The sequence below is a fragment of the Ailuropoda melanoleuca genome, chromosome 3 (assembly GCF_002007445.2).
Source record: "Ailuropoda melanoleuca isolate Jingjing chromosome 3, ASM200744v2, whole genome shotgun sequence".
NCBI lineage: Eukaryota > Metazoa > Chordata > Mammalia > Carnivora > Ursidae > Ailuropoda > Ailuropoda melanoleuca.
Window position 1 is genome coordinate 26850937 of NC_048220.1, and position 71697 is coordinate 26922633.

The 71697-nt window shown below is 41.4% G+C and overlaps 2 protein-coding genes, 1 long non-coding RNA gene and 2 other non-coding genes across 6 annotated transcripts in view; 1 reads left to right on the forward strand and 4 right to left on the reverse strand.

Moving 5' to 3' along the window:
* Positions 1 to 5907: 5907 nt before the first annotated feature.
* ETF1 (eukaryotic translation termination factor 1) lies at positions 5908 to 35480 on the reverse strand. The gene is made up of 11 exons (XM_034656082.1): positions 35335 to 35480; positions 35071 to 35174; positions 16732 to 16907; positions 15856 to 15995; positions 13356 to 13494; positions 12395 to 12585; positions 10789 to 10918; positions 10078 to 10233; positions 9644 to 9708; positions 8688 to 8835; positions 5908 to 8214 (listed from the first exon to the last, which is right to left on the reverse strand). Exons 2-11 carry the CDS (start codon positions 35154 to 35156, stop codon positions 8132 to 8134), a joined length of 1314 nt encoding a protein of 437 aa, XP_034511973.1. The 5' UTR covers positions 35157 to 35174; positions 35335 to 35480; the 3' UTR covers positions 5908 to 8131.
* Positions 35481 to 46031: 10551 nt separating this feature from the next.
* On the reverse strand, positions 46032 to 63096 carry HSPA9 (heat shock protein family A (Hsp70) member 9). Its single transcript, XM_034656083.1, has 17 exons — positions 62910 to 63096; positions 61524 to 61582; positions 61196 to 61283; positions 59803 to 59984; positions 58543 to 58667; positions 57693 to 57766; positions 57504 to 57610; positions 56868 to 57030; positions 56099 to 56191; positions 52414 to 52623; positions 50467 to 50694; positions 49451 to 49555; positions 48701 to 48818; positions 48189 to 48283; positions 47761 to 47853; positions 47101 to 47241; positions 46032 to 46765 (listed from the first exon to the last, which is right to left on the reverse strand). Exons 1-17 carry the CDS (start codon positions 62988 to 62990, stop codon positions 46688 to 46690), a joined length of 2040 nt encoding a protein of 679 aa, XP_034511974.1. The 5' UTR covers positions 62991 to 63096; the 3' UTR covers positions 46032 to 46687.
* On the reverse strand, positions 49881 to 49947 carry LOC117801670. Its single transcript, XR_004624418.1, has one exon. It is a non-coding gene; the product is annotated as a small nucleolar RNA SNORD63 (small nucleolar RNA).
* LOC117801669 lies at positions 51932 to 52006 on the reverse strand. Its single transcript, XR_004624417.1, has one exon. It is a non-coding gene; the product is annotated as a small nucleolar RNA SNORD63 (small nucleolar RNA).
* Positions 63097 to 63423: 327 nt separating the features above from the next.
* LOC117801470 overlaps positions 63424 to 71697 on the forward strand; it is a 114707-nt gene continuing 106433 nt past the window's right edge. For both annotated transcript variants that reach the window (XR_004624030.1, XR_004624031.1), the window contains exon 1: positions 63424 to 63540. This is a non-coding gene — a long non-coding RNA (uncharacterized LOC117801470). The remainder of the gene's footprint in view (positions 63541 to 71697) is intronic.

Here is a 71697-nt window from a genome sequence, read left to right on the forward strand (position 1 = left end):
ACATGAAAAGATGCTCAACATCATTAGTCATCAGGAAAATGCAAATGAAAACCAGAATGACACCAGCAGTGAACAATCCAAAGAGGACATTAAGAAAACAATTCTATTTATAGTAGCATTCAAAAGAATAAAATACCTAGGAATAAACTTAACCAAGGAAATGAAAGATTTGTACACAGTTGAAAGAAACTAAAGACCTAAATAAATGGAAAGACATACCATATTTGTGGATTGGAAGACTTAATATCTTTAATGTGGCAATATTACCCAAAACAATCTACAGATTCCATGCAATCTGTATAAAAATTCTAGTGGTCTTTTTTGCAGAAATGAAAAACCTGATCCTCAAATGTATATGGAATTACAAGGAGCCCTCCCAGTGCCTCAGTGTGTTCAACTACCTGGAAGCTCTCTGAACCCCATAATTTAGGGGTTTTAATGGAAGCACCATTATGCAGACATCATTGATTAAATCCTTGGCCATTGGTGATGGCTAGACCTTCTACCCTTCTCCACGTGGGGCTGAATGTTCTAAGGCCTGGTCTGGCTCCATCCTGAAGGTGTCTAGGGGCACCCAGCCACCAGTCATCTCATTAGCGTATGAAATGCAGTCTTATTTATCACTGTGGAGATTCCAAGGGTTTTAGGAGCTGTGTGTCAGGAGCTGGGGACAGAGACCAAATACATATTTCTTAATCTATCACACTCCTCAACAACAAAAAGGAGCAAACATGCAACAACATGGATGTATCTAAAAAGTTCATTTAAAATGAAAGGAGCTAAGTCAAATAAGTGTGACCATGTAAAAGACTACATATTGTACTAGTCTAGCAATGCAGAGTTTCGAAGAAAGGCAAACTAGGGAGACACAAAGCAGATCAGTGGTTGGCTAGGGCTGGGAGTGGGAGCAGGATTGACTGCAAAAGGGCACAAAGCATTTTGGGGTGATGGGCGCTATATTGTGTTTGCACAATTGTACAGATTTATTCCAAAGAATCACTAAACTATATTTACAGTGGGTGAACTTTATAGTTTATAAATTATACCTCAATAAAGCTGTAAATAAACAAAAGATGATAGCAGGGTGAAAAAATCAGTGTCCTGAAATCTAAGTGGCATCCAGGTCTTTGGATCAAGACAGGACCAACCCCTCTGCCTCTCCAAACTTAATTCTCATGTCTCCAGGCTGCCCCCCTCCCCACCCCGCTTACCAGGCAGGTCAGGCACTCCCAGATGAAGTGGGAGCCACCCTGCCCATCCCTGCTCCTCTAACACTCCTCATTCTGTCACTCCTTGCTAACTGCTTCTGCTCCTGAACGGCAGGGATAGTGCCTGCGTTGTTCACCACTGTATCCCAGCATCTTGCACAGGCCCAGCACACAAGAAATGTCTATAAATGCTTGAATGAAAGAATAAGACAGGGGTTAACACAAGTCTAATTTAAGGAATAGGGTGGCAGTGGACTGTGTCTATGGAAACAGAAGGCTCAGGAGACTAGTTTCTGAGGGCATTTGCTCAGCTGCCCAGGGAGGGGTGAAGCCCCTTTCTTCTGTGCTACCTATCTTCAGAATCAGAGTTTGACAGGGGTGCAAAGGAGGGCCTCTAGCCCTGAGCACAAGAATGCAACTTTATCTAAAGGAACTTCACCTCCTCTTCCCTAGATGACATCCTGCCCTGTTACCGATAGAGTCCTCTTCTGGAGGCCTTTCAGTAGGAATTGTGTCTTGAGGTGGTTGGTGCATCCCACCCCTTCCCAAGGAGTGGCTCTGGACAGCCATGTAACATGGGGCAGGTGTCTCAACATCACACCCTGATTATTCCTCCTTAAACCCAGCTCCCATCTCCCACCTACCTTCCCCCATGTAGCAGAATATCCCTGCTTCTTTGCCTTTACCTTAGAAGATCCTTGCCAGTCCTCGGAGAGCCTCTCTCTGAAGTTTCCACCCTCCTTTCCTGGTCTCCAGGCTCCCCTGGGAAATGGGCTTGTCCTCTAGGTTTCCTTTGTGTGGGAATGGAGAACTGAGCAAAAGGGGCTGAGCCCAGGGTATCTCAGTAGAGTGGAAGAGCTGGAAGTCTGACAGGGAAACCTAGATGGGGCTAATTTGGAACCCTGGGGGCTGGAGAATCAAGTTAATCTACCCACTTAAGCCAACCCTGACTCACAGAGAAGTGACTTCAAAACAGCTTTCATAACCCCACCTGGAGGTTGGCCACATTTCCCCTCCCAGCTCTCTCTTTGGCATCAAGCCACTCACTCTCTGATCTTCCCTTTTCTCACCCCTAACAAGGGGGAGAATGGAGTTTTGATGAAAAATAACAAGACCATCCATGTGTTAAGAGCAAAGAATTTGGAGCTGTAATATCAGGTGTTCATGTTGGCTTTGCTAATTTGCCGCACAAGCATGACAGGTCATTATGTTGTCTCTGGAGTTCAGCTTTCTTTTCTTTTTAATAAGGGGACTAAAGTAGCAAGGTCCCCTTAAAGTACTAAAATTTTGATTCCTTAAGAAGTGAAAGTATGGGGCAACAGAAGAGCTGTATGAATGTGTGAATGTAAGACAAAGGACTAGAGTGTCTAATGACACACTTGTCCTGAGAATGGGCTCTAGGCTCCCAGGTATGGCTCTGCCTCCTTCCCACCATCCCCAGGGTTGCTCACTAAGCTAGGGGTCTGTGAAGCCCTGTACTTTACATGGCCTCATCTCATCCATCCAGCACCAGACCAACCCCAAAGTGATATATATTTTTTAAATATTTTATTTTTTAAAGTAATCTGTAGAGATTACACCTAACGTGGTGCTTTAACTCAACCCAGAGATCAAGAGTTGTATGCTCTACTGACCCCCAACCCCACAGTGATTTTATCTCTGAGGCATGTGACAGCAGCTCCTCTCTTGGCCCTGCCTTTACTCTCTTCTTTCCAATCTGGGCCCAACTCCCAGGCATAGTCCCCCAGCCCTACTGGCTGACTGGATAAGGATTTCTCCTGAGCTATAAACCCTGTGGCAGAACTAACTTTTAAATGTTGACCTTTGAGTCAAACCCACATCCTGAGTGAAAACCAAACTTGAGTGAAGAATTAAACCAAAGTTGTGTTTTAAATTCCTTGTGAACCAGTTCGAACCTAATACTCATCACACTGTTCTATAATGGATGTTTGTGATGATTCTAAACTGTTAAAGATAGTTAAATAATGCTGTTTTACTTCTATATTTCTGAAATTTCATAATTTTCCTTAATGAATAGGTCTTATTATAAACCCTTGATACTTCAATGTATATTTCCTGAGAAAAAGGTTATTCTCTTATATAACCACAGTAGAGTTATCAAATTCAGGAGACTTAACATTAATACAGTATTTTTATCTATAGTCCACATTCCAATTCCTTTAATTGTCCTGCTGATGACGTATTAAGAGCAGAGGCAGATGCCCTAGTCTCTGAGAAATTCCACTGTGTGTGTACATCCTTCTCTGAAGATGCTGGATTATAGGGATCTTCTACAGAGTCCAAGGAGGCTCCTTTTATCCAAAACTCAACTGTGATTGTGCTGGGTTGACCAGTGAAAACTTGTATGTGTTGGGGGGAGGATGCTAGATGGGTGCCTTCCAGATGAATCTGAGCTGTTGGTTGTCCCTGAAAGCACAAAGGTTGGTGAGGTGAGTCCACCGATCTTGGCAGTACCGGCAACGGTTCAACTGTTCTCTCCCTCCTTGAGCGAGGAATGACCTGCATTTACATTGGCTTTGTAACCAAATAGACTTGTCTTTGACTTCCAGATTTTGTCACTTAGTAGTTTATGAACTTGGATGGGCAGATATAAAACAACATCCACCTCATTGTTTTTCTAAGGATTAAATGAGATGATGCTTGTGACACAGCACTTGTGTCTGCTATTCAACCAATGTTGGTGATTGTAGTTATTTTACAAATGGATAGCTCAAAGCCCAGATTGAGACTCTTGGATTCTCCTTGATGTTCAGTCATTCCTACATCCTTTAGTTTGCCCTCTCCATTTCTTGGAGCTTTAAGGGTAAGCAAGCTGTTCCAGGCACCTCTTAATGCTCGGCAGAAATCCTCCCCACCAGAAGCAACAAATTTATTCCACAGCCAGTATCCTTAACTCTAGCACCACCTCGTGGTTGCCAGCGCACACTCTATCATGGCTACTTCCAAAGGACCAAGGTTGGTAGTGCAGGACCATAAGAGCAGCTCCCGTCTGAACCCTTGCAAAGTGTCAGGCGCTGTACTAGGCATTTCACATGCTTACTGCATGAACAATCCTTATGGAGTGGGCATTATTACAGGTAGGGAAATTGCTGTTCAGAGACATTAAATTATTTGCCAGAGTGTCACTGACAGAGCCAAGATTTCTATCCCAGTCATATGTCAGATTTGCTCACCATGATGCTACCCTGACAGCATTAAAGCTGGAAAGGCTCTTTAGATTCACAGACTTCCTTACCCTGGTGGGGAAACTGAGGGATAGGGACTTAACTGAAATCACAAGGCCAACTCATGCAGAGCCAGAACCAAAGGTGTTTGTCCTAAGAGGTGACTCTTTGATCTGGGCTCTTAACTAAGTGTAGGATGAGCATGCCAAGCAATTTCAGATTATACCTGAAACAGCATTCCCATACAGGGTTTAGAGTTGATTATCAGAGAACCCTGGAGGTGAATTGTTTTCATGTGCAGCCCTAGTTCCTGTTGTTCAGCCATGTCCTCAGCACTTTTGGCATCCAGTGCTTCTATACCCCTTGGCTGGTCATTTCCTATGTCCCTGGAGGCACAGTCCCACCAGGGTGGGACTTGGCAGGTGGGAGTCCCAGCAGGCGCTCACTCAAATTGGCAACAAGGGAGAAGCTGGCATGAGGCTTAAATTCTATCTTGGCACTCAGCCCTGAATTCAATGTGCCTGTCTGGGAGCGTCATGGCATGAGAACTGGAGCCAGAGGACAAAAGATGGCAAGTGCTACAGGCCCAGACAAGCAAACAACAGCCCACATACCCAGTACTAGTGTGCTGCCTTCCAACTTTTGACTTCAAATAGCACCTAGGGATGCCATTAGGAGGAAAAACTATATACCTCTGCCATGCACAGGCAAGTCAGTCCCTTCCCAGAGGGTGACTGGGTTTCATCAAGGCTATCATCTAAATCTGGCAGCATTACTGGTCAATTCTGTGAAATATATTTCCTTAAATAGGGAGAAAGGAAATAATGCATTACACCTTTGTTTTTTAACTAGGCTCCCTAAAACACCAGATAGGAACTCTAAGCACTTCAATCTTTGGGAAAAACAAATGAAATTCTCTTCTCTTGACCCAACCTGGAAGGCTTGCTTTTGGATGAGGTTATTACATTCCTACCCAGTATACCAGGTATGGGAGAACAAGGAGGCTTAGTTTCTGCAGTTCTGTCTGGACCATCCAAAGGTAACCAGAAGTAGAAAGAGGATCAACTGTGGAACTAGACCTGGGGTAAAATCTGGCTTCATCACTTCAGGGCTGCTACTTCAGCTCTTTTGGCCTCTTTCATCACTTGTAAAATGGGCACACCATCTACCTCCATGAAACCCTGAGTTACATGGGACAACACACTTGAAACAGCGTTTTTAAGAAGGGGCAGGTTTCCTTTTTCGCGCACATGTGGAATCAGGGAACCTACAAATTAGTTTCATCCCAGCAAGGTGAACCTCCTTATCTGATATTAACTTTGGGACCATGACCTCAGGCATGTTTTGCATATACCTTTCCATAGGCAAATGTAACAAAGAACTAAAATCTAAGGCTTGAAAGGTTATTAGCTATTACTAAACTTAACACACGCCTTGGAGAGCTCACTCATACTATCTCCATGGTTCAGACCTCACCAGGGAACAATCCTAAAGAATCTCAAGCACACAAAATGTATTCTTAAATATGGTTTAATACTCTTCTCCATTTCTGTACATCACAACACCAAGATTTCGCTGCTTAGGATCTCTCTGTAGAGGCTATAGAGAATGCAAAGGCTACGGTTTTCACCCCCTCTTATTTACGAGTTTGTATGTGTAAGTGTAATACATATCAGTATATATTGATACACACATCAATATATAATGCAATATATATCACCAAAGAGAACACATTGATTAAAGAAATACAAAAATTTGGCATCATTTCCAAACTTAAATAGTAAAAATAAAAACTACAAAAGGAGCTGCATACCCTAAATGTATCATGTGAAACAACAAGCATATTCAAAATGTAAATTTACATCCAATTTCTCTGGTCTTGTCATATCACATTAGACCCATTTACAATGGCAAAACCCTAAGGTACTGCTGTGAAGAGAGCATGTTTGCTCGCTCTTGGGTGTTCTGCAAACAAACAGCAGAGCCCAAAGCAAAAGCCTGTTCCGGTGAAGCCTCCCACGTTGGTGAATATCAAAGAATTGACTCTTCTCACTGGGGGTTGAGACATTAGGTTATACATTGAAAGACAGTCATTTGGACCTCGAGTACAGTGTGAGAACCAGAAGCTTACAGTTAAGACATACTCCCTTCATTCAAGTGAAACAGGATTATTGGAACGATAGGCAGGTCTGCAACCTGGGAACAAGGAGCTGGTTCAGACCAATAAAGCTACGAGTGACTGAGTCAAGTCAGTGAAGAACAGCAGTTAGGCACTAAAGTGTTAAAAGTACCCAATTTGAAAACCAAATGCACCCCACTACCCTATCAGTGTGGGAATGATACCAATTGACTTTTAAAACCTTTGGTCCTTCAAAGTCCATTTGGTATACTTTTCTTCATTGCTACCACTGGGCACATCCTATACACTTTATTCATTGTCACCACCTCGGGCACGCCATGACCTTGTACATCAGCTGGGGTCGAGTCCCACTTAGAGCCCAGCTGTGAAGCATAAGCTTCAGGTTTTCAGGCCCACTTTTGGATCCACCATATTAAGTCCTTGGTGCCAGAAGCTGTGTCCCATCCCTTCCCACCCCTGCCCTCCCCACCCCCTCCCATAATTTCTCATATGAGAGGTGCTTGTAAGTCCCATATTTGAAACAGATGCTCCAACCCCACCAGGTCAGGGGTTTATAATTACATGCACAGTCATACATGTCTTGTCAGTCGTTCCTGTGAAAAACCTTGCAGTTCATTTTTAAAAAATCAAAACATTCACATAATCTCATGCCATCCAACACAAGGAAAACACGACCACCTCCCTTTTACCAAGGACAGACCCAAGCAAAATAAAATATTCTTTAAATTTCTTTGTGTCCACTTAAATTGCATGTTTTATTTCTCCCAATCCCAGCAATAGCACAGAAGCCCCATCATATCCATCCCAAACTGGTTTCTAGTAGGCTAAGATTATGGGAACCCTTGTCAATGCAACTGATGCTAAGGGTTCCCAAACCCTGGGCACAAATGCGCCTGCAAAACAGATGGAAGGAACTAGTGCACTTGGCCCAAATGCTTCATATGTAAGTTTGACTTTGCAATGCAGTTTGCATCCTCAAAACTGACAGTCTGGAGGGGGAAGGAGTAGTGTGAGGGAGTTAAGTTGAAATTGCCTCCTATTAGCTCACCCTTTCAACATTAAACAGAGACCAAGAGAGAAATGGTTCTGACATTTCACCGCGTGTATTTCTTATGCAGTCTAAGCTGAGAATGCCATGTAAATGGGTCACTGCGAAATGCAGCAATTTAATTTTTCTCCAATCAAAATAAGAAACAAACCAGTATGATCTCATTTCTATTAACTTTTGAAGGTTTACAGCAGTTAAAGTATTTTGATTCTATGTATGAAGGTTAAAAAAATCATTTTTTTTTTCATAAAATACAAGAGCAACCAATTTCACCATCGAGTAAAAGTAAAAACTGGGATTCTTTTTTAAATTAGTCCAAAGTGGCATTTTAGGAACTTAGTTGTAGGCTGCTGCGCTGACACCATGACAAACCAAAGTGTAGGGTTGGGTCTGGTTTTGTTTCGGTTTTTTCAATATCCAATGCTCATGGATTAAGTTCTGGAAATGTTCCAATTGTAAGGCAGGGATCTGTTTGGATTCCACCACGGGTATGCTCCTTGGGTTGGATGCTGGAGGGTGAGGCACGTTTTGCCGGACCCATGTCGACTACCTAGTAGTCATCAAGGTCAAAAAATTCATCATCTCCTCCTTGGTATTCCATTCCCTGGAAATCTACTCGGTACCGCAAGATACCTGGGGAAGCAAATCAAAGAGTAAATTACCTGTGTTTACGGGATGGGGAAGGTTCACTTCAGTAAGGAAAGCCCAATTCCTGTAAAATTACAGGAAACACACAGATGGTGATAAAAGGTGGTCCTAACCATGGGGTGCCTGAGTGGCACAGTCAGTTGGCTGTCTGACTCTTGGTTTCCGCTTGGGTCAGGTTATGATCTCCCGGTGGTGGACTGAGCCCTGTATCAGGTTCCGCACTCAGCACAGAGTCTGCTTGGGTTTGACTCTCCGTCTCCCTCTGTCCCTCCCCACCATGCGCACGTGCTCTCCTCTCTCTCAAATGAATAAATCTTTTAAAAAGGGTCCCAACCAAGGAAACCTCCTGCCTTGGTGGATAAGTGCACCATGCCTGAAGTAACTTGACTTTGGGATAGCCAGGAAAGCTTTGGCTTGAGATCCTGGCCTTAGGTTTACTTTCCTTACTTGCTACTCACCACCAATTCCACCAAATCCTTTCACAAACTGGGATCCTTCTTGTGACTTATCTGTGACAATTTCCAACGTAGCTCCAAATTTTTTATAGTTGTTAGCAAACCATTCCAGCAGGGGCATGCTCTCAATCAGCTCATGTTCTTGTCCTGTCTACAAGGGTGACCATGAGATACAGAAAAAATGGGATCAGGTTATACCAAGACTTAGTGGCGCTATCCTCCCCATCCATCGTCATTCTCATTCTCCCTCTCATTAAGTGGATGTACAAGTCTCTATATGAATTGTGGTTTCTAGTGATATAATTCTAATAGCATAGAAATTCTATTTCAAATAATATTCCTCCTCAGGCTCTGGCTCAGTGATGAAATGTCAACACACACTTAGTTTTTCAACTTCTGGTTCCTGTTGTTTCTAAAGTCAGGCTGTTGTAAAGTGTCTCCAGGCAGCACCATTTAACAACCCAGAACAGACACATCAGAACTGCTTTAGGAGTAGCCTGGTTAAAAAAAAAACACAAAGTCCTTCAACTCACAATTTGAGGAAGCTACTACCCTTAAGGGTTCTGTGCTGGGCAGGTGACACGTGAAGCTGTGATGATGCATTTAGACTAAACCTGCAGGTGTTTCAGTGTAAGAGCTGATAAAATGAGCAAAGAAAGCACACAATTGCAGTGCAGAAGAGGCACGAGTCAATCAAATTTCTACTATTTCAAGAATAAGAATGCTAAACTACTTTAAAAATAACGAACCACAGTAACCATGGCGTGGCCTCCTTGCTTGGAGTCAGAGTGGTATGTAGCAGATAACAGGTGATCACCTCCTCCTGCTCCCCCCACCCCTCTACCTGCCAACAGTATGAAACTTGGTTTCCCAAGGCAGATACTCTATGCTGCCAGTGCTCTAACATGGATTTATGTTTCCTTGCCATGTATCAGCAAACTAGGAAAACAACTACTTACCTCTTTGTCTGTGAAATGAGATTTATCCTTTTCTTGTTCTGGAGTTAGATAGAGAATTTTCTCCTCTGTAGCATTGGGGAAAAAATGTGTTAACCTGGTTCTCACACACTAACAGATAAAAGTCTCATGGGGTAAGTCAGGTTAGGTCAAACAGTTTCTGAACTCCTCCTATCAACCTTCTTTTCATAAACATATTAGTCCACATGCACTGAGTGTCTACCAGGTATCCTGCTCCTACCATACATAAACATCAAAGACATTCAAGATATAGTTCTTGTCCTCAGGAAATTTAACAGTCTTAAGCAGACATTTATCAGTTCAAGCAGAACAATTGATGCAGAATGAAGCCACCTCCCCCAAATCTCCACCTCAGGTTTCCAGAACAGAGGTCACTAACAAAAAAGCAATCTTATTTTATTTTCTAATTCTCATACCTTCTGTGCCTTGACAATGAAGAACGTATCTCATTATATCCAGATTTTCATAGACTATTAGAATCTCTACAGCTCCCATTTCTAAAGCCTTTAGTGTATCTTCAACTCCAAAACAGTACTTGCCCGTGTCCTGGCTGATTTCATCAAAGTATCGTCCTGTGATTAGAAACAGGTCAGTAAGTACATATATTAAAGTTTCCTTTGTAGAAAAAGACTATCTTGCTCAAAACCCCAGAGAGGGGAAAATAATCAACTTAAAAATAATTAAGTGCCAAAAGTCAGTGAAAAATCATACCACTCTAGTTGAAGCTCCAGAATTCCACTCAAGAGGTTAAGGGCTGGGCCAAATACACAGCCATTTGGGAAAGTATGTGTGCTCCGTTAAATCAGAAACAAAGCCAAAAAATGGCCAGATTAATCTCTAATTTGGGCTCTCTAGTCACCACTCTATTACAAAGGATAATATGCAAAATAAGATTGAAGTTTGGTTCCTATTGCCAAAGGGTAAAAACAACAGAATATAAGCACACTTATTAGAACTCATAACTAAAGGAAGATTAATAATTCCACTGAGGAAGTTCTTAATACAAATGCCGAATCTTCCTTTTGTACCTTTTCAGCATCTTGTTACATACATAGAATCGTATACACACAAATATACACACAAAAACATTTCACAGAATAAGTAAATAAACTGGATTTCACTGATACCTATTAATTTCTTCTCTTGAATGAACTTCACGTTGGAGAGAACTTCAGTAGATAACTCAATAGCTTGGTTGAATCCATTTTCACCACCATAGGAAATATCAACTAATTTTAAAACTTTTGATTGCAACCTCTGACATACACACACATTAAAAAAAAAAAAGCATCATTAGTACTTCAAGACACCAAGACCACTACTACTTTTTTTTTTTTTTTAAGATTTTATTTATTATTTATTTGACAGAGAGAGAGTGAGTGAGAGAGAGAACACAAGCAGGGGGAATGGGAGAGGGAGAAGCAGGCTCCCCACAGAACAGGGAGCCCAAAGCCAGGCTTGATTTATCCCAGGACCCCAGGTTCATGACCTGAGCCGAAGGCAGACACTTAACAACTGAGCCACCCAGGCACCCCAAGACCACTACTTCTTAATGGCATGCAAAGCTCAGCATTATGAACACTGAAGTCTAAGGGGAAGAATACAGGGAAAGAACCCAATTTATTCACCAGCAGGTCTCAGTGAGCAACACTGTCAAGGGCAAACTTCCTCAGCCAATTACAGCACACATTCAATTAGACCCATAAGAGGCCAACTCGTTAATCATCAATAAGACTAAGTTTCTTATTAAGGAAACGGGAGACTGTTAGTCCCTGCCATATAAATTTGTAGGGTACAACACCACTTCTTTGGTTGGGACTTCTACCATAATGCTATTCCTGCTCCAGGAGAGCATCTTGGGAACAGTGTTATATCTGAGCCCATGTCACAAACCAAAAGATTTTTCTGGAATAAATGCTTCTGGCTAATTAGCTCTGTCATATTGCTGAGAGTTCACTGCTTTATTTACCTCCAGGAATAAATCAGAAAAAGACCAGAAAAACCAGCCCCTAGTTTCTTTGAAGTCACCCTTCATTTGGAGGCCAGTTATGGCAATCCACTAAACCAGGAGCTCCCACAGGACCAGAATGATTCTATATAAAAATGGTTGGTTTGGGGGGCACCTCAGTTAGTTAAGCGCTGCCTTTGGCTCAGGTCATAATCCCAGGGTCCTGGAATAGAGCCTCACATCGGGCTCCCTGTTCAGTGGGGAGTCTGTTTCTCCCTCTGCCCCTCACCCTGCTCGTGCTTGCTCTCTCTCCCAAACAAATAAAACCCTTAGGGGGGGAAAAAAAAATAAGGTTGGTTCTGAAAAAGAAAAAAGACCCAGAAAAGCATGGAGGAATGTTTCTTTCTTTCCTTTTTTTCAAGATTTTATTTATTTATTTGAGAGAGAAAAAGACAGATAGTATGAGAGCAGAGGGAGAAACAGACTCCCCACTGAGCAGGGATCCCGATGTGGGGCTCAATCCCAGAACTCTGGGATCATGACCTGAGCTGAAAGCAGATGCTTAACTGACCGAGCCACCCAGGCACCCCTGGGGGAATGGTTCTTAAACACCTGGAATTCTACCAGTTCAGAGCTAGGTGGTTTTTTGTTTTTTAGAGCTAGGTTTTTAAACATGAACTGTATTACCTGAAAACCAAAAAAAAGATGTGCATGTCCCACTACTCAATGGACCCACTTATTCCCACCTAGCAACTTAACTAACAGAGCATTGATTTCTCACTTACCTGATCAAACATATCAGATTGACTTAGTTCAGTTTTAAAGTCAGCTGATCCAGCTAAAACAAGACCAGCCACATTCACTTTGTCCCCAGAAATAAACAGCTGTACAGCAGTCTCAGCTACTTTCCGAACATAGTTATGTCGCTTTTCCATTCTTAAACGAGCAAAACGCAAGGCTGATTGACCTCCTCTACCTTTGACACAAAACATGGGGGGGGGGGGAAGGGCAATCACTAAAAAGTACAAAATAACCTGCTAATTAAAAACTAAATAACCATGCTATTACCAACAAAAGGACAAAGAGAAGAATCACTACTTCCTTAACTGTTTGACATAAACTGACACACATTTTTAGAGAGTAATTATTATTTATCAAAAGAAGAGCCACAAGCACCAAGGAGTCATGAGTCATTTCATGATGCCTCTCCCATCCTCTGGATTTAGTCCCCTCCATTAAACAGCTGACCCCTCTTAAAAAAAAAAAAAAGATTTTTTAAAATGTAATCTCTACTCCCAAAGTGGGGCTTGAATTCACAACCCAGAGATCAAGAGTTGCATGCTCCACCAAAGGAGACAGTCAGGCATCCCTACAGTTGACCCTTAAATAATAAAGGTTTGAACTGTGTGGGTCCATTTATATATGAATTTTTTTCGATAAACACAGTACAGTTCTGTAAATGTATTTTTTCTTCCATATGATTTTAATAACATTTTCTTTTCTCTAATTTAAAGAATATAGTGCAAAATAAAACATAACATAACTGACGTGTTCATCAACTATTTATGTTAATGCTAAGGCTTCCCAGCAACTGGTTGTTAGTAGGTAAGTTCTTGGGGAGTCAAACGTTATATGCAGCCAAGACAGTACCCCTTAAGCCCCATGTTGTTCAAGGGTCAACTGTACTATTTGTGTCCTTATTGCTAGATACAAAGAAAATGGGCTCATGTTCTCTTCCTGTGTTACCATGTTTCTTTGGGAGATCCACAGTGAATTTGTGCAGGACTTCTCTTGTGTTTCCTTGGAGTGTGCCAAAAAGTGCACCACTACCATCTATTACAATGAAGCCAAACTTGCTGTCATCTGAAAGTAGTGCTGTAAGGGCCTGAAAAGCAAACATAAAGTACCACACAATAAATCCCAAAACCTTTCGAGGGTCAAGACAAAATCCAAAAGGACATATACAAGCGCTTTCACCCCATCCAGAATGGTATGAATACTTAGAAAAGCCATTTTATGGAATAATTTAGACTTCAGCTACGAATATGTAACTCATATGTACAATTTTGAACCAGATGCAGGGGAAAAAAACCAACAATATTGATGTGAAGTCTTTCAACAAACCTGACCTGGACACGTGAATACAAAGCCAACTCAGATATAGGGTTCAGATTCATTCTAGTCCCTGATTTGATTTAGTGATGGCAATCCATGGAACATAATGTTCAAATTAAGTCTAACCTCAAAAAAAAAAAAAAAAACAAAACCACACACACACAAAAAAAAACAAAATACCAAACAAAAAAACCTAACCTCCAAGAGTTGACTTTTCTATATAACCACCCGCACCAAAAGGCAGTATTCCTTATAGCGAAGAGTATCTTGCAAATCAACTCTAGAGTAGGAGTACATGAGTAAAAAACCCAGAGAAAAAGATCTAGTTTTGAAATGTTTCATTTAACTCCTATGTCTTGAGCCTCCTTAATGATACCAGGATATAAAACTCAATCTTATTTTAAAGGTATTATATAGCCAAATGATTTGGTTTTATGGGGGAAACCCCTCCTTCTGGGTTAGCATATAACTATATCCCCATAGTTCTGCCTCCTGAAAGAGCAAATATTTAAACAGTCTGTGAACCCATATAGATGGGTGAATTTTCATGATGGGAGTCTGTGTACCTGGTAAATGACTAACTGCTAGGGGCCAGGCTTTTTTGGAGTTAAGAAATACCCATTCCATTTTAACTAAGGAAGAAATTTCCTTTAAGAATTGATGAGAAAGCAGATTAATCATTAAGAATCAATCTTTAACCATTCCATGTCTGATAATTAGCATTAGGACATGAATATTACGCACATTACGTCACAATCTGTTAAGCAGCTTGACTGATTTTAGGTTTTCAGTAATTCTGCTCATCAGGGAATACTTATGCCTCATAAGAATGTGTAATTATCCTGATTAAAGAGAAGGTAAATTATGTGGTGCAATATGTCACACTCATATCTAGTTATCAACATATCAATTAAAAGCCAAAGTAAACAAAGCTAGCAAGATTAAACAGTACCTTTGAAGAGTTAAGGTTTAGAAATACCAATGAAGCTAGCTTAATAAGTAAGTTAAAGCTAGATAACACGAGTACCAGGTACTATTTAAATTAACAAGACTCAATATCTGCTTTCATGAAACTAGATACAGGTAAGTGGGACTGGATAAGAGCCTTCCCAATGAAGCTTCTGCCAGAAGGAGGCTGGCAAGATAGCCAAGAGAACACTCTCATTCATCTATGCAACAAACCAAGATCCAACTGGAATTGGACTTCCTGTCAAGTTAGCAGAAATCATCCACTGTAAACTGTGTCGACAAATGTCAGTTCTAATTCCACTGTAGAGGTTTTTCCCTAGGTCAATGAAAAGCAAAAGACTGAACTAGGAGCCAGCTGTGAATTCGATTGTTCTACTGTTGACTGATTTAGGTCACTCTAATGAGGCTTCCTTTCCACCCTTAAATTTTATGTTATGGCAGCTCTGTCACTCAAAAGTTTCATGGCGGGGAAAAAAGCTCTTATAGGCCTCAAGATTTTATAATTTGTGAACTGAGAAACTAAGGGTGCTAGAAATACAGCTAAATATCATGGGTATATAGGGAGAGACGGAGATTAGGTTAGGCAATTACATCTTCACCTCTAACCAATTCTCCAAACTCAGTTTAGCACTTTCCTCAAACATGCTAAAATGACTATGTCATTGTGTCATGATAAATGTAATGTTTTTATTTTTTGAAAACAGCCAGCCTTGTGACTTAGAAAACAGTCTGGCAATTCTTCAAAAGGTTAAAGAGTTAGCACAGAAATTCCATTCCTAAGCATATACCTGCCCCTCCCCCATGAAAACATATGGTCACCAAAAAATCTGTACATGTGTGTTCAGAGCAGCATTATTCCTAATAGCCAAACAGTGGGAACAACACAAATGCCCATCAACTGATGAAGAGATAAAATGCAGCAAGTATCATCTGGTAATAAAAAGGGATGAAGTACTGATGCTAAGTTAAACCAGCTGCAAAAAGTCACCCACTGTATGAAATGCCCAACATACGCGAGTCTAGAGACAGTAAAGATCAGTCATAGCCTAGAGAAGAGAGATCTTGGGAGGGGTGGGAATGAGGTGAGGACTGGTAGTAACTGCTAATGGGTATGTGGTTTCTTTCTGGAATGATAACAATATTCTGTGCTTGAACTTCTTACCTCTGTATGGAATTTGTTGTCACACAAATACAATGACGTATTAATTGGTTTGAAAGGTTCAAAGTCAATGTTGACTTTCTTTTCCTTTCCTTCTTCTGTTACAATTGTACCACAGTAAACAACCAGGCCATTTGGAGGTACTGCAAAAAACACAATTTCTCTACTTAAATCCACAGCTAATTTTCCTCAATTAACAGAAAATATTCCAACAGTTTACTGTCCCTGCTCCTTTATTTTTTAATTATTTTTTAAAGATTTTGTTTTTCAGCAATCTCTATACCCAGCATGGGGCTTGAACTTACAACCTGGAGATCAAGAGTCACATGCTCTACCGACTGAGCCAGCCAGGCGCCCCATGTCCCTGGCTTCTTTAAATCTTAATTTAAATAAAGCAGAAATATTTATAAATCTCTCCTGCAGAATTCTCTAATTTTGAAAATTCTTTTTTTTTTTTTTAAAGATTTTATTTATTTATTTGACAGAGATAGAGACAGCCAGCGAGAGAGGGGAACACAAGCAGAGGGAGTGGGAGAGGAAGAAGCAGGCTCCCAGTGGAGGAGCCTGACGTGGGGCTTGATCCCAGAACACCAGGATCATGCCCTGAGCCGAAGGCAGACGCTTAACGACTGAGCCACCCAGGCGCCCCTGAAAATTCTTGAGATGTTTTAAAAGGGAGAATTTTTGTCTTTAAGCAACTACTACTTTAAAGAAAAGTAACTTAAAAAAGGGGGCGGGTGTTAAATTCCAAGGCCAAACGGACATTGCTGACAGATGTCTGAGAAAAACCATTAGTAACCAAAAGCATCATGGCAGGATCAAAATGGAAAATATAGCCAAGATAAAGCACAGCAAGAAAATGATCAAGCTCTAGATTACCTTTGTTATAAAGTTTGAGTCTTTGTTGTACAGATGTAATGGCTCCCAGGACTGAAAGGCGGTTTACTCGTGACTTAATGTTAGATGCAGTTCCAAACTCATCTGCTAACATTTTTGCCACTCGTGAAATCTGGTCTTTGGGAGGAATGATCAATGATATCATGCTTGTGCCATTGCTGTGGAAGAAAGAATAACATTAGAGGTTCAAGTACCATGTATGTAAGTGAAGAGTGAAGAGTTTAAATTCATGCTTATCATTAGTAAAGTAAGCTACTGAAATTCCCCTAAAATAGAAACGGGATCACTCCCAAAGTGACCAGGAAGGTAGTAACTTACACCAGTGTAATCAAAGTACGCGGGTTAGGAAGAATGTTCAGAATATGGTAGGTACTCAATTCTTTGTTTTTTAATTAAAGTTTTTATCTATCTATCATCTATCTATCTATCTATCTATCTATCTATCTATCTATCATCTATCATCTATCTGGGAGACAGCACAAACGGGGAGAAAGATAAGCCAATGCCCCACTGAGTGGGGAGCATGATGCCGGACTCGATCCCAGGACCCTTAGATTATAACCTGAGCCGAAGTCAGACGCTTAACCAACTGAGCCACCCAGGTACCCCAGTACTCAATTATTTGAATGAATCTTAGCTAAGGAAAAAGACACACTTTAAGGGATGCTCAGGAAATACCTCATTCTTCAAGGGCAAAGAGAGAAGCTTTCACAAGGGGGTGACAACAGGCTGAAATTTGACAGAGTCCCCGGCAGATGCCTGGAATCTGGCGGTTCTTTCAGTGGGAGAAGCCATCACAGGGTGATGCAACAAGTCTTTTACAAAGTCTAGATGAAATAACAACTGAATATCATCCTGTCCACCTCTTCCCCCTTCAAATTCCAGGCTCACCATGAAAATTTATAATCACTAATTTAGCATCCTAAGTAATCTGATAATGGGAAAGGAGTGTCTTGGAATTCACACAAATATCCCAATTAGGAAATCACACAGTCACTCTATGTGTATCTCTGAATGTACTTTACATATTAATCACTTTTGATTTTGAAAAGATATATACACATACAGCATACACTGAGGACCTGGTCAATTCTGGGTGTTCAAATTCCAGCTTCAGGAACTAACAACAAGGACCAATCTCTGAACTATGGAGGACACTACTACCAAGGCCTAGCCATATGGGAAGACCCTTTTGAGCAGCCATCAACCTTTACCTAACCTTGATACTGAAGCCAACATCATCTTTTTTAGCTACATTATCTGAAGATACTTATTAGCAGTATCTCATTTCAGTATTTCCAGTTCTACATGAAGGACACACAAAACTACATTATCAAAACATATCAACTCAACACTAATCATTAGGATAATGCAAATCAAAACACAAAACCACTTCACACCCATTAAAATAGTTATGATCAAAAAACAAAGTAACATGCTGGCAAAGATGTGGAGATATGAGAACCCAATGCCCTGCTGGTGGTAATGTTAAATCATATAGCCATTATGGGTAACAGCAGGCCAGTTGTTCACATAATTAAACATAGAATCATCATATGATCTAGCAATTCCACTTCTGGGTCTATCCTCTCCGAAGATACTTGTGCACTAATGCTTATAGCCAGCAATGTTCACAACAGCCAACAGACAGAACTCATATGTCCATCTATCCACCTGATGGATAAATAATAACACAAAAAAGTGCCACAGAGATACAGTGGAATATTATTCAGTCTTAAAGGAAATTCTGACACATGCTACAGTATGTATGAGCCTTGAAAATTTATGCTAAGGGAAATAAGCCAGATACAAAAGGTCACATACCATATGATTCCACTTATATGAGGTGTCTAGAGTAGTCAAATTCACAAAGACAGAACAGTGGTTGCTGGGGAGGGGGAGGGGAAATAGGGTGTTTGTTGTTTAGTATAGTTTCAGTTTTACAAGATGAGAGTTCTGGAGACTGGTTGCATAACAATGTGAATGTATTTTTAACACTACTAAATTGTACGCTTAAAATGGCTAAGATGGTTAAATTTTATGCTAGGTGTACTCTGCCACAATACAGAAGTTAAAAAAAGTTCATTTATGATAAAAAAATTTAAAGCACACATTTGTCTCCTTAAAATAGCAGTTCTCAACCTTGGATGCACATTAAAATCACAGGGGGAGGTGGTTATCTAGGTGGCCCCTTCTCAAAAAAGTTCCTGTAAGTTGTATTCCTTAAGATGCTATTCTCATCTGACTCTCTTCTTAAGTTTAAGAAATGCCAATATAATCAACTGCCAATACCCAAACAGCATGGAAAGGTTACTATTTAAAGTATTAGATTATCAGGATGCCTGGGTGGCTCAGTTGGTTAAGTGTTTGCCTTCAGCTCAGGTCATGATCCGGGGTCCTGCGACCAAGTCCCACATCAGACTCCTTGCTTGGCTTTGCTTAGGCGGGGGGGGGGTGGGTGGGGCAGGGCCGGGGCCCTGCTTCTCCCTCTGCCTGCTGCTCCCCCTGATTGTGAGCTCGCTCTGACAAAATAAGTAAATAAAATCTTTAAAGTATACATAATAACTCGTGTTCACTGAGGCATTAGTAACAGCAGTCAAAAAGCAGAAAAAATCCTATGTCTAATGAACAAAACAAAATGTTGTATATTCATATGATAGAATATTATTCAGCAATAAAAAGGAATGGAGTATGGATATTTTACATTATACCAAGTAAATGCAGTCACAAAAACCACATATTTTATGGTTTCATTTATATGAAATGTGCAGAACAGGCAACCTAGAGGCAGAAAAAAGCCTGCCAAGGTAGAATGGGGAGTGGCTAGTAATGGGTATGCGGGAGGGAAGAGTCTTTCTGGGTTGATAAAAATGTTCTAAAACTAGATAGTGCTGCTTGCAGAACTCCTGAAAAACCAGTATACTGTGTCCTTTAAAAAGGGGGTAATTAGGAGGGTGCCTGGCTGGCTCAGTCAGAAGAGCATGCAACTCTTGATCTCAGGGTTGTGGGTTCGAGCCCCATGCTGGGTGCAGAGATTACTTAAATAAATTCTTCAAAACAACAGCAGCAAAACCCCAACCCGCCCCCAAATAAGGTGGGGGACGTAATTAGGGGTGCCTGGCTGGCTTAGTAGGTGGTGCATATGACTCGATCTCAGAGTTTTGAGTTTGGGGTCCATGCTGGACATAGAGCTTACTTTAAAAATAGGCTCCTGGGTAGCTCACTTGGTTAAGCCTCTGCCTTCGTTTGGCTCAGGTCATGATCCCGGAGTCCGGGGATCAAGCCCCACACTGGGTTCCCTGCTCAGCAGGGAGTATGCTTCTCCCTCTGACCCTCCCCTCTCTCATGCTCTCTCTCAAATAAATAAAATCTTAAAAAAAAAAGGGAATAATTTTTACAGTATATAAAACTGTATACCAATAAAGCTGTTACTAAAAAAGAATCTATGGGAAAGACTCAGAACAGGACACTCCTTTTAAAATCTTTGTCTTTTAACCTGACAGCTTACTAGAAAAGCTAAAGGTTTTTCTGAGAAATGTTAGTATGTGTTAACTAAATTAACAATAAACAATAAATTGTTAATTTTACGCTAAAAAAACTGGATTATCAGTTTTATAAGGAGAATGAATGGCCATATGAACAGAATCAAATCAGTAACATACCCATATAGGAAATTAATAACCCCAAATCTAATGGCTGGCCTTTCTTACCATAGCTACAGTATAAATTGAGCCAATTTATATTATATTACATATAGTAAAATTAATTTTGCAAATTTGTTTTTCCTCAGTATTAGTGGTAAAAAGGGACCTCATTTACACAAGACCCTGCCCTTTGAAAGTTTTCTCTATAAGCAGACAAGCTGCCTTATCTAGTCCTTCCAACTATCAAAATAGTTACACTCAGATTATCAGCTTATTTTCTATCTCTAAAACTGGCACTATTTCTGTTGGGGCTTCTGTTCAAAACCCAGAAGGCCAGTTCATAACTTTTGTGATACTCTCCTCAATACAGGTTGATCAATGACAGACAGTACATGGTAAAGTATGCCATATGCTTTGCTGTCACCCCTTGGGTTGGGAAGCAAGTATTCTAGCCAAACCAGAGAATTAAGCCGACTTATAAAGAGCAGCTTCACTTGGCATCACAAACACAATCAAAATGACCACAAAGCAAAGCTGCTTCAAAACAATCCCTTGCTCAATGCACACACAGACACTCATTAAGTCAGGTGTATCACTCTCTAAAATGTTTCTCATTTTAATGTTCACAGTATAACTACAAAAAGGAACTTATCTAAACCAGGACACGGTGTCTAGAAATCAAAAATTCTACATACTACTCTACCTGTGGCCATGATCCAGTTTCTGAACTAGATGGAAAAACAATTTCCAAATGAAACAAACTGGTATCTTCTATTACAAAAAAAGAAAAATGATCTTTACAGTCAGTGAGTTCGCTGGATCCTATTTTTTTTAAATGATTTTTTATTATATTATGTTAGTCACCATACAGTACATCCCCGGTTTCCGATGTAAAGTTCGATGATTCATTAGTTGCGTATAACACCCAGTGCACCATGCAATACGTGCCCTCCTTACTACCCATCACCAGTCTATCCCATTCCCCCACCTCCCTCCCCTCTGAGGCCCTCAGTTTGTTTTTCATAGTCCATAGTCTCTCATGTTTCATTCCCCCTTCTGATTACCCCCCTTTCTTTATCCCTTTCTTCCCCTACCGATCATCCTAGTTCTTATGTTTCATAGATGAGAGAAATCATATGATAATTGTCTTTCTCTGCTTGACTTATTTCACTTAGCATTATCTCCTCCAGTGCCGTCCATGTTGCAGCAAATGTTGAGAATCATTCTTTCTGATAGCTGAGTAATATTCCATTGTATATATGGACCACAACTTCTTAATTGCTGGATCCTATTTTTAAGCAACCAACTGTAACAAACTGCTATTCTTCCAATAATTTATCTTGCTAGGCTTCTAAAAAGGAATTTCCAGAGACCCTTTCTCATAATTTTTTATGGAGTTATGTCAAACTCTACAGGTCAAGGAGAAAGGTGTTTGCTCTGGGAGGGGCTGGAAACATTAGGCAAATAAATTTAATTTCAAACATGGTCTCTATTGTAGCTGCTACTTACCTGTCTCTACACAGGGGCTGTCAATTTATGCACAATGCACAATATGAAAATACAGAAGATGGGGAAAAAAGAAGACAGATATTTTAATACCGATTTTACTAGCTTGTGCTTGTTTTCAGATTAACAGTTCTCAAGAGAACATATTTCTCTACCCTACGGGCTCTTGGAATCTTTAGGGACCAAAGGAGTTATTTCTCAAAAGGGCTCAGTTTTTAAAAGCTGACGTGCTCTGATTTACAGAGTAGTTTCCTAGGAAATGGAACTAGCAAAGAGGCAATCAGGAGAGAATGGAATAAGAAGGGGCTCCAAGGATAGCAGTGGTGAAGCTCACTAGCTTGGGAAGCAAACAGGCACCAAACCCCAAAGGATGGAAAGTTTGAGGTTAAAGAGGAAGTTGGGACAATTTCACTGAGTGAACCCAAAATGCCTGAAGGAAATCCTTAAAGCAAGATAATCATGCAGAGGACAAAGCAATGACCTTAAGATAAGCAGCTACTTACTTTCCACTGCAGATCAGTTAAGCAGATAAGCATTCATTAAGCAACTTTGCTGCACAGCATCACAGCTGGACAACCAACCTTACACTTACATCCATGTAACATTCTAGAGAGCATATAGTGAAGACACCTAAGAATATAATCCTGCTATAGGTTTCTACATAAGTAATTCAGAAATGTGGGCTTGCCAAAAAAAGTGGTGAATTGCTAAATCTGAAATACTACTTGAAAGTTAGTTTTGGCCTCTTACTCCTTTTTTTTTTTTTTTTTTTAAAGATTTTATTTATTTATTTGACAGAGATAGAGACAGCGAGAGAGAAGGAACACAAGCAGGGGGAGTGGGAGAGGAAGAAGCAGGCTCATAGCAGAAGAGCCTGATGTGGGACTCGATCCCATAACGCCAGGATCACGCCCTGAGCCGAAGGCAGACGCTTAACCGCTGTGCCACCCAGGCGCCCCAAGCCTCTTACTCCTTTTGAATTTTGATTAATGCTCAAAAAAGTACCTTCCATTAATTTCCCTTTATGCTTTTTTCTATTCCATGTGGGATGGTGGGGTGGAAAAACCTTACGTTTTTAAATTCATCTTTATTAAGTGGACGGCCTCTACCTTAGAAATTTAAAGGCTACTTTATAATACCTGATTTTATGTGTTGTGTGTGTGTATGCTGGGTTTAACAGAAGCAGATTAAAGTTTTTCCAGGAAAGTTTCCAAACAAAATAAACACTGATTTACCCCCAAGGCAAGCCAATCAAGGTTGTTAGACCAGTTTGTGTAAACAACAAAATAAAATCAAGGAAGCTGAATATTTATTTCATTTTAAGGTAACCCCAACAACCCACAGGGAAGAAGTAAAGTAAAGCTTTCACCAAGGAGTTGCTGGACACATAATGCAAACTACATCCTTTTAAAATTTTAACATTTTTCATCTACTGTTGTGCTTTGTCACTATATCCTTTTTCCAAAATCAAAAGGCTCTCTCATTCAAGAGTCAGTGAATTATGAGGTACAGCAATGATTCACACGCAGGTTGTAAAAACTGGGCAAAGCAAGACAAAACATACAACAATGTGGCATATAAGGCTTCCCAGGGCCTCTGCTCTTGGACTCCTTCTCCCACCATATTTGGGGCACTTTCCCTTATCACACAAGGGTTCATCAGTGCCTCCAGAGGACTAACTTCTGAGCAACAAAATAACTGGGAGACAGAAGGAAGTAATTGTAAATAGACTAAATGTGGACAGTAAATAAAACTAGTCAAAACTCAGGAAGGAAGAGAATTTAAATAAAGAGCTGACAGCTTTTCCTTCCTTCAGTCTCAAATAAACCTTTGAAGAAAAGTTTCTTTCCCTAACGGGAGGTTACGGCAGTGCCACCAGTTACTCATCCAAGGTTTCATGAACCCTGAGCATTATGGACAGGGAAACATGTATAAGGTCACCTGAAGTGCCAGGACTGAAATGCCTGTAAGGCAAAAAATGCAAGGTAATCAGAGAAAAGCCTGGACTATGGGGTATGTGTAACTTTAGGTCTCATATAGCTGCATCCTTTGGATTCAATGTGCCTTCGGATGAATGGCAGGCAAAGAAAATCTAGGCATTCTTTGACTTGTAAAGATTTTATCAAGGTTCATCAACAATAACGCTCAAGAACACTTTTGAAAAGTAGCTGGAAAAAAAAAAACATGGTTCATACAAGTTGTCCACCTACAACCACTATTTGCATGAGAACCCTGAATCCTTGAGAGAACTTTCTAAAAGAGCAAAACAAAAAAAAAAATAAATGCTCATATATAAAGAGATCTCCCCTTCCTCTATTCTGATTCAATCGCTCTTGAATAGGGACAGTGAGGGTAGTGGTGATTATAAGAAGGAGCCTCAATTTTCAGAAAGACTGATTCAAATACAATTATATCAATTCTGATGTGCAACTAGGGCTGAGAATCACTGGGTCTGGGATGCTTTCTGAGACTTTATTAAGCAGGCTCTCTTGGCCAGCTGGAACCAGAGATTCCATGACCTCATCCCCACCTAGAGAAGACAAACTCAGAGCCCACCTGCTGGAGGTAAGCTGCTATCATTTACCCTAGCAGCAATACAACCACAATTAACTGTCCAACTTTTCCCAGACAGAACACCCACTGGGCACCAAATGCCTGCCACCCATCTCATCACCCCTACTTAAGAGAATTACTTTCAGTGTAGGACCAGGAAGTAGACTGCCTACTATATACTATACTCTTTGCTAAGATTTAGAGGGTATGCTCCCCAAGGAGCTTTCGTCCCAATATTTGATGACTGGGGTTATGCCTAGGATATGGGTGGCCAAGGATTCCCACCATCCCCCTTTCAAGCTCAAAAAGCTCAAATTAAAGCTCAGTCAAATCATTTCTGGGAATTGCTAAGCTAGCCACATTGTATGGATCGCCAGCTGTAAATCAACTAGTTCCTCTCCAATTTCTACTGCCTTTGTCTATATATATTTTTTAAGATTTTATTTATTTACATGAAGGGAGGGAGAGGGAAAGAGTGCCAGCACGCACGCATGAGCAGGGGGAGGAGCAGAGAGAGATGAGAGGGAAAAGTAGACTCCCTACTAAGTACAGAGATCATGACCTGAGCATAAGTCCAATGCCTGAAAAACTGAGCCACCCAGGCACCTCTGTCCATATTTTTTAATTCACCATGGGGTTTCTATTTTTCCTTTACCAAACATGCAAAACTAAGTTTAAAGTTTGAGACTATAGCCATCTTTCTGACATGGTTTAATATGGCAACAGTGTAGGAGGTTGGTTAGGAGCACAGATTATTTTTTTAAATAAGATTTTTTTTAAGTAATCTCTACAGCCAACGTGGGGCTCGAACCCTAGATCCCGACATCAAGAGTCACATGCTCTTCTGACTGAGCCATCCAGACACCCCAGGAGCACAGATTTATACAACAGATTTGGGTTCATGTCATGTCTTATCTGCATAACCTACAGCAACTTACATAAATAAATCTCTTTGGGCCTCAGTTTCTACTTACTTCACAAGGTCATGAGGATTCTGTAATATATGTCAGAATCTGACTAGTCCAGAGATAAAAGGTGACTTTCTGGTAGATGGTAATAATTACCTTTCTTGGATTACAAGTCTTACAAAATCTTCCAATAGAGAACAAATGAACCAAACCAAAAAATGCAGTTCAAAATAGTATGGCCAGAACACTAGAAATGGTTTTGTTATTTATAAGGGAGAAATACAGAAATCCATTCCCCTTTGAAACTTTAAAAACTTTTATTACATAAAAGCTTAAGTAGCTTCATCTTACAGCTGTGGCATGGGAGTCAGTCACTACTTCTGTTTAGTTATCAATCACTTCAAAGATCTGACCCCCTTTTCTCTTCCACCAAGTACTGAAAACTGAAATAACACACTGCTTACGCTAGGTCTACATATAAGCTTCTTAAGGGCACAAATCATTTTAGCACATGAATTTGGTGAATAAACAAATGGTTAATTCCTAACATCAGAAATAAGATCTTCTCTATATAGTTTCTTTTATGCCAACACCAGAGATTTATTCTAAACTACCATATAAAATACCAGTTAAAAACTTGCTAGTTTTGGAGAGGAAATAACAGTTGCCTAGAAATGACCTGACTGACCCAGCTTTACCTTTGCCAAAATCCCCAAACCATAGTCTTTAATATAACAAAGTCAATACTTCCAAAGTATCTTCTTTTGCTACCCTTAATTTTGTTCATCCTCAACTTGATGCCCTGCCCCCCCATCATCTCTGATGCAGGTTGGAGGTGGATGGGGCAGCCTTTCATAAAGAGCTTGCAGAATACCAAACTAGGAGGGAGGATTCTGTTACTGTTCAAAAGGCTAGACAGAGTTATCTGAAATTGCGTTTATGCAATTGACCTTAGGGTCAGATGCCATTACCAGATGGGACAAAGTCCAAGATCTGAACATACTGAGACATTAAAGCAGCCTCTATCACAGAGAACGGAATAACTCACATGTCCCAGCAAAAATTTCCAGCAGAAAGTTTACAAAGGTTCATTTTAGTATTTTATCCTCAACAGCACTACGACTAGTCATTCACAGCAAAAATGTATATATCTGGTGTATTACTTTTTCTGCAATTACAGGCATTTATTTTGTCTTGAAAAGAAAAATTATAGGGGCGCCTGGGTGGCTTAGATGGTTAAGTGCCCCTCTTGATTTCAGCTCAGATCATGATCTCAGGGGCGCCTGGGTGGCACAGCGGTTAGCGTCTGCCTTCGGCTCAGGGCGTGATCCCGGCGTTCTGGGATCGAGCCCCGCATCGGGCTCCTCTGCTGGGAGCCTGCTTCTTCCTCTCCCACTCCCCCTGCTTGTGTTCCCTCTCTCGCCTGGCTGTCTCTATCTCTGTCGAATAAATAAATAAAATCTTAAAAAAAAAAAAAAAGAGTAAATATGTTTGGAACCCAAGTTCTTCCTTGGGTAGATTTGCAAAAAAGCATGCCTCTTTTTCTTTTATCTTTGCTCCTGGGTCTAGCACACCTCCCTCTAGTAAAATGCAAACCTTCCTGGACAAGAGTCCTCCTTTCATAAGGGAATGGGAGATGTTTCTACCTAGCAGAAGAAATACTAATCAAAGAGCAAAGCAGTGTGGTATAACAGGATCACAGGCTCTGAAACCAGAGAAGTGGGAACAGAAAATCTAGCACTGCCCCTTACTAGGTTGACCTTTCTGTATTTCAATTTCTTCATCCATGAAATGGTCACAGTAGTTTCCTCATAGAGCTGTTGTGAGGAGTCAAAATATATGCTATTCAACTCATCTTCAGAAAACTAGTTTTATTACTTCATTAAAACACACCTCAGTCATGAACCTCTAACCCTGCTTTCCTGAGACTTCTCCTTGCTTAAGTGGAGTCATCAAGGCCCAAAGATGCCAGAGAATGGGGGTAGCCACGAAAGGAAGAAAACTTTTTTAGTAAAAAGCTAAAAATATCCAGTGGTATTAAGGAATTCCTGTTTGGGGATCAGCACATTTTCATTACCTGCAAACTAAAGTTTATTTAGGTTGAAAGGCAAACTGTTGGGACTGTCTTCAGCTCTGTCACGCCAACTTAACGAACAAGGCATGCATGCACAAACGCTCTGCGCTATTTCAATACCCTGACAGCTCACCAACCATCAACCAACACAAAGCTCTTGGATCTAATTTTAGGCTAACTGGCTTTCAATCAAGAATGAATTTCAATTACAATTTCAAAGCTGCAGATCAGTTACAGCTTCACTTCACCACTGTATCAAAGATACTGTATCAGCCAAATACTACTATTGCCCTAGGTAACATTCTACAATACTTGCCTCCCCTAGGAAATCTGCCCAAGCAGTTACACGATTTCTCTTTTGGTTTTTGACAATGTCCAACACCTCATTCAAGCCCCTAATCATCTGCTTACACCATGTCCCGCTTCAACATGTACTGTGTTATTCTGTACTTATGTACATGGTTCTGGAAATGGTTCATATCAATCCATGGTTATGTGTCAGATCACGCTCTCGTTGTATTACACATTTATTCCAAATGTCCAGTGTCCAACTTACAGCAGACATTTGATGAAGCTTGTAAGTTCACTGGTCAGTAGTAAATACACATTTGTGGGCTTCATTTTTCATATACCTAGATGTGAGTTTGGGGGAAAATCTAATTCGAAGGGCCCAAATTCGTTAGGGAAAAGACAATCTTTTGTTTTGACTAGAATCATTCTTCTAAAGGAGACCTCAGAGGATCAAATGAAAATGTGAGAACAGAAGAGCACAGGCCCGATATCCCCGAGTTATCTGCACGACAAGAGGCAGTTGTCAGGCATCTGAAAATGTCAAGTCCTCCGAAATGGACAGAAGAATGATGACAAAAGGCAAAGCACACACTGGATGAAAACTTTGTGTCTGAAAATTGCTGTTAAAGATACAGAACTTGGAAGGTGGAAAAAAAAAAAAAAGAACAAAGTAAACACATGAATACTTATAAGGCACCCATTATATATAAATTAAGTAGATGAAAGAGTAGGGCTGGATTAAAGCACAGTAAATGTGACCAGTGTACAATGTATAAGAATCACATGTTTTCATCTTTGTTATCTATGAGAATGATAATAAAATTATGGCTCTTAAACTCAATTATGTTTAGGGGGAGGTGAGAAAAAAGCAAAAAATAAAATTACTTAATTTTCATTCATTTATATTCAAAGAAGGAAAAGGTATCTGTTCACAGAGTGACAAAAATAAGAAAAAAGGGAAGTTTCCATCTTAACAGACAGCAGGCAAGGGTTTAAAGTGTGTCCACCCAGTGGCTTACGATAAAGTTGTTACCAAAGGGAGCCTTCATGCTCTTTGAGGAAAGTGCCCACAAGAAACCTAATTTTCCAACCTGTTGGAAAAAAGAAACTTGGACTCCTCTAATCCCTTCTCACCCTCATTAAGATAAGGGGCTGCTGAAGAATTAAGAGATATCTACAGAATGTACCCTATGAGAAGATTTTATCTATTCTGAGATCCCTAGAGAATTCACTGGACTCTGAAGAAATTTCTGCTCTACACGTTCCCAGCTGGACAGTTCCAGCTACTGGTCTAGGGAAAAGATGCAAATTCTTCCTTCTGAACCTTCAAATAGGATCTAAGACCATTTGACCTTGCTGCCAAACTTATTTTAAGTTTTCTTACAACAGAACATCCAGCACAAGGGGCCACAATGGGCACACCCTTAACCCCAAGCCCTAAGAAAAAGGGCCCTCTGCTAAAAGGGTCCAACTGGTCTGTGTGTGTGTGTGGGGAGGGGTAAGATGGACACACCTATATAACCCACACGGCATTTCGCCTTAAATGTTATTCTAATTAGGTACTCGTGCTTACCTAGGAGTGTGTCCACAGTAAGCTTTCCTTTCCTGGAAGGTAAGTATATCTGCTATTATAATGAGAAGTCTGTCAAGAGTTGAAATTCAAAGACAGTAATTGTTCATTAGGTTCACAGTGCATAGAACATTATTCCTGAATACGGCGGCTGTTAGAACTAGTTCTGGGATGAGGAAGGCAACATACAACACTTGGGAGTTGCCTCAAGGACACTATCACACCCCATCAAATATATTTTCTCCTCTGCTTCCCCCTATCTTTCTCTCTTCATGGCTCAGACCTGTTGGTGGCATCTGTATCATGACCTCTTAGTGAGAGGCCACCAAGACCTCTGTCTGTAGTTGTACTTTGGTCTACATTCATCTCTTCTCAAGAAATTAAAAATATTCTAATTCTTGACTTTTCTTGGGGGTGGGGGGGTTTTGTGCATAAGAATGAAAAAAACACTCTTTAGAAGCCTGAATATTCTGGTATCACTTTAGTTATAAGCAGCCCTTTAATGTATAGAGAACTTAAGTAAAAATTAAAGTACCTAAAACTCATGGCTTTGAGAACATTCCATGTATCATTTAGGTGAATGTTCTATTAACCAACAGCTTTCACTTGGGGAAGGTATTCAGACACATTTAATACAGTTTAATTGATTCAAATCATATTAATAGCCTATCCATATTATTTGTCTATAAGGTTAAAAGAGCCTATTCAACAATCTCACAAAATTCTTCTTCTTTTTTTTTTTTTTAAGTAGGCTCCCCACTGGGGCACAGAGCCCTACACGGGGCCTCAACTGATGACCCTGAGATCAAGAGTTGGACACTTAACCAACTGAGCCACCCAGGTGCCCCCCGAAAAATTACTTTTAATCCAACAAAATGTGAGGAATTTTGTGGAGATTTAAAAAAAAATGGTTATGTGATATAAGAAATGTATTTGGTCTTTGTCAGTGGCTTTTGACGAAGCTTCTAAAGCCCTTAGAATTTTCTGGGTGATGGGTTTCGTTATTCAGAAGGAAGCTCTGTGGAGTTCACCTGAATTTATGATAATAAACTGACTAAGGGTGGGGTCACTGGGGTCACCAGAAAGACCAGGTAACCGAGGGCTCAAACTTTCAGCTCCATCCACAGACCTCTGGGAGAGGTTTGCGGTGTGGAAGGAGGGAGAGTCTGCGGATTAAATTCTATAAAGTTTTGAATAAGATTTAATGAACTTCTGAGTTGGTAAACCCAGGAAGTATGCCCCAGTTCCCCAGGAACGGAAGCTCCTGTTCTCAGATGCTTCTGGATCTCACTCTATGTTACTCTTCATTTGTATCCTTTATAAAAAAAAACAGTCAATGTAAGTAAAGTGTTTCCCTAAGTTCTGTGGGCCATTCTAGCAAATTATTAAATCCCCAATTTAAAGCCTGTAGGTCAGAAATAGGGGAGGCCCAGACTTACCACAAATGGGGGCAGTCCAGTGGGACTGAACACTTTATAGGATCAGATGCTAACTTTATGTACTGACAGAATTAGATTAAATTGTAGGACACCCAGCTGTTATCGGCTAAGAACTAGAGAACTGCTTAATGTGAGCCTCTCCGCCTCCCATCTGGTATCAGAACTACTTAGAGCAGAAAAACTATATATTTCAGGGGAGTTTGAAAGGCAGTCATGTATAGCTAGGTTATTTTCTATTTCCTTCAAAGTCAAAATATCTACATGTTCTTTTTAACAGTTAAGATTTAAAAATGCCCGAATAAAGAAGACCCAAATAAAGTTTACAAACTGTGCAGATCTTCAAAGATGGGCTATCTGACTAAGCCTTCATTATTTCTGAAATATACGAGGTTCCCTGGTCAAGTATAAGTCAAAAAATATTCTATCACCCACAGATGCAACTTAGCCCAAATTAACCTTATCTGTTTGTCACATTTACCACTGTCCTTGGCTAGAACAGACTCTGGCAATGATTTTATTACCTGAAAACTATAAATCTTCCAGCCTTGTATCTGGGGCTACTTCTTGCTGATTCAGAAAACATTAGTAGGAAAAAAACAACCAAAATCTCTCACTCACCTTTCTTGCAAAATATATTCACCTGCTTTAGTTCCTTATCCAGAATACCCACAACCACAGTTCCATTCACATGGCTCTAGTTCCAATTCTGGCCTATGTACACTTTGTCCTCATTAAGCCAACGGTGGAGAATGTACCAGGAGCAATCATAAACCAGGAAGAACTTCCACTAACTTTAAGTACAACTTATATATACCAAAAGAATTGGAGGATTATTTTATTAACACACAAAGAAATACTCAACCAGACTTATATGAAATAGGTATGTTCCACAGACTTAAATTTAAGTCACAAGTGTAACACTACTTTCAACTCAGAAAATTAAGTTATGATGTGGGCTACAGAAAGACTCCACCAAGTTCCCTATTTTAGCCATTTTGGCTCTTATAAATGCTCTCTTCCACAGACATGACAACATTAAGATAATTTGTTATGGGGCACCCTGGGTGGCTCAGTTGGTCGAGCATCTGACTCTTGGTTTCAGTTCAGGTCATGATCTCAGGATTGTGAGACCTAGCTGAGCCCCACGTTGGGCTCCGGAGTCAGTAGCTGAGTTTGCTTCTCTCTATATATATAAGTAAGTAAAATTTTAAAATAAAATAGTCTGTTATAGCTTAGATTACAATTTGAGTCATTCCAGCCTTGTATTTTTGGAAAACATAAAATATATTCATTGCACTGTGTAATACACTGGTTTAAGTCCCGGGCTCTGCTACACTTCACATACCAAGTTATTTAACCTCTCAACCTCAGGTGCCTTAGCTATCAAAAGGTGGCAATACTTCTTGTGAGGATTAAATCAAAGAGTGTATTGCTTAATACAGTGTCTATAATATACTAAGCACCCAATAATTACTGTGCTTAGAAACTTCACTCTGTTCAGATGTACTTAATTACTGAGTCCATTTTGCACTGGTTCCCTTTTAAAGCTACATTTGGATGATACTATTAAGAGATAATCATAATTGACTGACTCTCAATTTCAAAACTACTCTTATCCCAGCATACCTTATAGTTACTGTTAAAAACAAACCAATCTGATTTTCATGCCCAGAATTCTACACTGCTGGGAGGGCAAAAAACAAAACCAAACAAAGCAAACCAAGCCAAACCAAAACCACCCAAACAAAAAAACCCTTTATTTGAAAATTCTATTAATTTACCACTAAGTTTCACTATCTAGTGCTAATAACCATGCTTGAACACATCAGTTTTCTCCTTAAACCCAAAGGCTACCCCCAAACACCAGCACACAGATTTATTTTGTCATCCAGTTTGTCTTTAAAGATCATTACATTTCTCCTTAAAATATTTTAGCATTGGGTAAAGAAAATATTTCTCACGACACACTATGATAATCTGAGTCTGACTTTAATACAATTCAGCCATGCACATACAATCTCCCTATTTCCTACTGGTATGTACTGGGAAACTTCTTAGCCAAACTGAATACAGTTATGGCTCCTCTCTGATACCCAGAGATGGCAGAGATCTAAAATTTTCATGGGATCAAGATGCAATCAAATCCTGAGTAAAAGCAAAGTCGGACATGATAATTAACCATATTATTTGTTTAAATGAAGACTACTCCCAGCTATTTTAGACAGCTTAATCCCTGTCTAAAATGTCCAAACTAACCCCAACACTTACAAGAAAAGTTGTGCGTAAGAACCTCATTTTTAGTGTGCTTTAAACTTTACTGAGTTTTGCTAATCAAAGGGATAAAGCCTCTAAAAGGTTTAAAGGGGAGCTTAAAAAGTTTCAACTAGCTAGGTAACATGGCTAGGAACAAATCTGAGAATAAGCTTCCTTCATCAAGCACCAGAAGGGAATGCTGTTACTACGCACAGTGTTACTTTTAACGTTACTACAGACAACAGGCAAATTATAGTCGTAAATTCACATTTTTAGACTTTCAGAGCATATAATGTATCCAGATTTTAATGCGTGAAACTGCCCCCAAAATAAAGTGACAAGAGAACAAATCTACAGGTCACTCCAACTTTAAACACTGCAACAACAATCCATAAAAGCTATACTCAATTGAAAGTAACACAACAGAAGACCCCAATGAAACGAATCTAATTCCTGGTAGCGCATCATACGTAAAGGGTCATGACCTGTACTATCCCTCCTGTATAACATGCTCACACTTGGGAGAATAATTATTCAATCTACCATGTGGCAAAAAACCATCTGTGTTCAAGTTCCTGTAAGATTGTTAAATATGTCTGAATATTTTATTAAAAGAAACAAACTTAAATAAAAAATAAGCTGCCACCTTCAATTTGTACAAGGGAAAGAGTCAGCAAAAGCCCAAGTCACTGAACTGAGAGCCATACTTTCAGAAGCTTCATTTCAAGCAGAACTGTCACTAATTTAGTAAGAACAAAACACAATGACAAAACCAATCTACTAACTCTGGGCCTTTGACATAACTAAGCACACCTTATTTCATATAGTAACAATTAAAAGCTTGATTAATTCTATCACTGCAATGCAAATCAACCAATCAAGGACAAACCTGGGCTGGAAACCAGAATGTCCTATCCCTGTGTTGAAAACAAACTTTCCACATGGCCTGGAGCAAGGAACTCTGCTATTCTAAGAATGCTCAGACATACAAATATGTAATGTTCCAAACGCCGTTTTGCGGGGGGGGGGGCACTTCCTGTAAGCAAAAAGTTCCTATAACTGGGAAAGGAACAAAATAAATAAAGAAAATGGGAATGCCTCTGATATCCCTTCTCCAAACGATATTTTTTAACTTAAAAAAAAGCAAAAAAAAAAGCATAAAAAAAAGCATATACAGCCAGTTTCAATCTAACCTTCCCATAGTGCACACACACAAAATTTACAAAAGGAGACCCAAAGCCCACCTAATTCAGTTCTAAATTTCAACAAGCTACTATTAGTACATCAGTCACCTCTATCCCTTAAGTTCCAGAGAGAGAGACCTAAAAGGACCCCGTAGTTAACAGTTCACATCAACGGCCCCATAACCCAGTTTCTCCTGTATGTACAGATGCGGATTCGCCAACCGAAATCTCCTCTCTACCCCAACCCGCACACGTTGGCATTTTCATTTCATAGGTGAGTACTTCAACAGCTAACACCAGGAAGCTCCGGGTGGAGGAGCTTAATTAGAGGACTTGGGGAAGTCATCTCGGGAGAGGTGGAAGACCCAGAGATACCAGGGAAGTCAGAAAGAGGTTGTCCCTGACCACCTCTCCTTCCTGTCCCATCCAAACTTCACCGACCCGGGTCTCAGAAGACCGAAGAGGGGGAGGCCATTTTAATGAGACCTGGCTGAGAAACGTGAAGGAAGAGAGGAAACCAGGGAAGGGCGTTCGGAAAGGAAGGCCAAGCCCTTTTTCCCCAACAGCACCCGAGCAGGGTGGCAGCACCTGGAGCTCGAAGAGGGAGGTGCTGGATTCAAGGGCCTAGAAGAGATTCAAAAGTAGCAATGGCCTTCCACGAGAGAGTCAAGTGGTCCGAACCCGGGAGCGGGGCCCCTTGCCCCGAAGCAGGGGAAAGACCCCTTCTCCGGCCAACCGCGCAGACCCTCGCCCCTGGGTCGGGGGCTACTACCCAGGGATCCAGAAGGCGGGAGTTGACTAGTGTCTGGTTCTCCTCCTCCGGCCATGCGGCGCGGGGGCGGCCATCCTGGGGGGTCCGGGAACCAAGAGGGCACGGGGGGGCCGGACGCGGCGCTCACCCGCGGGCCGCCTCCAAGCTCTTGATGAGCTTCTTGATCTTCCAGATCTCCACGTTCCTGTCGGCAGCACTGGGGTCGTCCGCCATCTTCTCGCCTCCTCCTCCCTAGAGCGGCCCGGCGGGGCCCGGAGACACCAAGACCACAGAGTTAGCGCCGCCGCTGGGGCAGAGCGGCCCCCTTCCTTGCCACCCCCAAGAGGCCCTCTTCTTCCCGCCCCACGCGGCCCGCCGCGGCGGTCGCTGGCCTTTCCCTCCCTCCTCTTACCTAAGGGCCCAGTCCTGGGCGGCAGCGGCTGCTCCTCCCCGGCGGCGGCTCCGCGGCGGCGGCTCTGACGTAGGACACCGGCTCCCTCTCTCCAGGCAGCTGCATGTGTTGCAATCCGCTCACATGGGGCCTGTGACATCACTTCCTCCGCCAGAGGCTGAGTGGAAGTCGGCGGGCGGAAGGGAGGGGGCCGGTGCGGAAGAGGGGAAGCTCTGCGCGCGCCGCGACTTGCCATTGGCTGTCCGTGCCGCGGCCTACAATGAGCTCGGTGATTGGTCGCAGCTGGGGCCGCGCTGCCTTGTGAGGTAGGACCAGGGGCGGGGAAGTACCGCCTTCCTTCCGGTCCGGCTAGCCGAGTGGAGGAAGCGGGCGGAAGCCGGTGGTTCTCGCGAGGATTTATTAAGCAACCCGCCAGCCGCCGATAGGGGGTGTTTTTTAAAGGGCGAGGAGCGGGGGTCGTAGTCTTTTCCGTCCCTCTTTGGTGAATGGAATGGGCATCTGAAAATCTACGACGCGCGGCTAGACAATCGGGCCGGGACACACGATTTGAATTGCACCTGAGGAGTCTCAAAGAAACGCCTCAAGCTTCGTGGCTTCATAGCTGACAAAGTGCTCCGGCCGACGTGCGTCACTGTTGCGTGGACTAGTGTTCAAGCTCCCAGCCCGGGTGTCTGGATTAGGAAATTTTCCCCCGGTATTCCGGGACCCCTCCACATGCAAGGGCAAAAGAGGCGCGTTACGTCTCGCCTCAGTGCTCACGTGGCTTCATTTTGGACCTGGAACTTCGTGGGGATGGGATGGGAAAGCAGGGACTGCGGGACATTGGAAACCTTCGGGTATCTGAGGCCACGAATGATTTCGTTTGAGCTTTTGAGAGTGGAGGTGGGGAGAGTGTGGAAGCAAAATGGGCAGCTATAGAAATTAGAACTTTTAACGTTTTTAACTTTTATCTTTTTGAGTTAGAATTTTTAGTTGACTATGCCTCTCTTCACCTCAGTTGGATTTGTTCAAATATTTGGGCCCAAACTGTGCTAGATTCGGTTTTCCTGAAGATGCTGAGGTGAACTGGATGTAACAGTGCCTACCTTAGCGGAGCTTTCAGTTTTAGTTGGGTTTATAACCATTTGTGATTGTATACTTTTGTAAAATAAAATAATCGCCTAAGTACGTAGGTACCCTGGAATGCTGTGAGAGTGTAGTAAAGGAGGGCCTGATTTTGGAATGAGACCCGAAGAATGAGTAGGGGTTTGTCAGAAGAGAGCATAACACATTGGGGAAAAAAAAAAATGTGTGCTTAAAAAGCCAGTATGCTGGAACAAGGTAAGGAATGGGTAAAGTAGCTTGAGGAGGAAGCCGAGGACATATCATTTAGGGCCATGAAAGCCAGGTTTAGGAGTTTGGCCTCTTTTAAGAACGATGGACGGCTTAAAGGGTTTATAGAGGGAGGGAAATGACATGAAGGCGTAGTTACGTTTTTAAGGACATGGTTCTGTTTGGATTGGAGAGAGCAAAAGTAGAAGCTTAGAGATCACTTTGGCTGCTGCAGTCATTCACGTGAGAGATCATTGTAGCTTAGACTAGAGTGATGATAGTGCAGATGGAAGCCATTGATATGCAGGGGGTTAGAATGGATAGGACTGGATGATGGATTGGAGGTGGAGAAAACAAGGATGTTCCCAGAGTATGGAAATGGTTACATTTACTGAGATGGGAAAAATGAGGAGCAGGTTTTGAGGGATGATTGAAAATTTCCTCTTGGGCCTGCTAAGTTTAAGACATGCAAGTGGTGATGTCAGGCAGTTGTATTTGTGGGCTTTGAGTCCTTTTGACATGTTATCTCAACTTTGCCCACACCTTTGAGAGGGGGGTATTATCCCCATTTCATAGATAGGGAAACTGAGGCAAAGAAAGGTGAAAGGGACTTTCTCAGAGTCACACAGCTCGTTTATGGCTTCCAAACTCCATGTTCAATGTCCAGTGCATTTTATCATGCAGCAGTCCCATTTCCTCTGTTGCCATAGAGTGAGGACACATTTCTTACAGGGTAAGTCTCTCCCTCAGCAAATGATTCCCAGGGTGGAATCTCTACTTTAGGTACCATTTTGTAATTCATGGCATATGTTCATTCATTACATAGTATTTACTGTACTTCTGTGTGCCATTCACTGTACTAAGCAGTGGACCTTCTTAAAGTAAATAATCATAAACTGTTACTGACTGGGTGTGTATCATGTCCCAAGCTTTTCCCTACTTCCTTTCCCTTGCCCCATTTCTACTTTCTTCACTTGATCTACCTCTCTTCATTTTTATGTTTATAGTGTTGCTTCAGGTCCATGTTTCATGGCTTTATAGGCTTTCTAGACCACCTCACAGGCTTGCTTTTATACGTGATTCAAACTAAAGTAAGATGGTGATCTCAGAATTGCTGTTTGTCAGGCTTTGAATCGTTCAGTCTTGATAATTACTGAGATATGTAACTTGTTTCTTAGAATATTGTAATCTGAGATAGTTTAACTGTAGCTCCCAAAGCTTATTTGCCTAGTTGCTTTAAATTCACCATCTCTGCATTTAGAATTGAAAACCAATGTCTTAGAGGCAAATCCTGGCATTGATTTCCAGCAGAAGAGGAAAGGAATAGAACAGAGATGCTGTTTCCCTCAGCGAGGAGGAGGCTTTATAAATGCAACCATGACCATCAGTGTCCAGGAAGAGCCTCCTGTGACATAATAGTGATACAGATTTTTTCAAAATGACATAGGATGAGGATAGAATATATAACCTCTCTTGGCACAGGTTGTCCTTTTCTGAAAAATGAAGGATTTGTACTTGACCTCAGAACTTCTCCAGGTCTAATGTTAGATTAATAAAGTTAAATATTGGGGTATAGATAACATTCCTAGTTAATGGGTGGAGGTGGGGGAGGGAAGGAGGATTGTTTTGATGATGTTGAAAATTCCAGTAGCAACTTGAGAACAGTGCCATTAGGTACAGAATGAAATTATTGGTTGCTAATGTGCAGGCCAGTTTTAAGAGTAGCCAGGCTGAAGAAAGCAGGGGAGGAAAGGTTGTGGAAAGATTTCCTAAGGGCTGTACCTTTGACTCTTTGGGAAGTCAGTGGGGTGGTTAAAGGACGGATCTCTGGAGCTAGGCAGCCTTAGGGTTGAACCCTGACATTGCTCCTTAGTTGGGCACGTCACTTAAATCTTGCAGAATTTGTGTTTTTATCTATAAAATGGGGATACTGCCTATTTTGTGGGACTATTGTCTGATTAAATAACTTGTGTAAAGTGCCTGGTACCATTTACAGCACCCATATCAATAGTGAATGCTAGTTCTCTTTTTAGTTTTTCCTAATTTGTTCTGTCCTCTTCCACTGTTTTCGGTACCCATCTGTTGACCTCTTACACTACTTCTAGCAGAAAATTGAAGTCGAGAGCCTAAAGGTAGAGCAGATCCAAATTACAATTGCTAGGGATTTTTTTTTTCCCCTGGTGGAACAAGGGAGCAGGTAAAATGGTCTGTGGGATCTTTACCCTGTTTCAATGGCTGGCGTGTTAATAATTGTTAGAAGTTTGAACTTTTCACAGCTGGAGTTTAAAAGACTGGGTATTTGGGGCGCCTGAGTGGCACAGCGGTTAAGCGTCTGCCTTCGGCTCAGGGCGTGATCCCAGCGTTACGGGATCGAGCCCCACATCAGGCTCCTCTGCTATGAGCCTGCTTCTTCCTCTCCCACTCCCCCTGCTTGTGTTCCCTCTCTCGCTGGCTGTCTCTATCTCTGTCGAATAAATTAAAAAAATCTTTAAAAAAAAAAAAAGACTGGGTATTTATGTGGTTTTTGTTGTTGTTGTTTTAAAGATTTTATTTGTCAGAGAGAGAGAGCACAAGCAGGGGCAGCGGCAGACAGAGGGAGAAGCAGCCTCCCTGCTGAGCAAGGAGCCCGATGTGAGACTTGATCCCAGGACCCTGGGATCATGACCTGAGCTGAAGGCAGACAGACACTTAACCAACGGGCCACCCAGGCCTCCCTGTTGTTTTTTTTAAAGATTCCATATATAAGCGAGATCATATGGTATTTGCCTTTCTCTGACTTATTTCACTTAGCATAATGCCTTCAGGGTCTATCTATATTAGTGCAAATGGCAAGATTTCATTCTTTTCTATGACCTTAGAGTATTCTATTTTTTTTTTTTAAGATTTTATTTATTTGAGAGAGAGAGCCAGAGAGAGAGAGAGAACAAGCATGGGACACAGCAGAGGAAGAGGGAGAAGCAGGCTCCCTGAGTAGGGAGCCTGACTCAAGCACGATCCCAGGACCCTGGGATCATGACCTGAGCCGAAGGCAGACGCTTTAACCGACTGAGCCACACAGACGCCCCTAGAGTATTCTATTATATATATATATATGTATGTATGATGTATGTGTATATATATGTAAATGCTCATGTATCACAAATCTTTGTTCATCCATCAACGGACACCTAGGTGGTTTTCCTATCTTGGCTGTTGTAACTAATGCTGCAGTGAACATGGGGATGCACATACCTCTTCTTTTTTTTTTTTTTTTGGAAGAGAGAAATTGTGCATATGCCAGGTGGGGGCTGGGGGTGAGGCAGTGGGAGAGAGAGAGAGAGAGAGAGAATCTTAAGCAGGCTCCACGCCCAGTGCGGAGCCAACTCAGGGCTCCATCTAACGACCCTGAGATCATGATCTGAGGAAAATCAAGATTTGGATGCTTAACTGAGCCACCCAGGTACTCCTGCATATAGTGGTTTCATTTTCTTTGGGTAAATACCTAGAAGTGGAATTGCTGGATTGTATGGTAGTTTGGTTTTTTAATTTATTGAGGAACCTCCATACTGTTTTCCATAGTGGCTGCACTAATTTACATTCCCATCAAGAGTACACAGATGTTTCCATTTCTCCACATCTTTGCCAACACTTGATATTATCTTGTCTTTTCTTTTTTTAAGAGAGAGGTGGGAGGGGCAGAGGGAGAGGGAGAGAGAATCTTAAGCAGGCTCCATACCCGTCGTGGAGCCTGATGCGGGGCTCCATCTAACAACCCTGAGATCATGAGTGGAAATCAAGAGTCAGACTGAGCCACCCAGGGACCCCTCTTGTTCTTTTGATATTAACCATTCTGACAGGTATGAAGCTAATAGCCCATTGTTTTTGATTTGCATTTCCCTGTTGATGAGTGATATTGAACACCTTTTTGTGTACCTTTTAGCCATCTCTATGTCATTGGAAAAATGTCTATTCAGATCCTCTGCCCATTTTTTGACTAGATTGGATTGGGTTTTTTTGCTGTTGAGTTGTATGAGTTAATATATTTTGAATATAAACCATTTTCAGATATATTTTTTACAAATATTTTATATCATTCAGTAGGTTGCCTTTTCATTTTATTTCTTTGCTGTGCGTAAGCTTTTCAGTTTAATGTAGTCTCACTTTTTTTTTTTTCCGCTTTTGTTGACTTTGTTTTTGGTGTCAAATCCAAAAATCATCATCAAGACAGATGTCAAGGAGCTTATGGCCTTTGTTTTCTTTTGGGAATTTTATAGTTTCAGGTCTTACATACAAGTTTTTAGTCTATTTTATGTTGATTTTGTGTATGGTTTAGGTGGCACAGTGTAATTCTTTTGCATGTGGCCTGTCCAATTTTCCCAACACCATTTATTGAAGAGACTGTCTTGACTACTGGGGTCCTATCAAAAGAATTTAAGAGCCAATAGGAATAGTTTCCACAGGCCAAAAATAGAACAATTTGAGCACCATTAACTACAGTGAATTGAAACACAAAAATGAGTTAAAATCTCTGAGCTCACAGTGACACCTAAGAAACCTCATTGGTCTCACCTTTGAATAATAGTACAAAACCAATTCATTATGAAAACCAATACATAATCCTTTTCTGTATGAACTGTGCTTCAGGGTAACTTAGGTACTTCTCATGAGGGGAAGTTTCTCAGTACAGAGGTATTCCAAACAAAAAGTGAAGATAGGATAATGTAACTTTTTTTTTTTTTAAAGATTTATTTATTTAGAAGAGAGAGCATGTGCATGAGATCTGGGGGGAGGGGGCAAAGGGAAAGGGAGAGACTCCCAGGCACACTCCTCGCTAAACATGGAGCCCGATGCAGGGTTTGATCCCATGACCCCAAGATCTTGACCTGAGCCGAAATCAAGAGTCGGATGCTTAACTGAGCCACCCAGGTGGTCCAGGATAGTATTACTTTCAGTGAAGTCAGAGATCTAGGTAATGATCATCGGTGGCTGCTAACATCACTTAAGAGCCAACCAGAACTATGTACCCTCTGATGGAAGTACACACCACCTATTCTTGTCAAGAAACTGAACTTGAATCAGATCAGTTGGGGATGGAAGAATGTGTTAAAATGATATCACAGGAATGCAATCAGTAAAATGTAGTTTGTAGAACAGCATAGGACTGGTGGCCCAGTTTCTTTAATAAATTGCAGGGTGCCTGGGTGGCTCAGTTAAGCTTTTTTTTTTTTTTTTTTTTTTTTTAAGATTTTATTTATTTATTTGACAGAGACAGCCAGCGAGAGAGGGAAAACAAGCAGGGGGAGTAGGAGAGGAAGAAGCAGGCTCCTAGTGGAGGAGCCTGATGTGGGGCTCAATCCCAGAATGCCGGGATCACGCCCTGAGCCGAAGGCAGACGTTTAACGACTGCGCCACCCAGGTGCCCCGTCTGACTCTTGATTTTGGCTCAGATCATGATTTTGAGGTCATGGGATTGAGCTCCACAATGGGCTCTGCCCTCAGCGAGGAGGCTGCTTGGGATTCTCTGTTTCCCTCTTCCTCTGCCCCTCTCCCCAACATTCTAAAATAATAGATATATCTTTATAAAAAAAAGATAGATAGCAAAGCCGGGGGAAAAGGAAGCAGGGAAATGTATAGTCTTAAAGAGCTTTAGGGAACATACCAACCAATATAGGATGTAGCCTTTATTTGGTTTCTGGCTCTTTAACAGTTGAAAAAGTTGTGAAGTGAATGCCTGGCCAGTGGAGCTTGTGTCTTTATCTTGGGGTTGTAAGTTCAAGCCCCACATTGGGTATAGAGATTACTTAAAAAAATAAGATCTTAAAATTGTGAAAGGGGAAAATTTGGACTTTTGCTATTAAGGAGCTGCTCATGTTTTTTTATGTGATCATGATGCTTATATTTTATAGAATAATCCTTTTAGAAATATAGAAATGTTAGAGTAAAATTATGAGTGAAACAGCCAGTGTGGTTAAGGTTTCAAGAGTGTGTAGACCAAGGATGCTTAAGAAATACAAAGGAAAAATTGAGCTGGCAAATGGCAAGGAGGGACAGGGAGCAGGAGGGTATGACTTAATTTAAGCTAGACCAGTAGAGTGAGTTTCCATTTAGGAAAGCTATGGTCTTGACCTTTTGGTCACAGATTCCTTCAAGAAATTAGTAAAAGCAGTGGACCGTTTCTTCAGGAAAATTATTGTCTTGCATTATATATTTAGTGGTGGACTCCCTGTTCCGTTACTCCAAATCTCCACCTGCTAGGTGAGGGGCTACAAGAACCTGTTTAAGAGCCTGTGATTTAGGCTGAACTTTTTCATTTTTAAGTAGGCCCCATGACCCCCAGATTAAGAGTGGCACACTTTGTGCTGAGCCAGCCCGATGCCCCTAGGTAGAACACATTACTTTCCTATTTCCTGATTTGACTTGAAGCTCATAGTTTAAGGCTGATTCAGCTGCAGTGTTCTCTTTAGGGTCGATTTCTGCTTCCTGGGGCACCTGGGTGGCACAGTCCATTAAAAGTGTAACTCTGGGGGCGCCTGGGTGGCACAGCGGTTGGGCGTCTGCCTTCGGCTCAGGGCGTGATCCTGGCGTTGTGGGATCGAGCCCCACATCGGGCTCCTCTGCTGTGAGCCTGCTTCTTCTTCTCCCATTCCCCCTGCTTGTGTTCCCTCTCTCGCTGGCTGTCTCTATCTCTGTCGAATAAATAAATAAAATCTTTAAAAAAAAAAAAAAAGTGTAACTCTGATTTTGGCCCAGGTCATGATTTCAGGGTTATGAGATTGAGCCCAGGTTTGGGCTCTGCACCGGACATGGAGCCTACCTAAGACTTTCTCTCCATCCCTCCCCTCAAATTTCTGCCTTGTGACGTGCTATAGCAGAAATAGGTTTGATGATGGTGCATTGTATTAGGTTTAAATGTATCAAACTGCTGATATTCAATGTTTTTAACCTATGAAAATGGCTATTTCAATGGTTCTTTCTGTAATTGCTAGATTACCTCCAAGCTGTAGAGACTGAGTAATGTAGATCGCTCTGTAGTTCCTCTATCTAAAGCTTTCACCCATTCCATTGTTCTGATAGTAGAGGAAAAGTGACATCGGTTTTACGAAGCAGCCTTAGGACTGGAGATGGAGTTATGGTGGTATCTAAAATAGTGAAGGGCTTTTGCTTGAAGCAGTGTTATTTTCAAGGTCTGAGTTGTCTCTTCACTTCTGATCTCATGTGCCATTTGTAAGAATTTGCTTTTATCTTTACTGTTTCTTCTTAAAAGATTTTATTTATTTGACAGAGAGAGACAGCCAGTGAGAGAGGGAACACAAGCAGGGGGAGTGGGAGAGGAAGAAGCAGGCTCATAGCGGAGGAGCCTGATGTGGGGCTCGATCCCATAACACTGGGATCACGCCCTGAGCCGAAGGCAGATGCTTAACAACTGAGCCACCCAGGTGCCCCTACTGTTTCTTCTTGTTATAGAATATCTCATGTAAATGTTACCACTTAAAATTAAGCCACAATAATAGATCACTTAGTATCTTTAAAATGAAGTATGGAACCAAGCGTCTTATTCTCCCTGGTAATTGATACACTGATAGACATAACACCTATGTGGTACTTCTACAGTAGTATGTACAGGACTCTGAGCTCAAGAAAATCATCAGATGAATCCAAAGCGCTGTTCTGTAAATCAAATGGCCTGTGTCCTTCAAAAGTCAGTTACGCTTAGGTGGCTCATTTGGTTAAGCACCTGCCTTGGCTCAGGTAATAATCCCAGGGTCTTGGGATCAAGTCCCACATCGGGCTCCTTGCTCAGTGGGGAGCCTGCTTCTCCCTCTGCCTGCTGTTTCCCCTGCTCCTGCTTGCTTTCTCTGACGCAAGTCTGTAAAAAAAAAAGTCAGTGTCCTAAAAAGATAAAGTAACTATTCTTACCTGGAATGACATGAATGCCACGTGATTTTTTTTTTAAAGATTTGAGAAAGGGTGTGCAGGGGGAGGGATCTCAGGCAGACTCCCCACTTAGCACAGTCTGCCAGACGTGGGCCTTGATGCTACAACCCTGAGATCATGACCTGAGCCTAAAATCAAGTCAGATGCTTAACCTAGCCACCCAGGCACCCTGAAATGTCACATGTGATTTTTGACTGCTCACTACTGCGGGAAATCACCAGTGGCAAGGGTATGATTTTAAGTGGGGAAAACTACTTGGAAGACTCCAACTAATGAATTACACTCAGTGGTAGGAGTAGAGAAGGTGGTTCTGGATGCACTTTGACAGTGGGTAAGATTTGTTGACTTTTTTGGTCCTAAGAAGGCATATTTAACTGGAAAGACTACTTAGAAAAGGAAACCAGAAGTTTCTTTTGGGCCCTATCAAGCAACTGTCACCACAAAAGGGAGACTGTATCTGAAAAATAAAGAACTTTGTCTTTCAAGGTTATTTGCACCACTTATCATTTTTCCTGGTAGGTACCTGAAATGCTGCTCTACGTGTTCACTATATATGGGATAGCTTGAGACCGCGAGTACCTTTCCAAGCAGCTCTTTTACCTGATGCCAAAGATGAATCTTAAAAAAAAAAAAAAAAAAGCTACTAGTTTTTAACAGGAGTGCTTCAGAAGTCCTTGAGGAGCATACCATCGGTAACAAGATTAGGAGACTCTAGAGGCATTCAGCGGGCAAGGACTGACCAGTGATGCTAAGTATCTTCCAACATCCCCAAAATAATCTTTCACAAAGAATTACTGGACATCCCACAAGGTTCCCAAGTATTCATGTAGCTGAAAACTTGAGCCTAGAATTTATTTTTCATATAAATCTCCAGAAGTGTTTACATAGGTGTTAAGGAACACTTAATTTTCCAGGAATGTAATTATTGTGTAAACAGTCTCCTTCACATTAGAGCACTATATTGACTTAATTATACATCAATTTCATTTCTAGATCTCACAAAATAAAAGGAGGCCATTACATCTGATGGGGTCTAAGCCCATGTTCTTGACTGACAAGATTCCTTTGGGCATGGTATATGACAGTAATCCATGAAAGAAGGGGGAAGTCTGTTGGAAAACTTTTGGGAAATAATTCTGCACACTTAAATAATATAGGAAAGATATTCAACCCTTCTGCTTCTGAAGATGTCAGCACTTAATTAGAACTGCATCAGAGGATATGGGACAAGGCAACTCATTCAGGACCGAACAGGAGAAATGTAGAAACAATTAGTTCCTGATGGACTGTCTTTGGTAATAACGCTTGTTATACCAGCCCTTCCAAATCCTGAATTTGTATTCTGAACCAGTGTTAGAAAATCATGTATTCTACCTGAATGGCTTTAGGGTATGGAATTGGGAAGTATGATTCATGTCCTATTCTTGAAGCTAAATCTCCGAGCTTCACTCCTCAAATATAAGAGATCAAGATGCTTTTCATATTTATTAAAAAACAAAAAAACCCAGAATAGATCAGAAAAAAAAGGCAATCAATAAGGACACAAGTGCCAGACACAGGCCAGAAGGTAGCTAGAAAAATATGTCTTAGGAAAGTTAGGGAGCCCTATTACCTTATTTGAAAGCTGTACCTAACAGCTGTTTTTCTATTGATCTAGCTATTCCTGCCCTACCTCCCACAATGGCACAGCTGGCTTGCCTTGCAAGGCTTTAGTTGAAGAATCCCTTGTACACACAGGCTGGTATAGATCTCAATGAACTGGAAGGATCTCATCCCCATATGATTTCATTCCAGGTCTATGGTTGACTACCTTCATTATTACGTTTAAAGATGGTTTCACCTCTTGAAAATACGGCTACTAAAGCACAAAACATTGTTTTAATAATGATCAATAAATCATCTTCCCCCCTGCCCTTTTACATGCAGCTGAAAAATGACAGAGTACTATGAACTTTGTATGGTTGAAATTCTCATTAAATGATCATTAGCTAATTGTCACTAAATTTACATATTAAGGAAATTATATATAGAATACTGCAAAAACACAGTAAAAGACTGAAGTTTGCCCATTTCTGCTCAGGAAGTCCCTTCGCTCCCAAGCGTCATATTTCGACTCCAAAGTTTATTATTACTGTTTTTCCTCCTTTTGATCTTCCTTTTGTTCCCCAGTGCCAGAACTTCCAGAGCCTTCTCGCTCAGATGCCATCTGTTAAGAAAATATTTCAGAACAGCTCATTTAATGTTAAGGCTAACAGTTTGCACTCTGATAAACTAAAATACGGAGGAGGCATATCCAGGCTATTCCACTTCCCCCCCCCCCGGCTTGTACAATATTGGTGGTTTCTGTGTGTCCCTCCCTTTGATTGCTATCACCCTCCCTCCCACTGCAGAGTCAAGAAAGCAGAAAGAGTATTTCCAATTCCAGTACCCCCAGTTCTATAAATGGCCATGTGGAGTGCCAGCAGTGATAGAGTAATCAACAGTTCTATTAAGATCAAGTTAGGGGCAAATTCTGAGCAAAATGCCCTTCAGCCCCTGTACCTTTTTGTATGCCATTTCGAAGAGCTTCAGTGATGCTTGCTGAAGGGAAGATGCTGCCTGCCTTATGTTTTCTCCTGTTTCACTGTCTTTTCGAGCCAGAAGTTCCCTCATTTTGGAAATTTCTTCTTTTAGCTTGTTGCACTTAAAAACAAAACCAAACTCTTTTTCTGGGTTTCTTACTCCATTTTATCTAACAGTAATACTCAGAAACATTAAGAAAGAAATTCCTATCACTGACAGAACTCGTCTTTAGAATTTTATCTCCATTTCCTTCTTTATATAAAATGGCCCCAAATGAAAGTTTGTGTGAAAAATGGAAATAAAAAGCCCCTGAGAACAAAAAATACCACTGAATTCCTATCAGGACCCACACAGAAAAACTTCAGGAGTGCCTAGGTGGCTCAGTCAGTTACGCATCTGCCTTTGGCTCAGGTCATGGCCCCAGGGTCCTTGGGCTGAGTTCCACATCAGGCTCCTTGCTCAGTGGGGAGTCTGCTTTTCCCTTTCCCTCTGTTCTTCGCCCGCCCCCTACTTGTGCTGGCTCGCTCTCGCTTCTCTCAAATAAGCAAAGGGAAAGAGAAAAGGAAAGGAAGAAAGACAAACTTCATTGACACTAGTGACAATGCCTAACTTCATTAACCATTTTAAAAGAGGACTCACTTCATCAGCAGGCAACTGGTCCTTGAATTCTTCCATTTTTGTTTCTGTGTCATGAATGATTCCTTCAGCCATATTAACAGCTTCAACTCGTTCCTAAGAGAAATTAGAAATTTAGTATGAAGATTTCCCAATCAACCAACTGGCTGAATGTCCCCATCAAGCCAGACAACATGCTAAGTGATGCCTATAGTTTTTACAGAGTAAAAACAAATTACTGTGGTCTAAAGTAATTTAGGATGTCTAGAAGTGATTTTAGCTGGACTGTAGAACTTAAGAATTCTGATATGGAAAAACTGAGTAAGTAAGAAAGGCTTTTGTTATGCGCAAAGAGGGAGGAAAAGATAGATTCAAAGGAAGATTAGAAGATCAATGATACATGTCCAGACTCCCACTTTCACCTCCCAGCTGCAGAGGCAGGAAGTATTTACCTTCTTTCGCCGGTCTTCCTCGGCATACTTTTCTGCATTTTTAACCATGTTTTCAATATCATCTTTGCTTAACCCACCGGAAGACTGGATCACAACTGTAGTAAGAAAGAAAAAAGGCATCCTGTTACTTTCCAGGTAAAATTATCTGCTGCTTACTCTATAAAGAATACATCTGTTCAGAGTAACAAATTTTAATGTGCAGTATAAACAAGAGGAATACCCTATTGTCCTATAATAAAGAGAAGGAAACAAAGGGTCTGAAATACACATACCAACTGACCTGCCTGCCTACCAAAACTTCAATAATTCAGAAGCCCAGTGCTTGCCCATTTTGGGTAATAAACACACCTGTTAATGTGATTCTGCCAACCCAAGGAGAAAAGGGCAAAGAGGACTCATCCTCCTGTAAGGCTGGGGGTAAAACTATGCATAACCTAGAAGGTCTAGTTCTCAAACGGGAATGTCAAGGTCTTTCACCTCACTCTTACAGTCCGATAAATAAGAGCACTTACTCTGCTGCTCACGTCCTGTACCCTTATCTTTGGCTGAAACATGTACAATCCCATTGGCATCAATGTCAAATGTAACTTCAATCTGAGGTACTCCACGAGGGGCTGGGGGAATTCCAATCTAAAATAAATACACAAAGTTAAGCTCCTCTCATAAGAGGTCCAGTGTTCCATTTCCAAACCTATACTTCCAAACCTATACTGTCTTCTGGGTAAACAAGTTAATTTGTTACTGGGAGGAACAAACAACACTTAATTAAAATGTATAAAAACATAAATTTATAATAAAGATAGTAGTTGCACTGCTACCTGAAATAGGGCTCATGCCAGTAAAGGTTCACTACAGCAAGTAACCATAATGGCTTTATGTACCCGAGGACCCAGTGAATGAGAGGGAAAGTCTCCATCACTGTTCATCTCACTAAGAACCAAAACAATGCTGAGTAGGAGCCAGTATCAAAGGTCTTAAAAAAAGTAATTGGGAATTTTTCCTAATTAACATTGTTACGAATATTTTTCTGGTTCTTGTATTTATCAACTTCTTAATGAAGTTCCTAAGGCATCAGGAATAAGCAAGACTTTCAGGTAAAAATTCAAGCCATGGGTATCCAGCTGCCAAATTTGTACACTGAACTAAGGTAACAAAGACTAGGTCCCTGTGTTGTAGCAGTTTTTGGTACTATCATTAAGGATTAAAATAGTCTAACTGTAAAAGGAATGACAAGTACAGTATCCAGGATTCCTGATACCTACCAAAGTAAATTGTCCAAGAAGTTTGTTGTCTCCAGCCATCTCTCTCTCACCCTGACACACTTTAATCTCCACTTGAGTCTGACCATCAGCAGCTGTAGAAAACACCTACGGAGAAAGAAACTCCCTGGGTTGGCAGTCTGATTAGGCCACTTCCCTTATACAAAGTGCAAGCCAAAGAAAGAAATTCACATCTCAACACTTCAGAGTCCCAATGCGCACGATGTTCAGAACAAAGGCTTATGTCTTTGCAGGGAACAGGAGTAGGATTAGCACAGTCAAAGGCTATACAATAGCTATTGTTTCAGCTAAGCAAATGCACTATACAAAGATGCAGCATTAGCAAATAAGGCCTCAAAGGGAGGCACTAAAAAAAATGAGATGTTGAAACGCGTTCATCTGAAGAAACAGGTCAGAGACATGTCATGTATCTTATGCTCAGTCATGGGAAGTCACCATAGTTCTCTTTCGAGTGATGTGTTGGCAATACATCACTGAACAAACAGCAATATCCATTAGGTATTAACAGCTTTTCAGAAAAACATCAAAACTGGGAAAGGCAAGAAATAATCCTTAACCGAAGACTGAGCAAGCCATTGTCCAAGTGCCCTGCTGCTTGGTATTTAAGGAACCCCATCATTCACCCATAGAACAAGTACACTCCCTTAATCTTAGCCAGGTCCTTTTTTTATTACTGCCTTTCAGAAGAGAAGAGTTCAGGGAATTTAATCCCAAATGATGAGGTTCTTTTTGTAGTTATTTTAATCCTGTGAAGAAGACTATTGATACCTTCCCTCCAATCATCACTGCTAGCTGACAGGAAAAGAACTTTTTCAGGAACGACAACAAAGAAAGAGAACAAAACACAAGATTCTTAGCACCCACAGTTGACCTGACTTGTATGGATTCCTGAGACAAAAAGTGAAGTTTAATAGGAAAAGCTCACAAAAGGGAACATAATCACATCCCTCACAGACCCTAGTGTATCTGTGATAATGGGAGGAGTAGGTGACTCTTACCTGGCTTTTCTTGGTTGGAATAGTGGTGTTTCTGTTGATAAGTTTGGTAAAAACACCTCCCAGAGTCTCAATACCCAGAGACAGGGGAGTGACATCCAGGAGCAGCACATCTGTGACATCACCAGCTAACACGCCTCCTTGAATGGCAGCTCCGATGGCCACAGCCTCGTCGGGATTGACAGCTTTGCTTGGGGCTCGACCAAAGAGATCCTGTACAGTCTGCTGAACCTGAGCCATAAAAACAAAACCCACCACCTGTCACTAACTACTAAGGGCAACTACCCAAGGAAAAGTGTCCCAAACCCACAGCAAATCTCAGGGCAAGCTGCTTGCGATCCAAGAATATTTATTCAAGTTACTATTTCATATCTGAGTTTTCCTTAATGACCTAAATTTGTCAAATGGGTAATGCTCAAATATTTGACTATCATTCATGATAGTCTTTTATGATAAAAGAAAAACCTGCCTAAGTTTTGTTATTGGGTTTCCCATACAACACATTAAATTAGAAACAGAGGGTAAAGGGGTGCCTGGATGGCACAGTCAGTTGAGCGTCGGACTCTTGATTTCCTCACTCTTGGTTCTGGTATCAGCTGCATTGGGCTCTGCACTGAGCACAGTATCCTTGTCCCTCTCCCTTTGTTCCTCCCCCAGCTCATGTGCTCATTCTCTCAAATAAATAAATACAATCTTTTTTTTTTTTTTAAGATTTTATTTATTTATTCGACAGAGATAGAGACAGCCAGTGAGAGAGGGAACACACAGGGGGAGTGGGAGGAGAAGAAGCAGGCTCATAGCGGAGGAGCCTGACGTGGGGCTCGATCCCATAACGCCGGGATCATGCCCTGAGCCGAAGGCAGATGCTTAACCACTGTGCCACCCAGGCACCCCAATAAATACAATCTTTAAAAAAAAAAAAAAAGTAGTAAAGGGTGCACGGGTGCCTCGGTGGCTCAGTTGGTTAAGCATCGAACTCTTGATCTCAGCGCAAGTCTTAAAAGCTTAGGAGCATGAGTTCAAGCCCGGTGTTGGGCTCCACACTAAGGCATGGAGTCTACTTAAAAGACAACACCATTCCCCCCTCAAAAAAAAGAGGAAAAAAAAGAAGAATGAACAGAGGGTGTAAGACACCAGGATTCAGATACAGCCCAACTCCTCCTCTATAGATCAACTAAAAACCAACTTAAAAACAGCACTGATAATTCAGTAATTCAACCCTGGTGCTAATGTGAGGCATGTTCTTCCTGCTTACTTTACTAATGCTACAAAAAAGTGCTACTTAAATGGCATCTGGGATAATCTGTTAACTTAAACATCTCTTCCTCGTCCAAAGCTGCTTTTTCTCCGTGTTTACTCTGTGCATATTCTCCTAAGCCCACGAACTCTCAAGGAAAAATTACTATCAAAACCCAAGAAAATTCTATTCAAGCTATACAAGATGAAGAATTGCATCTTCAACAGGTTCTGTGCTCAGTCATTAGTTTTCCACACCTCTGTCTTATCAGAATGATGTGTTGATAAATAAAATGCATCACTGCACAAATCTCTGTTGAAGAGATGCAGTCAGAAACCCCAAACACCACGGTGCAAAGACACTCCTGTCCAAAACTTCCTCTGGAGGCTGGACATGGACTAAGGTTTTAAGCTATCTCTGATCTCAAACTTTGTTTCATTCATAAAAATACTCCCAAGAATGAAGTTCAGCATCCTCCACGCTACCACCCCAAAGACACTCTGCCCTTCCCAACCCTTTTTCTGATACCTTTTAATTTTAAAAAGAAGCTAAAAAAAGAACTCTAGTGAGAACAAAAAAACCCCATCCCCCTTTCAGGTCACTGTGGCAGAAACACCACATATTCCTGTCCATACAGAAACCATCTGTCCAGAGAAAACATTATGTGCTTTCCCTTTCTGCTTTTCCATGCCAAGGATTCCATGGGTCCATACCTTGGGCATCCTAGTCATACCACCAACAAGAATCACTTCTCCGATGTCACTTTTGCTGACTTCTGCATCTTGCATGGCTTTTTGGCATGGGGCAATGGTTCTCCTGATTAGATCAGTGACAATCCCTTCAAACTGAGCCCGGGTCAGCTTCATATTCAAATGCTTGGGTCCAGAAACATCCATCGTAAGATATGGCAAATTAATGTCAGTCTGCAAAGGAAGCAGGAAGAGCAACAGTGGTGATGTTTATTATTTCAATTAAAGTAAGACCATAGTCCCACGTTAGGAAGACTTTCAAAGCTACAGGGAGAGTGAGACCCACTTTAAATGAATGGCCACCTAAAACAATGTGCTTGAAGACTCAAGCTCTTCTCTTCGCAGAGGCAAAAAATTTAGAACGTTATCAACAACAAAGAATATAATAGCAGGGAAAATCCCCACTCAACACGTGAAGAACTGTCCTCCCACTGAACATACATTAAGAGTCACACTACTGTTTTCGGACACAAAGTTTTCCAAAAAAACTACACACACACACACACACACAATAAAGTCAAAGACATGCTTTGAACCAAATAACCTGCCCCAAGCCAGGGCTTTCTAAGTTTCAGGAAGATGGTAAGAAAGCTACAACAGAAATGCTGAAGGTAACTCCAAGGACTGACTTTGCTGCCATCACATTCATGGTAAGCAGCAAACACTGCTACAGCCGTACCAGGTAACAGCCATTATTTAATAAACCCCAAATCCTAATAAGGCCTGGATTCAGGATATTTAGACTAACAAAACTCACTAAACATGCTGAAACACGTGTCCCAAGGTAGACCCTCAAGAACAAAATTACTTTCTATCTCCCCTCCAATTTCACATCAAAGCAAGGCCAACAGGAAATAGACTGAGAGGGAACAAATCCTTAACCAACTCTTATCAGGTAAACTACCTCAGCCATTTAAATACTTAATAAACAGACTTAAAACACACCTTCTCTAGAACACTGATACGGAGTACTGCTTTAAAGAACACCATGGACAATTTCCTTCTTTCTTTGCAAAATGTTAATAAACCAAATGAGAAAATAGAATTTAATGAGCTAAACCACTGCAATCCAAAAGAACTTTCTGTGGCAATGTTCTGTATTTGTTCTGTTCAATTCAGTAGCTACTAGCCGCACACAGCTCAGCACTGGAAATACAGGCAGTACAATTGACAAATAGAATTCTAAAATTTAATGTAAAACACCCTCACATGGACACCCTGTATTAATGTAGTTCTATTTGCTATATGCTAATGACAATCTGAACAACTCCAGGACTCACCCTCTAAAACCAGTCTGTGACCAAGTTTTGTCCCTTCTCTCTCAAATTCAACAAAATATACCTATCACACTCTAGTCCAAGTCCACAACAGCCTCCCAACATTGTTCCACTTCCCCTCAGGCTGCCTCTGCCATAGGACCCCTCCTAACCCAAAATAAATCTCCATTCCACTTCTGCCAGAGCACTTTTCATAAGCCCCATCTGACCATATTGCCCCTAAATTAAGTTTTCACTGGGGCGCCAGAGCATGCAACTCTTGATCTCGGGGTCATGAGTTTGAGCCCCATGTTGGGTGCAGAGATTACTCAAAGTTTTCACTGGCTGATACTCACTCTTGTCAGGATAGACCCAAATCCCAAATCTATAAAGCGTCTATTCTCATATTCCACTTTCCCTGCGTATCTGCTCTCAAACACACTAGCCCTCTCTCAGGTCTTCACCCCAGAGCCTTGTATTTACTTGACCTTTTGTCTTTCTCTGATCAACTCCTCTTCCAAAAGCTCTCCTTGTTAGCTCAAACACCTGTCAGGTTTCTCTTGCAATTATAAACCTAACTTTGCTCTTTTACCACATTAACATCTTATTTAAAATTTTTTAAAAAGATTTGAGAGCGAGAATGTGCTCGTGTGCACTTACAAGCAAGGGGAGAGGGAGAAGCAAAGTCCCCACTGAGCAGGGAGCCCGATGCGGGGCTTGATCCCAGGACCCTGGTATCGTGACCTGAGCTGAAGGCAGATGCTTTAACTGACTGAGCCACCCATGAGCCCCAATAACTTACTTTAGAGTACTATTTAAGACATGTCCTAATCATGTATCAATTTAGGAATCCTCACAACTCTTAAGGGAGAAAGAACTATTATCCTCATTTTATAAATAATTAAACAGAAATGTTAAATAATTTATTAAGGCCACACAGCTATTAAGTGATGGAAAAGGACTTGAATCCCAGCACTCTGTCTACAGGGCCACTTTTAACCTATCATATTACTTCTGGCTTGACAGTTATTAATATGATATCCTAATTAAAATCTGTCTTTTCAGGGCGTCTGGGTGGCTCAGTTGGTTGAGCATCCGACTCTTGATTTTGGCGGCTCGTGATCTCAGTCATAGAATGGAGCCCTGCACTGGGCTTTGCACTCAGCGGGGAATCTGCTTGGCTGGGATCCTCTCTCCCCCTTTTCCCCCCCGCCTGCGTGCTCTAAAATAAGTAAATCTTTCAAAAAAAATCTAAGAAAAAAATCTCTAAACTACATTGTAAATCCCATGAAGGTATTCTTCTAGGAATTTATTCTACAGATTTATTACACATGCACAAACATTATGTACAAGGATGCTCAACAAACTTTATCAGCAACACACTAGGAAACAATCCAAATGCCTATTAATATGAATCATGCTAAAAACAACCAACCTCTCCCTCCAAAAAGTGTCAAACTCCTGGGAAGAATTTTAAGTCATTTTCTGGCAGTGTCAAATATTTCAACTCTAATCCTAACCATCATGTGTTGCAAAGTTCTGCCACTCTGTAGGATAACAGGAACAAAGCAACACCATCATCATGGATGACTCTGTCTAACTTTGCCACTCCTCACAGCTACTTTAAAATCTTTTTAAAAATCCAGGTCTGGAAAAAAAAAAAATATCCAGGTTTTCCCACACTGGATAACCCAGTGTGTATGATCAAATTAACAACTAAAAGTAGTCACAGGCTCTGGCTTTCCTGCTGCCACCTGAGATCCCAGAAACAGATCTCCTGTCTTCCATCTTGTTCCCTCTTGGACCCAGACCTAACACACTTTATATAGTTCTATTCTTAGTGGTTAAAGCGAAGTAAAGCTTCACCTCTCAGGACTGGAACAACACAGGCCAACCCCTTCAACAGGTGCCAAGCAACTGTGATGCTAACAGAAAGAAATGTACACAAATGTATATACCCCAGCCTTCAGCCTGGTTTCATATAGCTCACTTTCTGAATTGCTGATCCAAATAATTAAATGAGACAATTACAGACTCACATGAAGAGGTGTCTTAAATGAAGACAGAGGCTCCTATTATTTCAGGCTATCGATTCTAATCTTGTATGCTACTAGTCTAGATCTTAAAATCAGTACCTTTAATGCAAATAAAATGTATTCAGTGTCATTCAGATCTTCATTACTTTTTGGCTCTGGTATATAGAACCTCTTATTTGGGGTGGTTAACAAATTCCAGCTTATCCTTAAAAAAGTACTGGTCCTTTGTTCATGGAAAGGCTTTTACAACCAACCAGCAAAGTGTAAAAAGATTAGATGGACATCACGCTAATTAGAACACGCTACTCAAACTAAGGCTGAAAACATCAAGTCTGTTGGGATTTGTCCGCATCCCACCTGCACAGATGAGGAGAGTTCACACTTAGCCTTCTCAGCAGCTTCCCGAACCCTCTGAAGCGCCATGTTGTCTTTGGTTAAATCAACCCCTGTCTACAAAATGAAAACATACAATACTAGCATTAGCGAGGTGATGAATACTATTTTAAGATACAGTGATAACGTTTAACGACATAAAACAGAGCCATACCTTTATAAACAAGCATGAATCATTTACTGCCCTTAAAAATCTGTAAGGAAAAGAAACCTTGTTCTGTAAAGGCTATCTGTGCCTGGAGTGAGAGGGCTGAACCATCTCAGTTCTTTCCAACCACTGAGTTCTGGCTCAAAATAGGAGTTCCCAGAATTCCTTTGCCAATATATAAAGAATACCATATCCTTTTTAATCTGTTTATTCCCAAGCTGAAGCTACAATATAGTTTACCCGTGAAACTGAAATGCAATTATTTGTGTTCTATTAAGAGCAAAAAAAATTATCAACAAAGCAAAGAGCCATCTGAATAAAGAAATTCTCGGGGTGCTTGGGTGGCGCAGCTGTTAAGTGTCTGCCTTTGGCTCAGGGCGTGATCCCAGAGTTCTGGGATCGATCCCCGCATCAGGATCCTCCGCTGGGAGCCTGCTTTTTCCTCTCCCACTCCCCCTGCTTGTGTTCCCTCTCTCGCTGGCTGTCTCTATCTCTGTCAAATAAATAAATAAAATCTTTAAAAAAAAAAAAAAAAGAAATTCTCAACATCCCAATATCTACTTATTAACTATACTGGTAACCAACCTCTCTTTTGAACTCCTTCACAATGTGTCGTAGCAAGGCCTGGTCAAAGTCTTCACCACCTAAGAACGTATCTCCATTGGTGGACTTCACCTCAAATACACCTTTCTGAATTTCCAGGATAGAAATATCAAAAGTCCCACCACCTAAATCATATACAGCAATGCTAGAGAGGAAAAAAAGAAGACCTTAAGGAATAATACCTGCTGCAAGGGTATAAATATTAATAACCAAACGAACATAAACTTGATGATTACCCCTGAAGTACAATAATGAAATTGGGTAACTGCATAAGTGACAGTGTGTTAATATGTGGCCATAATAGCTATTTGTAAATACACAGCTGAAATACATTTCTAAAAGCAAAACTGACAGGACTCAATCACTCCTTTAAAAAAAAAAAAAAAAAAAAAAAAAAAGCAGCCTCCACAAAAAACTTGGGCTCGAACTCCACAATCCTGAGATCAAGAGTCGTATGGTCTGGTCCAGTCAGATGCTCCCCAACGACTCTTTTGAATAAAGACTTGCCAACATGCATACCAAGTAAAAATAAATAAATAAATGACCACAGCCTAGTACTTTCATGGTTCCATGAACTGAGTCTCACAAATCTAGGTGGAATTTACTGCACAAACTTACATTTTGTCTTCCGATTTGTCTAGACCATAGGCCAGAGCAGCAGCTGTGGGTTCATTAATTACCCGAAGCACATTTAGTCCAGATATCTGGCCAGCATCCTTAGTGGCCTAAAGGAAAAGAAAAAAGCATTTTCCATCCTGTGTCCTAAGTACCATTAATTTCCTGAATAAAAATATCAACTGAACTCACCTGTCTCTGAGAGTCATTGAAATAAGCCGGAACAGTGATCACAGCATTTTTTGCTGTATGACCCAAGTAATTTTCTGGAAAAGAATTGAAGAATGAAGAACAATCATGAGACTGTCAAATGAAATAGTTAAAAGAATTACTCATGTAGGGGCGCCTGGGTGGCACAGTGGTTGAGCATCTGCCTTTGGCTCAGGGCGTGATCCCGGCGTTATGGGATCGAGCCCCACATCAGGCTCTCTCGCTGTGAGCCTGCCTCTTCCTCTCCCACTCCCCCTTGCTTGTGTTCCCTCTCTCACTGGCTGTCTCTCTCTGTCAAATGAATAAATAAATAAAATCTTTAAAAAAAAAAAAAAGAATTACTCATGTAGGCTAACATTCTGTATCATCCTCTTGGAGCCACAGACAACACTCATGTTTCTTCTTTGCATGTGACCCAAGACCTTGTAGAAAACACTCCCAACTAAAGATAGGGGTTGAAAACCCAAGATTTCACCTTTAACATTATAGTGAAGATGCACCAGCTACAATGACCTATTCTCAGAGTTAAAATAGCCACCGGTTTCTCCAAATGCGATGTTCTAAGTTTTACTCAACAGAGCCCAAAAATTAATATGTAGCCTTTCGGCTTTCAATACAGAATACCACCCCTCTATACTGGAAAAGATAAACCACCATTAGGAAAACTTTGAAGATAAATTCATTATGTAGGGAATGTGTGAGGATTAACAGTTCTGCCATGTCTAGCATTTCTGTATAAAACCCACCAGACTCCTCCATGGGACACCAGGGTATGTAAGTGAGGAACCATCAGTTCTTCAAACTTTCCCATGTAGGAACTAAACCTTCTCACCTGCAGTCTCTTTCATCTTCATCAACACGAATGCTCCAATCTGACTTGGAGAATAGAGTTTTCCATGAGCTTCAACCCAGGCATCTCCATTGGAGGCACGGACAATTTTAAAGGGCACGTTTTTACTGAAAAACACAGAAATTATATTTGGAAAAATGTGCCAGTGGAACCTACCATGAGAATGCCCATCGTCCATCCCAAGAGCTCCATTGCCAACAAATGAAAACTTCAGGAATCCATTTAATGAAAACTTTTAAAAAGCAATCATTAACATGCAAAAACATCCTGGTGAAACCTGAACATTCTTTACTTCCTGCCAAACGAAAGATTTGTGCCCCTGCTTTGGAAATGGTTAGAGAGTTACCAATGACCCAGCAAGTCCATTACTAAGTATCTACCAGAAAGAAATGAAAAGAGATCCTACAAATACCTGTACACAAATGCTTCTCAGTATTCTTTCTTTCAAGTTTATTTTTAATAACCTCTACACCCGAAAAAGAGTTTGAACCCAAGACTCCAAGAGATCAAGAGCCATATGTTCTTTTGACTGAGCCAGCCAAATCAGCCAGGCACCTCTATGGCAGTATTCTTAATAGCCCCCAGATGCCCATTAACTGACAAATGGATAAACAAAATGTAGTATACGGCTGACCCTTAACATGGGTTCTAAATGCACAGGTCCACTTATACGCGGATATTTTTGGGTAAATACAGTGCTACAAAGATACTTCCTCTTTCTTATGACTTTTTAACTTTTTTTTTTTTTACTCTAATGTACCTTATAACATACAAAATGGGTGTAATTGCGTATGTCATCAGTAAGGGTTCTGTCAACAGTAGGCTATTTGTAGCTAACTTTTTGGGTAGTCAAAATTTATACACAGATGTTCAACTGCATGAAGGGTTGGCACCACAATCCAGTGTTAAGGGTCAACCACATATTCATACAACGAAGTACTATCTAGCCATAAAAATGAATAAAGTACTGATACGTGTCATAACATGGACAAACTTTGAAAACCTAGCTGATCAGCACATGATACTATCTACAAGTTTAACACCAATTTATGTGGTCCATATAGCAAAGACCTATTATGTAAAGGCAGAAGAATTTTTTTGAAGGAGATACCCTTTTGGCAGGGGCAGGACATGCCCCCACAGACAAGGTATAAAATTACTAAGGTAAGATACTCTAAGAATCTTGCTTAAAAGATTCTTTGTGTGGCCTCTGGAAGTAACTATGCTTTTCCTATTACTCACATATCTTTCTGTACTTCAGGGTCATCATATCGCCGGCCAATGAGACGCTTGGTGGCATAGAATGTGTTGTTTGGGTTGGTGACAGCCTGTCGCTTGGCCGGCATGCCAACGAGTCGCTCACCATCTGCTGTAAAGGCCACAACTGAAGGGGTGGTTCTGGCACCTTCAGCATTCTCTAGCACCTAAAACTCCCAAAGTTAAGACCGAGAATGAGGTTCCAGTCACCACCAGTTGTTGTTTTTTTTTTTTAATGATTTTAAGACATAAAGCATCTGCCAAATCACAAAACAAATGCTCAAGAACAGTACTAATGGGCATGTTTTTCTGCTCTGTGAATGCTGATATAGTACCATCTGAGGTACATGTTTAAAGTATTTTTATTTACTTTTTTAAAAAAGATTTTATTTATTTGAGAGAGAAAGAGACACACACACAGCTGAGTGCAGAAACTGATGTGGGGCTTGATCTCGAAACCCTGATACCATGACCTGAGCCGAAATCAAGAGTTGGACACTTAACTCAGGCGCTCCTAAAGTATTCTAGTCCTTTACTTTGAAACAAGTTATAACCAAAAACAGAAAAATGGAAAAATAAATATAAATCAGGTCTTTAATACAAAGATAATGGGACAACGTACTCTTTCTGTCAGTATGGGGAATTAAATCTACTTCCAGGGGTGCCTGGTAAGCATCTGCCTTTGGCTCAGGTCATGATCCTGGGGTCCTGGGACTGAGGCCCATGTTTGGCTCCCTGCTCAGTGGGGAGTCTGCTTCTCCCACTCCCTCTGCTGTTCCCCCACTTATACTCTCTGTCAAATAAATAAAATCTTTAAAAAAAAAATCAACTTCTAAATTTTTTCATGTGGGCTACAAGTTTCAGGCATTTAAAAAAGAAATTGCCAAAATAACAATTCAGGAATCCCAGGTGCTCTGCATCTTGAGAAGAACTCAGTGGGAATAAAGCTTTTATGAACAAACCAAGGAGATCCTTCAGAGGAACAGCCTGTATCAGAGCAAGAGCTCCTAAGATGCAGCCTACATGTTATATGGAGCTTCACTTGCTTCTAAACTCTTCCTGCACCTCCAACCATGGTTCAACGGACTTACAGAAATAAATGACTCAGATGATAGAAATAATCCAGAGCAAGTCATCCCAATTGCTCCTATTGGTAACTTAACAGCCCTACCTCTATGCGAGGACACACTTAAATCCTAGGAAGTCAAATCCATTCATTTTACAGCACCTTGCAATTAAGCACAAAGGTTCACCTCGAAAGAATCTCAAGAGCTTAAAAACAATTTTTAAAATATACAGTATCTAGGCCAAAGGGCATAGAATTCCAGACTGGGTATTAACTACTATTATATGATCCAGAACTTCCAAACATGCTCACCTTTGCTTGTTTACCTTCCATAACTGCCACACAGGAGTTGGTAGTACCCAAATCAATACCAACAACTGCTCCCTTGATTGCTTCTGATCTGAAAGACATTTAAAATAATGCTATGGTTACTGTTACCATAATAGTGGTCTCCAGAATGGCTGCAGGAATACACAAGAAAAGAACACCTGATATTGTGGAAATAGTTGTGCATTAAACAACCTATAAATTAAAACAGATGTGTCACTTTTTTCTTCACGGAAGAGTTAATCACAAGTTTAGACACCACTACTATAGGGTTTAGTATATATTATCTCAAAGAAAACGAAGTTACACTTACGCATAGTCCCGCCTTGAAACAATTCTAAAAGCCTCATGGCTAAGGCCATTCCAGCCATCCTAAAAAAAAAAAAAAAAAAAAAAAAAAAAAAGAATGCATCAACAAACATGAAAAGTTGAGCTTGTTCCCATTATTCTTCTGAAGAACACAAAGTCTGAACTTTCATTCTCGTAACTGTACACCCAAAAGATAAAATCTTATATGTAAGAGGTACTATGGTACTTAAATAGCAAACAAATTAAACTGAATACGAATTTTCCAAATAAGATGGGAAAAAATATAAAATCGTCTTTAATTACATTACAACAAGGTTTCTCAACCTTAGCACTACTGATTTTTGAACTAAATCTTTGTTGTGGGCGGCTGTTCTGTGCACCGTAGATGTTTAACAGCATCCTAGGCCTCTACTGCTAGAAGCCAGTAGGTCCCCCAAGTTTTAATAAATTATCTCCAGACATTACCAGATATCCCCTCTGGAGGCAAAATTGTCCCGGGCTGAGAATCACTGCCTTACAAAATACTACTCCAATACTTCTCAATTTCATACTCAGCAGCAGTGTACAGGTAACTAAACCCTACTAGGTGTGCTCGCAGCTGCAAATCTAAATCATTCAGAGACATTTCCCAACCTAGCCAAGCTAACATCTTAACCGGACTAGGACTGGCAACCTTGGGGAGTCAGTTTAGAGAAAAATTTCGGGAGTGGCCTCAAACTAGGATTAAACTTAATCTCAGGCAAGATTCTTCCATGCTTTTTTTTAACCCCATGTTGAGTGCAGAGAAACACAGGTCCTGTTATCCAAAGATATGTTCGGTATTACAGGATAATGAGTGAGTACTCCATGGCCATTTCCCGATCTGCTTATTTCTTCTGAAGTAACAAGAAAAGACAATCTTACGCCAAAGATTCTGGGAGAACTACAGATGTTCCTAAATAAATCTGTGCTTGACTTTCACTTTACTATGACACTTTTCTTCTTTCTCTTCACTCTAATAACGGAGTCTTCGCACACAGTTATTTTAGAGAACAGTTGCCCTTCGACTTGTAGATTTAAATGAAACCTACAATAGCGGTCCCCCCCCCCCGACTACAACTGTGTCCCTCGTCCCCAAGAACAAAACCGTGCCATCGGCCACTGAACGGACTGTCAGGACCACGATCCGCTACCTCCTAGAATAAAACTATACGTTCGCAAGAGGTGTGACTCAGCAGAGCCCGAGACATGGAAGCAGAATTTGGCCTTGCAACGGCAGCACTGATTAATGAAGACAGGTTATCTTCTTTCCATCCTGACTTGTGCGGGAGAATTCTGTGTCTGAAGGGCGAGGCCTGCCGCATGAGGTCAAGGCCGCGAGTCCCTCGGAGAAGGCCCAGCCGTTCCTTACCTTGTGGCGGGCGGCTGTGGGGCCCCGGGAGGCTGCTGCGCCGACAAGACGAGCTGCCGCGGCTCGGCTAGCACTTATCATGGCGGGTAGATGGTGGAAGTATGAAGCAGCAAACGCTCTCGGAAAGCCAAGAGCTGCGCGGAGCTGCGGCGGTAACGCTTCTGGAAACCTCTAACCACGTGGGGTGGGGGGGGCGGGGGTTAGTTGCTGCGGCCTGGAGGACCACTCTTCCGCGGAGGCGCCGCCCGCGCTGCCTGACCAGAGACTACTTGACAGCCACTCCCGGAGTTAGGCCATATGGCTAATAGGCATCGCTGCATGATGGCTGGGAAAAGCATGTCTTTTTGTTCCGGCTGCAACGGATCTGGGCTCAGTGAATGGCAAGGGGGCTAACAAAGGTATAAAGGCATGACTTTGGACAGCCCCGGTCCTCGGAGGCAGGAAAGACTCAAGGTCACACGGATAAATTACGAACCGATTACAGTGTTCTTGCGTCAGTTGCGTGAGAGGAGGGGCCTGCTGCGCCTGCGCAGCTGGCATCCTGCTGCGCGCCTAAGGCGCATGTGCATGGGGAGCGGCGGAAACCCGGGGTGGAGTCTAACTACAGCATTCATTGGATGCCCCAACGCACGTGAGTTTGGCCCGCGTGTAGCTCAGGGCGAGCCCTGGCGCGTGCACCGTCCACGAGCGTTGACGTTTTCCTCGCTCCAATTTCTGGAGAGGGGCGCCATCTTACTCTGGGCCTTTGTTCAGTGAAAATCCCTGGCTCAGAACGGTTGTTGCTCTGCTCTGTCCGTTGTTCGGTTTTTTGGTTGCCTGTTGCGGTAATTTGAACTGCACCTGGATGTGCAGACCTCAGACGAATTCGTGCTGTATACCACAGGGATCTCTGGGTTCGAACTACTAAAGCAGCCTTTCCTTCATACAGTGTGTTGGCTTGAGCTAGGCTAATTATCGTGCAGACCCTCAAGAGAAAAAATACTTGAGGCTCTTAGTCACCCCGCCGCCGCTCTGCTGGCCCTCCCTGAAGCTCCGCCGGCCCATCTCAAACCTTGTGCTGGTTTCCAGGGGCAGAGGCTGTGTGACCATTTTCGGTTTTTCAGAGAGATAGAATTCGCTGATGAAACATATGTACTGGAGTGCCTACTATGTGTCAGACACGATGTTAGGTGGTGGGAATACAGTGAAAGCAAAACGTGAATTCACTGATGAGATGACAGATTGTGCTTGATTTTGAAGGTGAAAAAACTTATCCTTAATGTCCTATTTTGGAAGAGAAAGATGCTTCCCTTTTAAGTGATCACGACTGTGTGAGGAATTCTGAAGGAAATGTCGGGGGGATGTTTGGGAGGGAAAGACGGTAACTAAAGAGTTTACATTCTGAGGAGGATGGAAGTGGGCGTAAGAAAATAAGCAGAAATGTCAAACATAACATTGGTTGTAGATGAAACTGTCTAAAAAAAAAAAGGCACCCTATACTCTTACCTAAGTCTTATCTCTTATGTTATTATTCTTACTAGTCTGCCTAATACTCTTTCATTTCTCTTGTTTTTTTAAATTCCCTCAGAGGTAGACTTTTAGGAGGCCATCAAAGTTATAGGCTAATGACCCCTATTTGTAGAGATTTATATTTTGAGACAATATGCTGATGGAAAAGAACGTAGAGAGGAACGACAAGTAGTATTAAACACTGAAGCAAAATAGAAATGGATAATTTTATATCCTTGTGTTGTATATGACAGGGAGGGAGGAGTTCGAGTGGAATAATTGGAGTGCCTATATTCTCAGTTCCTTTTTTTCTCGACTGGTTTTCTTAAGAGTTTTGGGTTTTTTTTCTTGTTGTATACACCTGAAATCCGCAAAGTATTAATCAAAAGAATCCTGGAATCAAATGGTGTTAGCTACAGGGTGTCTGAGACTATGATTCTGTGGATGATAGAGAGGTTCCTGGTTGTTTTCCCCAGGAGCCTGGCAAATACTCGCCATGACCACAAGGGGGATGTGGGAAGCTCCAGATAATTCAAAGCTAAAGCCTGAAGAGTGGGGCTGTATTCTGTTTGCCAGTGTGAAGGACGGGTTTCTGGACTGCTTTGCAAATTAACATGGCCTACAGCCTGACGGTTTGAAGAGATGAGCCTGAGTCTGAAAAGAAATAGGGTGCAAATGAATAAGAATGGACAGTTAGATCCACAGCCAGGTGGTTATAATTCTTCACCATACGGCACAGTACTGTATTTCACTTCTCTGTTGTCATCTCAGTGTCACACAGGAAAGTGAAAGGAGCTAGTACATAATTTGCATGTGGGTAAATGTTTACCAGACAGAATAGGCAGCTGTCCAATATCTGTGCATACTATATTTTAAATTATATTCTACTTGGTATGTTAGCATATTTGAAGACTGGAAACTAGTTTCAATTTATTTATTTATTTTTGTATTTTTGTTTTTTTAAATTTAAATGCAATTAATTAACATGTGTTATTTGTTTCAGGGTACAGGTCTGTGACTAGTTTTGATTTTTAAATATTTAACTCCCAGCAATTAATAGAAATCGTTATTAGATAGTAATCACTAATGCTTGTTAAATGTTTACTTAAGTGCCACATACTATCCTAAATGCTTTATATACATTGTGTAATGAACCCTTACCACAGTGGTTTCAAGTAAAATATTACTATTCCCATTTTGCAGATGGGGAAACTGTGGTTTAGAGTTGTTGATGTGTTATATGGCTCACATAGAAATTGAATGGTAAAGCCAGAATTTGGAGCCAGATTGTCTGACTCCAGAACCTTTGCTGTGAACCGCTAGGCCCAGCTGCCAAAATGGGTGTCATCTTTTACCTCTAAATATATAGAGAACTTGAGTTTTATAATACTGGCCTAATTCATTATTAGCAGTGGTTATTTTAGGCAGTGGAATAAAAGTTAGAAATACTTAAAGAGGGGCGCCTGGGTGGCACAGCGGTTAAGCGTCTGCCTTCGGCTCAGGGCGTGATCCCAGCGTTATGGGATCTAGCCCCACATCAGGCTCTTCCGCTATGAGCCTGCTTCTTCCTCTCCCACTCCCCCTGCTTGTGTTCCCTCTCTTGCTGGCTGTCTCTATCTCTGTCAAATAAATAAATTAAAAATTAAAAAAAATTGTTTAAAAAAAAAGAAATACTTAAAGAAATTTTTATGTTTCGGTTGCAGTTTAGGTTGCAGAACAACTATAAAGTTCAATCTGTAATAGAACTCATAGAATCAAGTTTATATTTTTAAAGCAAAGTGTCTTTAAACTCGCGACTCAGATGACGTTTTATTCACTTTTCCCAAAGATGAATATCCTGCTGTGGCACCTTCCATCTTCATGAAATAAAATTGTGGCATAATTTTATCACTTTTGTTCTCCTTGTCATTTTTGTCATTTTTGTTCTCCTTGGAATTTTTTGTTCACTTTTGTTCTCCTTGGAATTTTTCATGTACCTGCAGCAGATTTCAGGCACCAGTTCCCACATCTCCATGTTGGCATTAGCTACACTATATTGGAGTATATTACATGGTGTCACAACACTCAAGTTTGATTCAACAGAGCCTGCCCCAGTGAAGCGTAGGAAGTATTATGTCAGGTAATGTCTCTGTCCCCACAGGTGGTGACAATTTGTAGGTTTCATTTTATTTCGAATGCTGGGTAACCCACCAACCTGCCCTCTTCCAAAAAGAGAAATAGAGGAAAGAAAAGTAAGGCAGCAGTAAATCAAAATAAGATGTCACTTTGATTAGATAAGGACATTTACATTCCATTGATACTGAAGTCTCATTGCACAGGGTAAAAATCAGTCAACCTCACTCTGTATTTTCATTCAGGTTTGGAAAACAGTAGGCTTTTATTTTTTTTTATTTTTTTTTAAAGATTTTATTTATTTGACAGTGATAGAGACAGCCAGCGAGAGAGGGAACACAAGCAGGGGGAGTGGGAGAGGAAGAAGCAGGCTCATAGCAGAGGAGCCTGATATGGGGCTCGATCCCATAATGCCCGGATCACGCCCTGAGCCGAAGGCAGGCGCTTAACCGCTGTGCCACCCAGGCGCCCCAACAGTAGGCTTTTAGATAGATGAAGGACCAATGTTTGAAGTCCTTTTCTGGGGTGGGAGGGAAGAGCCAGCAAAAACAGAGATTTACTCTTCGTGGAGATCAATTTAACAGTTAATTTTTGAGAATATAGGAGCTTCTTCTGAATTTTCTAGTTTAAAGGGCCAGAATTTTAATTTATTCTTAATCATCATGGTATAGTGGAAGGAACCCTGAGCTAGAAGTTGAATCTGAACTTGGGTTCTAGAAACACAGAAAGGACCTTAAGTCTAACTTTTCATTTGATAGACGAAGAACAGAAAGAATAAGTGAGTTGCCTGAGGTCACAGGGACAATGTTAGCTTCAGCTCTATAGGCTTCCTTTTTACTTGGTATGCTTTTTAGAAATCACCCACATGAGGGGTACCTGGGTGGCTCAGTCTGTTAAACATCCAGCTTTTGATTTCAGTTCAGGTCATGATCTCAGGGTTGTGAGATCCAGCTCTGTGCTGGGCATGGAGCCTGCTTAAGATTCTCTCTATCCCTCTGCCCCTCTCCCTGCAATCACCCACATGATTTCAAATTAAATGTTCAATCAGTACCGGCCCTTTTTCAAATGCTCGTTGACAACTCTGGCTCATACATTCTCGTGTCTCATCCTCATTCCTTGAAGGACATAATTAGTGAAATTATGTCCACTATGTTTTCCTTTTGCCTGGATTACAGGCTTTATATGTAATATAGAGAGGCTGTTGTTTCCCTACCCCTTATCCCCAGCCATCAGGAGATGAAGTGCTCAGGTTTCCTTAGGTGATGAAGGTTTCACTGAAGGCTAGTTGGGGGAAGGATAGGCATTGTTTCAGTATCCATAGAACCAGAGTTCTGGAAGAGAACAAGGAGGGTGGCTGCTCTCCCTTGGTCAGGCCCCTGTAGGACCTGACCTATAGCAACCATTTATTGGTCTTCCTTTAAGGAATGGGCTTCTGATGTTCCCATCTGCACTGATTCTGCCCTTTCCGTAGCTTAGCTTCTTTATGCCTGCTTCTTTAATTTTTCTACTGTGCTAGTTCCCAAACTTTAGAAGGCATCATTTTTTTTTAAGATTTTATTTATTTATTCGACAGAGATAGAGACAGCCAGCAAGAGAGGGAACACAAGCAGGGGGAGTGGGAGAGGAAGAAGCAGGCTCAAAGCAGAGGAGCCTGATGTGGGGCTCGATCCCATAACGCCAGGATCACGCCCTGAGCCGAAGGCAGACGCTTAACCGCTGTGCCACCCAGGCACCCCAAACTTTAGAAGGCATCAGACTGGGAAGCTCTAAGCATTCCACTCCTAGAGATTCGGGTCCTGTAGGTCTGAGGTGGCTCCAGGAATCTGCGTGTGTAGGTTCCACAGGGGATTCTGATGGGGATAGGGTGGGGTTTAAGGACCACACCCCAGGCACCATGGTGTCCTCTGGTCTCCAAACTTTTGTGTCACACATTCCTATTAGAAACATATTTGAGGGGCGCCTGGGTGGCTCAGTCAGCTAAGCATCTGCGTTTGGCTCAGGTCATGATCCCAGGGTCCTGCTCAGTGGGGAGCCTGCTTCTCCCCTTTCCTTCTGCCTGCTTCTCCCCCCTGCTTGTGCTCTCTCTCAGTCAAATAAATAAATAAAGTCTTTTTAAAAAAATATTTGAGCACAGGGGCGCCTGGGTGGCTCAGTCGTTAAGCGTCTGCCTTCGGCCCAGGGCGTGATCCCAGGTTCCTGGGATCGAGCCCCGCATCAGGCTCCCTGCTCCGCTGGGAGTCTGCTTCTTCCTCTCCCACTCCCCCTGCTTGTGTTCCCTCTCTCGCTGGCTGTCTCTCTCTGTCAAATAAATAAAATATTTAAAAAAAAATATTTGAGCACATACCTACGTTATGTGTATATTTATGTCTTTGTAAACATATATATAGTACTATTAAACATCTATCAAATACAACATAAAAGCGGAAAAGAAAAAATACATAAATACATGTGAATATTTTCTTCCTGTACCCCAGTGTATCCCTGGGGCTGCTTCCACCATCCCGGCTACCTTTCCTCGTGGCTTGAAGTACACCATTCGTAGGGAGTACCTTTATTGTGCAAAGGCACAGAAAAGTGCCAAATTGTCTCAGGGGTCACTAGGTCAGTTCAGAGACATTTGTTTAGGTGCCAATTCCTTGTTTTATTTAACCAGCAGTTGAGGTGGGGTGGGGGTGGTGACTGTGTGTGTGACATGATGTAAAACAAGTTGGTTTACCTGGGAGAAGCCCTGTGACCCTTTCTTTAGGGAAAAGGGGAATCTATGAGCAAGGTAGCTGCTATGGGTCGCATGAACACCTGTCTTCCACCATAGAGTAACAAACTGTTTCTTTTCTTTTTTAAGACTTTATTTATTTAACAGAGAGAGAGGGAGAGCACAAGCAGGAGGAGCTGCAGACAGGCAGAGGGAGAAGCAGGCTGCCTGCTGAGCAAGGAGCCCAATGTGGGACTCGATCCCAGGGCCCTGGGATCATGACCTGAGCCGAAGGCAGATGCTTAACCGACTGAGCCACCTGGGTGTCCCTAACGAACTGTTTCTGAGCCTGGCAAAGTGCAAAGCTAACTTTCAGAGGCTGTGGATGAGGCCATCAGTGCCCCAAGCTCTGGAGAACGGCACCTGTGTCTGAGTAGTGAAGTGTCTACCGGTAGCTTAATGAGAAGTGTTAACTGAGCTCTGAGCTCAAATGCAGTTCTTTGGTGTGCATCTCCTCTGCTCTTGGATACACTCCCAGTGGTCAAAGAGGCTTTACTTTAACTGATGCATTTGTGGTTCTTTGATACTGGTCTCTTACCCTAGGGCACCATTTTGTGTGAAGAGTATTGTTTCCATGAGTTAGAACAACTGCATTGGGACGAACAGACATAAGGTGGTATTAGAGCTGGACAAATCCCAAGTTAGAACTGGACAAATCCCAGGCACATTTCAAAAATGAAGTGGCTTAATAACTATTAAAGTTGGAAATGGGTTCCCCACGTTCCTTTTTTCCAAGTAATTTTCTTACCCCTACTTGGAGGCTCTTCACATTTTCAGCTTTCTTCTGTTTCCTCAGGGGTTTGAGTGCTGGTGTTCTCTACTCTCAGAGGCCAGGAAGGGTAGAACACTGTTGAGAGAGCTCTGCAGAGGAGAGAGGGACAGGGTACTTCTTTTATACAGGGCATTTAGCAGCCATGTATATGTCTCTATTTCCTGATTGGTGGGGATATTTGAAAATGCATTGCTTAGAATTTCATTGTTTTTCACTTCACTTTATACTATAGAAAATCTTTAAGCTGGAAACACCATTTTCCCCATCACTTTGCCTTTTTCCTGTCAGCACGTATGCTTACCATTTTTGTATTCTGCTTTTGATGCTTATCTTGGCTAACGATACCTGCTTGTCATCCCGGTCCCATATACTTGTCATTTTTAATGGCTGTCTATATAATCTTATTCTTTCTTGAGATTCATAAGTTTATGCCCTGAATCCTTTGTGCTCCCACTTTTTTGCAGGATGTGGGGGGAGATTTGCTACACTTCTAAAATATTTCTGAAAACAAGCAGCATTTCAGAACCTGCACCAACATTTGCTTTTCTTCACTTTGAGGGTGCAGGCAGGCAGCCACTGGGCACACCAAGGTGTTGAATTCTCTTCTCTGAAGTCCATGTCTGTGGGTTTGGGTGGGCTATTGAGACCTCTCACCAAATCTCAGCAAGAGATCTCAGACACCAAGCTGGGGAAGAATTAGGCTGACAGACTGCTTGATATTTCCAAAGAGTCGTTTAGGTTCTGTCCATTAGTACAGTGTTCAAAATGTAGACATAGTTCAGTGCTGTGATTAAAGGGACTTTCACTGTTAGCCTCTTTGTTCCTGTAAGATATAGTGGTAAGCTATGGCCAGTTCATCATTTGGGGGTGTGATGGTTAGGTAAAGCTATTTTTCTCCAAAGGGCCGGTTTTTTTTTTTAGTTTTTCTTCAAAACTTCAGCTTTAGTAGGAGGGAGCCATAAATTCTGTGACATAGCTGCCTCCTTATCTGTCTTGGGAGTTATAGACTGCGCACATAAGACAATTCATGTACCTCTGCATAATGAGGTAAGTTTTATAAATCATAAATCTTCACTTAACATGCAGGTGGTGTTGGGTGCCAGGTTTAGAAAAACTGATGTAGTTGCCAAGTTCATGAATGTCGTAAATCATTCATGCTAAGGTAGCCCAGAATCATGCTGTCCTCTGAGGGAGACCAATTTCAAGGTGGTTGTTAAACACAAAAATGTGAGGCTCGATGATTGTTTTTCAAAATCAAATGCACTTTTTATTGGAAGGGTAAAATCAGGTTACCTTTCTTTTTTTAGTTGAAGTCAGTTTTCTAAGATCCTCCCTTCAGTCTCAAAAAATCTGTCAATAATAATATCTTTTCTTCCCTTACTCCTGAATTCTATCAGAAAAACATCACAGGGGCGCCTGGGTGGCACAGCGGTTAAGCGTCTGCCTTCGGCTCAGGGCGTGATCCCCGCGTTGCGGGATCGAGCCCCACATCACTCCTCCGCTATGAGCCTGCTTCTTCCTCTCCCACTCCCCCTTGCTTGTGTTCCCTCTCTCTCTGGCTGTCTCTATCTCTATCGAATAAATAAATAAAATTAAAAAAAAAAAAAAAGAAAAACATCACAAAATGTATTACCTGTTCATTTGCAATCCAGATCTTTAATGTG

Coding starts and splice junctions, on each gene's coding strand:
- HSPA9 (XM_034656083.1), bottom strand. CDS start 62,990: ATGATAAGTGCTAGCCGAGCCGCGGCAGCTCGTCTTGTCGGCGCAGCA. Junction 61,583..62,909: donor CCACAGCCGCCCGCCACAAG/GTAAGGAACGGC, acceptor TTTTTTTTTTAG/GATGGCTGGAATGGCCTTAG. Junction 47,242..47,760: donor ACCAGTTGCCTGCTGATGAA/GTGAGTCCTCTT, acceptor TTTGTTTTTAAG/TGCAACAAGCTAAAAGAAGA.
- ETF1 (XM_034656082.1), bottom strand. CDS start 35,156: ATGGCGGACGACCCCAGTGCTGCCGACAGGAACGTGGAGATCTGGAAG. Junction 13,495..15,855: donor ACAACAAATTCCATACAGAG/GTAAGAAGTTCA, acceptor TTTGCTTTTCAG/GCCCTTACAGCACTACTTTC. Junction 8,215..8,687: donor AGGATTTGGTGGAATTGGTG/GTGAGTAGCAAG, acceptor TTGCTTCCCCAG/GTATCTTGCGGTACCGAGTA.